Here is a 72089-nt window from a genome sequence, read left to right as displayed (position 1 = left end):
GATTTTCTTTAAATTAAATTTGTATCTCAAAAGAGTGACATAAAGTATTGTCGGTGCAGCGTCGGAAAATAATTTGTATTAAAATGAAAAGTTTCTTTACGAAACATATGAATTTTGCACCAAATCGTTTATTTATAATAAAAGGAGAAAGAAAGAATGTTTGCACTCTTCTCTTAAGATGAAAACCGATTAAACCTTTCATTTTGTTTTCGAACGGCAAAGTTTGGAGTGTGCTCCAAAAGTACCGTGACGGGGAACTGAACTTAGTATATGTTAAAATGTGGTTTAAGGTTATATCTCAAATTCTTCACACTTTCAACATTACTATATTTTTTAAAACTTTCAAGTGTCTAAGTTTAACTTGGAAGGAATAGAAAGATGCAGTAAGAAACACTCAGTGTCATCAATATACATTTGCAACTAAAAATATTTCATTTAACAATCCATCCACCTCTGTGTGTAGCAGCAATTTAATCTACAAATGTGAAAAAAAAAGTAATAACGTTGCATTTATCACATAGTGTATAACGTCACTTCGGAGCGCAATAAAATCTTAACGCCAAATTTTATTCTACTATTAAAAAATCTCTTTTAAAAAAAACAAAAACGAAAAAAAAAATAAATAAATAAATAAACTCTTAAGTTTCTTAATATTATAAATAAAAAAATATTGATAGAGGGGTAAGATTTTAACAATATTTAAATAATTTAACTACTTATAGTATCTAAAAATTATGAAATGATTTTAAAATTTATATAGACTGAGAAACATACAAAGTGTTATGTAACATCTTAATACACATTTTTAGATTTCCAAGGACCCGGATAGCCTGGTTAATAGGACGTTGGGCTCGTGTTCGTAGGCACGTAAGTTTGAATTCCTCTGGCCGAAGAATCCCTGTGCATTAAATGATGACTGATGCACGTTAAATCTGTTGGGTCATAAAGTCTTCCAAGTTCTCATAACAAATCAATACTTCTGGGGGTACTGAATTGCAGATTGATCGTTCTCCGGTTCAGCTCAAAATGACGGTCAGCGGTTGGATGGGTGGAGTGTGAATCTGTTCTTCTTCAAAAACAGTGTGTGACGAGTGTGTAGCTGAAGTCGTATTCTCGGCCATAGATAATGCCACAGAAAAACAAGAAGCGTACCTTCTGCCTTAAAAATTCGCCTGATCTCAAACAGTCTAGCTGGTAGTGGCAACGTAACAACATACGTAACAACAACAACAGATTCTTGTCAAAAATGAAATTATTTAAATATTCACATTAGGGCTCGGAGTCCCAAATGATATTTACGCAAGAAAAAACAAAATTGATATCAAAAAGGAAGGTGAAACTGAAAATATTAAAACTTCTTTGATTGCCGGATGAAACAGAGAAGAGTTGAAAGGGTATAAGAAATACCACCAAGTTTCAACGAGCTACGAAATTAATTTTGATCTTTTTCATCCTGATTTCCTCAGTAGTGATTCAATAGATTTCGTTAGCATTTTTGTTTTTTCTCTGATTAAATATTAATTTTTGACTCCTAATGTGTATATATTTATGAATAATTTTTTAAAACTAAACTAGTGGTGCGTCAGCTCATGAAGGGCCAAGGACCACTGTGCCCATCCCAGTTTTTCTTGACCTTGGGCACTCGGGGCAGGAGCAGATGTTCCAGTTGGGTGGTCTACCGAACTTGGAATCCCTAGTATTCAGACCCCAAGCGTGCTTGGTACTCATTTTATTGACCCACTGAAGGGATGAAAGGCTGAGTCAAACTGACCCGGTCCAAGGTTAGAACCTAGGACCTGCGGCACAGGAGCGCGAAACGCTAGCTGTTGGCAACCGTGATTCGGATAATTTTTTTAAGGATTCCCAAACTAAGTATAGGTATTACTGGAGTAATACATATTTTGTATATGTATAAGAGATGTTTAGGAGATATGTAATATGTATAGGAGACTCAAAACTTAGTACGTAACTATTTAAAGAAATTTTAGGTCATGTTGAATAAAATTGTTCGAGTGATAATTATTTAGCATTGTCATTTTTCTGTCAAATAAACCTTACACATGGGTCCATTTCAGTTTTTGTCGCCTTCCTGATTAGTAAATAAATCACGTGAATCCGTATATTTCATTGTTGTACTTCTAGTTGTTCGTTGCCTTGGTCGCAAATGGTATAGAGCAATTTGTAGATTAGTGTTCCTTTAAATATCTCGCACAGATCAGATAATGGAAAATTCACGTATTTCGAAACAAAATTACTCCACAGTTTGAGTTTCATTGTTCGGTTTCCGATATCATTTATTTGTATCGCACTCGTGATTACAAATATTATTGAGACTTTTGAAAATAAAATTTTTCGGAACTGATAATGATAAGAAAACTAAAACTACTCAGTGCATTCAGGGAAATATTGAAATCATTCGTTGCTCCAAAAAAAAGGAATATTGCAATAAATATCAACTCGTAGGAAATATTGTTCATTTTCAACCAAGCGATTTATTAAGCAAAAAAATTTTTTTTCTTCACATTTTTAAAAAATGTAAAAATCAAAAAAATATTTATCATTAATACTTAATATTAATTTAAAAATTTAAGCTTGTAACCTATTGATAGTTATTTATCGTTCTGTACTTTCGTCATCATTTATTTTTATTTTAAGATTGAAAGAAACATTTCCTCTTAAAAGTTTATTCTTTAGAATAATTTTAGACAAATTCTTCGAAAGTAAAGCCTTTTGAACAATATGAAGTTTGGGATTCATCTTTCATGATTTGTTGCAATTGATAAAAGAACGTAGAGTTAATTTACATAATAAAATAAAAACGTGAGTATCGATAGACCAAAAATAACTAATAATATAGAAAACAATTTAAGAAACAGGGAAAAAAATAGATGTGTACGATTTTTAGCGTTCTACTTAGGAAATTAGAACTTATTATAAATTTTTTTTTATAACCGTCGTTGAACAGCGAACCCAATTTTATGGGTTTACGACAAGTAACGTTAGCCTTGTAATCCTTGTAATTTTGAACCCACTCAAGAAGACAAGGGAACTCCTGGATCGAGTATTGGGAGAAATTTGCCTTCGTCGAGGACTTCTTGATGAATCTAACCCGCATTTGTGTTACATGGAGGGGAAGACCTCGAGAACCTCCCATGGTTAGGCTGACTGCAAGGGGTTGTCGAACCCATGATCCGTCTACTACTGAGGATATTTTACGTCAGCACTGTGGTCGGTACAAGCCGGATGCGGAATCCGTATCGACTGGGATTCGAACCCCGTTCGCCTCATTCGTAGGCGAACGTTCTATCCACTGAGGGCGAGCTTATAATACTCACTAAATTGTGAAAAAAAATAATTGGAATTTTTACAATTTTTAACAATTTAGTTATATTGTTCCCCTACAAATGGCAGTGCTATCATAGAAAAATTAATAAAAAAAATGCTTTCAAAATAAGCATCATTTCAGCAATAACATGTCTCTGTTTGAGATCAAAATTTACAGATGTATATGCTGATACACATATTTCAGTTCGAATGTTTCAACAAGCAGCAAAATACATTGGTTTATATGTTTTCCAGTCAGCAGCTTCATAGGTTGTCGAACTCGGCAGCGGTTTTTGAAACTTGAACCCATTTTTTTTATGCAAAATGACACAAACTGTGCATTTTTCTCTCTATTCGTTTGTATTTAACACTACTAGAAACTAAGCCCCTTGTACCTCTCACCAACCCCGATAATTACTTAATGTAATTGTTATTTCTTAGATTAGCATTCAGTACGAAGCTGATCATTAAGTTCTTAATCATTTAACGAATCTAACAGCAAACGATAAATTAAAGTTTAATAAATGTAGAAAGCAATAAATTCTGATTACTTTTTTATATTCAAAAATTGCAATGTAATTCATTGAGTGGGGAAGAAAAATTTCACTTCAGATGGTCAGAAAACTGTATCCGTAAATGTGATTCAGATTTTAAGAAGCAAAAGCATTCAACACTTCGGAAAATTCCAAATAAGTTATCACTAAGGCCCGGATTTTGATGACATTTGCATTTTTTTGCATTTTTGGACATTTTTTGTCCTTCAGAGCATTTTTTTAGATTTATAGGGCATTTTTCATTAAATTTGTTGGCTTATTTTGCATTTTAAAACATTTTTTAAATTTTTTGCTAGTTTTTTCCAATTCTTATTATTTTTTTATCATTTTTTATTATTACACTGGCTTCCAAACAGTGAAGAAAATCTCTAGGATATTAACAGGTGAAGCAACATCTTTTCAAATTGAAGAAGAATTTGTCAGTAAGTGAGACCGTCTTTTTCAAGTACGCACCAATAACATCAGTAAACGTTGAAAGAAGCTTGTCCAGGTATAAAAATTTACTTTCAGACTAGGGACGCTCGTTTACATTTCAAAATATCAAAAAAAAATTAATAATCCAATGTAATTCTGATATTTAGTAATATTATGAGATGGAAGTTCTTATATTCATTAAAGTTTCTATACAAAATGAAAATGTTTCGGAGTCAATACATTTTCTTTTTTTTTGTTATTTTAGGATATAAAACATATTTTTCAAACCTTAATGAACGTAGAACAAGTATTGCATTGCTTTATATTTTTTGAAATGGCTCATAATAATTTTAAAGAGTAAAACATTGTTTTAGTTTAATATTTTTACTTTATTTAAGTCATGTCATAAGGCATTTTTAGCGCAATTTTCGCATTTTTAAGGGCATTTTTCGCACTTTTTAAGGGCATTTTTTGCACTTTTTAAGGGCATTAATGGGGATTTTTTAGGTCATCAAAATCCGGGCTCTAGTTATCACCTATCAAGAAATAATAATTGTAAAACAGTTAATAAGTTTAGCCACCGATTTAAATAAGTTTATCTTAAAATGTAGCGTAATAAGTTAATATCATATATTACGTTGTAATAACTCTTTTAGTTTTAAACTCTTAACTTAGAAGGCAATCAATATCAAAAGCGCAATGATAGAAGAATTGAAAAAAATAATATATATTATTGGTAAATACCTTTAAATTTGGGATACAAAAATATTTTACAGTAAAACACTGCCTTCATGACTTTTATTAATTTTAAGCTGATGACAATCAAAAAATTATGTTGGTAAACTGGGCCTATCATGTGATTTTCCGGTCTATAAAAATGCACCAATGACAATGGAGAACTGTGTCAGACCATTATGTTTTTATGTTCTATAGAAAAAAATTATTGAAATAGTCGATTTTTTGGGTGGCATCAGGTTTTTATTATTTTCATCATGTTTCTATGTTTCAAGCACAGATTTCTTGATAGGTGATAACTTATTTGGAATTTTCCAAAGTGATGAATGTTTTTACTCCTTAAAGCAACGAGAAGATAAAAAAGTAATCAGATTTTATTACTTTCTACATTTATTAAACTTCAATTTATCGTTTGCTGTTTGAAATAGCAAACGAGATCAATTTCATATAAATTTTTATTAAAATAGACTATTTTTTGTTTTCTAAGCATTTGTCTTTTATGATTTGTTCCCATTAAAGAAAGGTTATACAGTCAATCCTATGATAAAATCAAATAACGTGACAATTTATCATCATTATCATGTGTTTGTAGCACTGATAATTGTGGGGAGAAATTATTTCTTATCGTGACAAGTGAATGCATTTACAAGAGAAGTCAATTGTAATAAAAGATCCAACTTCATGTTGATTAGATTTGCGAACTTAATCAGCAACTCAAAAATATTATTGAAGTTCTAAATATAAATATTTTGTTGTTTGTTGGAGCTTATTCTTTACATAGTAACAATTTTAGTCACGTTAGGAGCGGCTAGTAATAATATAATTTATGCTTAGTTATTCTTAATATGTCATACGCATGTCATTTTATTTTCAAAGTATTGAGATAAAATTACTTTTTCTCTGGGTTTAATCATATGTTAATTGTTGTAATATTTTCCATTGAGTCTAAAATCAAATAAAAATAAAAACAGCTGTGAAAATTTACATAAGTTTTGTTCTCTATTACTACAAAAAATTTTTAAATAAAAAATAGCGAGGTGCGGAATCATAAGATGTGTAGGATATATTGTTAATACAACTTTTTTAATTTATACAAGTATTTACGGTGAATGCATGTTTCTAATTATCTCAAGGCCTATATATACATCAATGACCAGTACGTTTATTTACAGTATGTTATATGCACAAATACCAATAATTCAAATTTGTTTATTTCATTGAAGTTTTAGATAGTACTAAAACACAATTATAAAGAAAGTATTATACAATCAGTGATGAAATTCCAACCATTCAAGTATCCGTCTTCTTAAACAAATTTTTGAGATAGAAAGATTTAAAAAAAAAAGAAGAAAAAAAATGAAAAATATTTATCTATTAAGAGTTAAAGAAATGAGGTCTTATTTAAAATTAGTCTAGGATTTTTGTTTTTAATGTTATCTTGATTTTTTTTAAAAATTCATTTATTTTGATTTATTTTTTCAAAACACACCTTATTTTTTTTACGTATTTCCATTTCAATCCATTGACGCAAACTTTTTATGCCACATATTTTTTCGTACTTTTATTATTATTTTTTGTTAATTCAGGTTAAAATAAGTGAAAAATATTATTTTTGTCATTTTAATAATTTATTGTTATGAAATGCAGCATGAAACATTGATGTCTTTTTCTGCGTTATAAGTAAAATCTTCCAAACAAGGTTCACTTCTTAATATTTTTTCAAACTTGCACTTATTTGCGTAGGTTTAGATCTAAGAGAAACAATTATTCGTCATTAAAATTTCTTTAATTTACAAAATCAATTATTGATAAAATTGTGAATTTTAAAGAAAAAAAATTCATACTACGTTTTTCAGTTTTATATTTGGGTGAAAATATAATTGGGGTAATCAAACAGATGTTTTTAGTAACTACCAGTCTCTTTTTTATTATTAAAAAATGTAAAAATATATTTTTGCTTGTAATTCAGAGTGCCAGAAAAAAATATATAAAAGGAACACCGGTGTCAGGTGAGCATGCATTGGTCGAATCGTATATTGGATGGAGTACGGCATCACTCGCCAAGTGTTATCACTGACACTGATTGAAAAAAGGTGAGTGATAAGTCAAAAAATCCTTAAGTGGGTGGGGAGCAGCCCTCTAATTCTACAAAAGTGGGATAATAATAATTAAAGAAACTAACATTTTATTACTCACTAATCTAATAATTTTAATTATTTCTTTAAAACTTTAATAATGCACTCAGAGATGAAACGATAGCAAAGTAATGGGGAGTATTAAATATGTTTATTTCGGGTGAAAAGGAATGACATAACCAAAAAACTATGCCGGGTAATAATTCTTTGTAAGATATATATAAATTTTTTTATTGTGACAGCATAATTTCTCCTTTGATATTCAAAACTAAGCAGTCACAAATTCATGTGATGTTGAGTCAGTGAATGAACTCGGGAGTGTGGTTGTGTCAGCTGCTTGGCGAGAAATTGTGATTGCTAGAAATGATCGCTTTCGCCCTTTTGGTGATAAATTCACGATAGAATGAAAATTCTGCTGTTTCAGTACTATGATACTATTAAGACTGGGCGATATTAGAAATTATATATCGTGATGCATCGTCAGTTTTGCATCGCAATATAGCGATGTATTGCGATATAGTATTTTTGAATTTCATTTACTTGTAAGGCACAGAAAGTCAGATTTCTATCAAAACTTCATACTCAGATTGATTTAAATCAATTTATAAATTTGAAGATATATATATTTTGCTTAAGAAAGATATTAAATAAATTGACTACAATGTACAAATCTTACTTAAAATATTTATTGAAATGTTTGTTTAGAAATTCATAATACGCGTAAAACAAAGTCTTAAAAACTTTTTTTAAAGCGCTTTTTACAAATTAATATTTTCTTGTACTATTATGCATAAATAATTACATAATTATTAAGTTCGATCGTAATGTTCAATTTCTAAATGAAACGTTAAAAATTATTTGTATGTTTAAAACAAAGTGCTAAATAAATTTTAGAAAAAAAAAAGCTTTTAAAACACTTATTATCTTTTCAGTTATTATAGTTCCATTATAGTTCATTTACGTCACACTAGAGCTGCACAATGGGCTATTGGCGACGGTCAGGGAAACATCCCTGAGGATGATCCGAAGACATGCCATCGCAATTTTGATCCTCTGCAGATGGGATGGCAGACACCCCCGCTTCGGTAGCTCGATGACCTTTGCGGTAGAACAGTTTAACGAGGACCAATACCGCACACCCTCTGTCCCTACGCAGACTGATCCAAGTGGTCACTCACCCGCACACTGACCGCAGCCAGTGATGCTTGACTTCGGTGATCAGCAGGGAACCGTGTCTTAACGATCAGTCCACTGCGGCACCTTATCATTTCAGATAAATAATTAAATTAAATTAAATAATTACCGAATTATGAACGAAAAACAAAGTAAAATTTAATTTCTTAAAAATAAAAAAATTATGATATTCGATAATATATTTAGCTAATTAACAAATAATATGAAAAGAATATTTTTAAAAAAAAATTATTATACTCTCTAATAAAACGAAGTGCTAAATGATTTAAATAAATGAATAAAATACGAAACCATTCAAATTTTTTTGTATAAACAAAGTTGATTGACTTATGTCCAAATCCAAATGACAAAAATAAATTTTGTTTTAACTTTATTTCTAAAAATAAAAACAACAAGATTTATAAATTTAAAATCAGTAATAAAAACTCATTAAATTATTAGAAGTTTCATCCAAAAAGTTTTTAATAAATTAAAAGAAAGTAAAAAAATAACCTAACAAATTCAATTCTTTATGGGCGCCTAAATTAGATTGCCGATAATTTTCACATTAAAAAATAAAAAGTTTTTTAAGAAAAAAACTTATCTAATTAATGAAGAAACTCTTCTTTATATATTCTTTTCAATAATAGATTGCCTTCAGAACAAGGTAACATCGGCGATCACGAAGTTAGTCCCACTAAAAATAATCTACAAGAAAAATCGCGACAAAGGAAAAAAAAGCTAAGAGGTGCGAAAAGGAACATGCGATATAACGATATATTAAAATTATTGCTATCCAGCCTTCTTGAGAGCCTTACACTTTTGACAGCTGTCAAAATAATCTTCTTATGTTTTCCAGTTACTTATCAGCCATGTAATTTCATTATTATTAAGTTAAAATTAATTTCTATGCTTTTTGTTTAAGGCATTTCTCTATGCCTTTGTATTTTAAAGTGCAAATATTTTCAAAATTTAATTTATTCTTTATATGTCATTTATACTTGTTGCTAATATAATTTTTTGTGTTTTATGTGTTTTATGTATGTTTAGTCAGTATAATGTTTGTTCTACTCTCGCGTGCCCTGAATAGGGCGGGTCGAGGTATAAATAAACAATAACGATATGTGTTCTCAAAACTTTGATTCTGATTCTACAGCTCACCAATCAAGGCAATTTCAACATAACGAAACGAACATCGTCTTCCACAGCGCGAGTCGACATCGGAACGTAAGAGAAGAGTCTTATATCGCTATATCGCTATCTTATATCCTTGCGTGTCTTATATCGCTATATCGTTTTGCACTTGTTGTCTTTACTCGACGACTTAAATCAGATTTCTGATGCATCGCCTCGAATGAAAGTCGCTGTATCGTCTTGCCGATATATGCGTTAAATCGATATGTCTCGATACATCGATTTATAGCCCAGTCCTAGATACTATGAAGGCATGAAATTGGTATGGGCTCGTCCACAAATGGTGTCATATTTGGGGGAGGGAGGGGTCTAAAAAATTGTGACTCTTTGTGAAAAGCGAGTGAGAGGGTTAACAAAAAGTGATTCCAACTTTATGGTTAAAATAAAAATATTGAAAATAAGCATTATTGAACCAATGAGCATTATTGAATCAATAAGAATTATTGCATCAAGCAATATTGCATCAAGCATTATGAGCATCAATAAGCACATTAATCAAAAATGTAAAATAATCAATTTTATATTTTTTGTTTAATTTATTTTTCATCCAAATAAGTAGACACCTAATTATTATTGTTGTTACATTTGCAAATGTCTTTAAAAGAATAGCGTAAAGGGACAAAAAGGGATATAAGGGTTTGGTAATGTGTGAAAATTTGTGACAATGTGGAGTGTGGAGGAGGGGGTAAATATTGAAAAAAAGGTGTGGCATTATTTATTGATGGCCTCAGATAGTTTTTTTTTCTCTTTTATAATTCATAAATTGAATTTTTCAAAAATTTACGACACTGAAAATAACGTTTTAGTGTAGTACAATGCTTTTGTTATGAAGTAAGTTTTTTATTAATACTAATTTGGAAAAATTAAATGTTAGCTTCATGATTTTTATTTATATTTATTTATTTATTATTAAAATAATTTTTTTATTTTTTATTTATTTACTTTTTTTTGTGTAAACGATATTTAGACTGTAAAATAAATTTTATAGGAACTCAATCCAAATTCATTCAAAAATATCCTCAAAAAATTTATTTGACCAACTGCATTTAGTTCATCGTATCATTAATCGATATTAAAATTTTAAATCCTGCTGGAATGATTCTATGATAGGGAAAGTTTACTATCATGCATTTTTACTTTAATTTGACTACTTAAATAGTACATTTTTTTTTTATAGTTTTTCAATTTCACGGACATATAAGAAACTCAGAAAATCAGTAAAATAAGCTGAAATCAAGTAATTTATTACAAAGTTTACTGATAGGGAGGAGGAGATTAGTTATTTCAAAACAGATCGAACTAAATATTCACTGTATGCAGAATGCACAAAATCATCGTTCTTATTTTTTATAATCCTTAAAAAAAAATTAAAAAAATCTGTATTAAGGGGTCTTGTATCAATATTTAAGTAATAAAAGTTATCGAAAGCTGAATAATTATTGATTAATTAATTGAGCAAAGAAAGGAATAGTTAAAATCATTAAAACTAGATTATTTGTTAGATGAAGATGAAAAAGTGGTTCCTATGGAAGGCAAAAATCTTTTGTTTTCATTCGATTAACAAACTGGTTTCTAATGTTAACTTACTATGATTTTGATTTGGAAAAGTTGAATATTTCTCTTGGAGCCGTGATGGCTCAGGGGATAGAGCGTTCTCCTTCCGATGACCTGAACCGGGTTCGAATCCCAGCGATGACTGGACCCGGCTTGCACCGACCACAGTGTTGACGTGAAATATCCTCAGTGGTAGATGGATCATGGGTTAGGGTCCCCTTGCCTTTAGGCTAACCATGGGTGGTTTTCTTGGTTTCCCTGTCCATGTAACGCAAATGCGGCTTAGTTCCGTCAAAAAGCCCTATACGAAGGCAAATATTTCCCAACACTTGATCCAGAAGTTTCCGTGTTTTCTGGATTGGGTTCAAAATTAAGAGGCTACAGAGTTGAACATTGGTAGTCGTAAGCGCAAAAATTGGGTCGGCTGTTCAACGTCGGTTATAAAATAAAATATTTCCCCTTTTTTCCCCTATATTAAAATTCAATGCGCTACTCCAAATACACAAGTAAAGTTAAAAACTGCCATTTTTTAAAATTTCCTTATTTGAAACCTGAAAGCTTTAAATATACCAATAACCGTGATTACTATTACGAAACATACTTTATTTATATGAATATTATTATAATTTCTAAAATATCGTATTAATTTTAGAAATATTATAGATTTGATAGCATTAAAAACAGGTTGCATAGAAAAGCTTATGAAAAATTACAGTTTATTCTTTTTTTTTTTAAGGAAAATATAATAGTAGAACTAACTACAAATTCATGTCAAGGGTCGTGTTTTACATCAAATAGTTTTAATTGAAATAAAACATGTTTCTTGATTTCCTAGTACTATAAAAGAAAGTTGTACCAAAAAAAGTTGAATTATTGTTTTAAAAATTCACCGTCATAGTTACATAAAAAGAAGGTTACATAAAAGTTAAAATTTTTTTTTGACAGAAAAGTAATTTTAATTCATAATTTAAAATTTAAAGAGATACTTTTACATGTAAGCGAAACCTATTATTAGTTCTCTTCTCGTGATATTTTGGCGTGAGTTTCGAAACTGAAATTGAAGGTTTGGCGAGTATAGTGATAAGACAAGGGTTGCTTTTTTATGGGAAGAACATTTTGATAGCACGCATATTTAGACAAAATTTTATTGTCAATTCATACTTAGTTGTCATTGTTGCAAGCAGAACTGTGATAATCTTGTTTATTCAATATTGTTGTGCCCAACAATTTTTAATTAGATGCAAAAGGATTTTAAAAGTGTTAAGTTATTTTCTTTTATCCGTTTTTACTTTTGGAAACAGATCTTAAGAACTTCAAACTTTTGCTATGGCTTGGACTAACTATCAAAGACTTTTAGCTATATTGATGGTTGTTACTGGATCTATAAACACATTAGCTACGAAGTAAATGAGACTTCATTAGTTTACTTTATTTTCTTAAAAATTGGCTACTTGTTTTTGAATTAAAAATATTGCTAATTATTTAATAGGTTATTCCAGTATGGTTCCAATCTTTTAAGAGTATTATTTAGTAATTTTGTAGAATGATTTAAGAGTGTGTTTAATTATATGTCATTGTTTATAAATTGCGCAGAATAATCATCGTTAAATTTTTAACATAATTTAGATTCGTAAATTTACTATTGTTTAAATATATGTCATTGTTTATTAATGGTGTAGAATTGACGTTGATCGTATGGCATTAATCAAAGACTTATAGTTATATTGATTGTTGTTACTGGATTTATAAACATTTTAGCTACAGGGTAAATGAAACTTCATTAATTTATCTTATTTTCTTAAAAAATGGTTACTTGTTAATTGAATTAAAATTATTGCTAATTATTAATTGTGTTATTCCAGTATGGTTCCGATCTTTTAAGAGTATCATTTAGTAATATTGTAGAATAATTTACGAGTGTGTTTAATATGTCATTATTTATAAATTGCGCAAAATAATCATCTTTAATTTTTGACATAATTAAGATTCTTTTGTAAATTTACGATTGCTTAAAAACATGTCATTGTTTATTAATGGTGTAGAATAACTATCGTTAATCGTATCACATTATTATTAAACATTCTTCCTTTATTTTTGACATTTACGATTGCGTTGAAAAATTTTCTTGATATGAGAATACCAATTGATTATAAATTTTTAATTCGTCATTTATTTTTATTAATATTCTTTTAACTTATGTAGCTATAGATTGAGTATCCTTAATTATTTTGCAAAATGTGTTATTAGCTTATTGTTTGAAAATGAATGCTGTCTCTTTATTAAGAATAACATTATAGTTGTGAATCTTAGCATTTAACATCCAAAAAAAAAAAAAAAAAAAAAAATGATTTACAATGTGCATTTAATTTTAGATCAAAATACCAATTTTCCTTTATGTCATATTTCTTATTAGATTTAATGGTATATTTTATGTCAATTAAATATTTGTTTAATATTATTTAGATGGGCTGACAAGCTTGAATCTGTAAATAGTCTTGGAAAACTTGAAAAATTTAATCACCCATTTGTTCAGGTTTGTTTGTTTATTTTTTTAAAGTATATTGTACTTGTGTAGCTATTAGTTGAAAACAATGGCTACTATCCCCTTAAAGAGGATTTAATAGTTTCAGTGTCCTTTAATATGCTTTTTTTTATTAATTAATCCAAATATTAAACAGTTTATTTGTTTTACAATTAATGGAATTTAATTTTGCCTATTAAGCTTTTTTGAATATTGTATAACATTGTATTTGTATTTATTTTAAGGGAGAAAAAATATGTTCTAATATTTGGGATCACATTGAATTGATTATGCATTTTCGTGTTCTTACAATAACTATTGATAGATGAATTATTTGAAATTTTCCTTAATTTTGATGCTGTAAAGATATTTAAAATCGAAAACATCATGGTTTTAATGAATCTGCTTAATAGTGAAAATAGTTCCTCTAATTATTTCCAGGGTTGGCAAGTTTTTGACACATGACGGTTTTTACCGGTTTATACCATGCTTTTTACCGTCATGTCAAAAACCCCTCGGTCAAAAACGTCAGAAACTGTCAAAAACCCATAGTTTTGATAAAACTGTATTTTAATTTGAGTTTAACTGCTTATGATTTAAAATTTATTCATTTTTGGGCAATAAAATTAGAAAAAAATTTGTTAAAAGATATTTAAGAACAGATTTTTGCATTTTCCCAACATGATTGTATCAAATCATACTATTTGAAGTAAAATATTAGGATACTAAACAAAATTTTCAACATTTCCAAACATTATTTTGTTTGGCATATTACATTACTGAAGAATGTCAAGTCATTCCTGGCTTAGAGTTTGTTAGTAGTTACAAATTTTGAAAGTTCTGTTTAGCTTAGAATATTTAAGAATTATTAGACTATTTAAGATATGCCAAATTTTAAATTCTTGAATTTATTAATAGTTCCAAGTTTTTTTGTTTGTTTATTTCAAACAATTAAGAAGTGCAAAATTTAGAATCTTTTGCAAATCAAGCTATAATGATAAAAGTTAAGTATCACTATTTTCAATAAGTATGTTACAATATTTCTGTATGAATGTATATCCTTCTATAAGAATACGTGTATATAGTTGCAAAATCAATAGCAATCATTTACAACATTCATTTATAAAGGCAATTAAGTGAAAATAATATATTGTCCGCTATAAATTAAAGAAAATTATAAATTAAAGAAAACAGTAGGTTTTTGACGGTTTTTACCGGTAAAATCATGGTTTTTACCACTGTCATGTCAAAAACCAGTTTTTGACGGCCAAAACCCAACCCTGATTATTTCTTAATAATTTTTAATTGAATGTAAATTAATTTTCGTTAATACCTCTCAACCGATCTTTATATATTAAGAAAGTCTAAAAAAATTACTATTATAATTTTGATTAAGTAGTATTAGTATAAAACATATTTTTATTTATACATTATTTCTCCCAGTTTCTAAATTCAGTTTTCTTTGCGCAAGTATCTGTAAGAAAACTATTTTAAAAGTGTAAATATTTTAGGCATGTGGAATGTTTTTGGGAGAGTTTTCCTGTCTTTTGGCTTTCAAACTTTTATTCTGCATCAGCAAAAGAAAGTCTGAACCATCTGTAGTGGGTGAACAACCTTCAAAATTTAATCCTTTCATCTTTTTACCTCCTGCTCTCTGTGATATGACTGGAACATCCATTATGTATATAGCATTGAATCTCACCTATGCATCCAGTTTTCAGATGTTAAGAGGTAATATGAGATTTATTTTTTTATTCAGGACTACTAAAGTTTTTGTGAAATATTTTATAGAGTTGTAGACAATAAAAACTGAAACTTTCGGAAATCCGGTTAGTTTTGCCATTTTTTTAAAAGCCTCACCACAAAAGACTGGGTCAGTGCGGCTTTCTGAATGAATTTTGGAATCATTCAATTTGTGGAATATAACTTTAAATCAAATTTACTAAGCAAAGAATCATATATTAAAGTATATAATTTGCTACTACAGTAGGGAACCGACTATCCGGACCATCGCTATTCCGGATAACTGATTTTTCCGGTTTTCTGAATCGCTACAAAACGCCGTTTTTTTTATTGTTAAACCCAACTAAAAAAATTTTTTTTTTGGAAATAATCTTAAGAAGAAGAAAAAACCATGGAGTAATACACTAATGATTATTTCCAAAATGATGGTAAGGTAAACATCTTTCAAAAAAGAAAGAAAAATCCTAAAATCATATGAGGAAAAAATATTTTTTCTTCTAAAAATGGCGGGAAAATGTATCGAATTTCGTTCCGGTTTTTTGGTTTTCTGATTTCCGGATAACGGGTTCTGTACTGTACTAGGAGACATTTTTCTTCAAAATGTAGCTAATTTCAGCCCTGTCAATGCTAATAAATTAAATTTCTGTTTATAAGTGTCCCACAGGGGGACTGATCGTAAAGACATGATTCCCAGTAGAACACCTAAGTCAAGCATCACTGGCTGCGGTTAATAAGCAGGAAGGTGACCACTTTAATGAGCCTGCATAGGGACCAAGGGTGCTCGGTTCTACTCTAAAGTACTCCACCGTGCCTGCAAGTCGTTAGGCTACCAAAGCAGAGGAGTCATCCCCTCTGCAGAAGATCAAAATTTTGATGGCATATCTTAGGATCATCCTCAGGGATGCTTCCATGACCGTCTTCAATACCCCATTGTGCAGCTCTAGTGCGACGTAAATAAAAATCACATTAACAAACTTTAATTTATCAGGTGTCTGTCCAGATATTTTGTGAAAGGTCCTGTTTTTGAAAAATTGTGAAAAAACTACTCATAATTTGTGAATATAAAATAAGCGTTAAGTCACATTCTTTGAACCAGGGTTGTGTTATTGCAAAAATTGCTGAAAACCTTTTCAAGAAGTTTTTAAATTGTAAATAGATACAAGATTATGCTCAACAATTGCTGCTACTAAATTAGAGATGCAACATACAAATATTTAGTATTAAGCCTATACTGCTCAACGCAGAATATTCATTTCGGACGAATAATGGTAACATAATCACTCACATTTTTAATAATTTCAATTGACATATTTTAAATAACACAACTTAGTTATCTATCACTTCTAATGTGTTACGCATTAAGTAAACTTAAACAATTCTTAATTTATAATATTTTATTTAAAAAATTGTCAGAAATTAATTTTTATTTACATAATATATTTAAATAAATATTTTTTTTTTTTTGCAATTGTAAAACAAAATTGACTAACTGGAAGGCCAAAGCACAGAATAGAATAGATCAAGATGGCAAAAACTTATTGCTACGGCCTTGGCCTGTCATAGACTAGTGCCCAAGAAGAAGAATAACAAAATTGAGGATTCTAAAAGACTTATTCCACAGTATCCTTAAGTTTAAGTTATTCATAATACATAAATAGCAAAGTTTTATAATTCTGAAACTTTTCCTTGGAGAATAAAAGCTCATTTAATTCTATCATAATTTTTCTTTTATTTTTTACTGTGTAGCTTGCATTGTCATCTTATAAGTTGTGGTGGTGCTTTTTGAATTTATGGTATTTGCTTAGTGCTGGAATATTATATTTACTAATTTGTTATTTAATAAGACAACTGCATGATTTCTTTTAAAAATTTCATTCTATATTATATTTTATATGAATCAGTCAAAGATTATTTCAATCTCAAGATAAGTTTTAATGATTCTATTAATTATATTTACTTTAAGAAAAAGAAAGAGAGCAGATATTGCAGAATAGCCTACTACAACAAAAATTGCTCTCTTATTTCCATTCTAAAATGAATAACAGGATTATCTGAGCAAATGTTTACATTAATTTATTTGCAACTAAAGTGTTAATTTAAAAAATATAGGATTTAAAAACAATGGTTTAATATTCTTAATTATAAATAAAAAATTCTCTTACATTTCATTTGAACATTTCTTCATTAGAAATGGTAGTAAAATTTTGGTTGCATTTATACAAATAATTGATTTAACTTAATTAGAGTGTAGGAATTTCGAATCTGAAATTAGTTTTCCTTCTAAAGCTACAGATATTTTTAAATAACATTTTAGTTCTTTTTTTTGTTGAAATGTACAACTTTAAAAACATTATATTACAGGGGTTCACATATGGTTTTAATCCTGATATGTGTCCTATACCCTTAAAGTTTGTCGCAACATTTGACTCCCTGTTATATACAACGTTTTTAAATCTGTACATTTCAATCAAAAATAGACTAAAAATGTCATTTGAAAGAAAATAAAACTGTAGCTTGTAGAGAGAAACAGATTGCATATTTAAATTAGCAATACATTTGACTTGAATGTTTTGAAGCTGGGTTTTGTGTATTCCCACCTGCATTGAGCTTAAAATATAAATTCTTAACTTTAAATTAATGTTATTATATTTACTTATGTTTTAATATTATTTCTGATTAAAAAAGGTTAATCACAAGTAAATATAATTTTAAATCAACAAATAAATGTAATTTAATGCAAATATACCTAATGTTTGCCAAGTTTGCATTTTAGATATTGTCATTATATTTGTTTGTTTCCTTTAATCTTTAACAAGAATCAGTGTACAATGAACAAAAAGTGGAATTGAAAATTAAATTTGAAAAACAAAAGTGTACAAATACTGCATTAAAATTGAATAAATGTTTTCTTGTTTAATAGAAACATGTTTGTGTTAAACTAAATGTGAAAGTCATCAGTCGAATTTATGTTTAGTTATGATAAAAAGTATGCTTGAAACATGTGGGCAAATTTGATTTTTATGTAGTGTTTGAGAGTTTGTGTTAATCACAGCAATTTGCACAATATTTTTGTAATTAAGATTTCTGTCTCTCACTGAGTGCATAATAAATAAGTCTTAATAGAGTGTTAAGATTAATCATGGGGCTATCTCATCAGGGTTGAATCAGATTGCATTAATAGAATTCATTTCTAGTACCTGAGCACTTTTTCGTACATGGAATATGTTGATTGTTATTTAATTTTGTTAAGATTTGTAATGTGTTTTTGTAAATGAGTAATTTCAGTTTTTGTTTTTAGGTTCTGTTATTGTATTTACTGGTCTTTTGTCAGTAGCCTTTTTAGGCAGAAAGTTAAAACCTTATGAGTGGTTGGGCATTTTTACTGTCATCGCTGGTCTAGCGTGTGTTGGTGCGTCAGATGTGATTAATCCTGACAAAACTGAAAAACATGCAATGAATGATATTATTACAGGTAGGTACTTTGAAAATGTCTTGTTTTATCTGGCTATAGCATTGGTATTGTTAAATGTTCCTGTATTTCCAAAATTTTCGTTCGGGAAAATTTGAATATCTGTATTATGTTTTAAAGTGTATTCAGGTCTTCTCGTGAGTGCTTTTATGCATGTTTGTCTTTTTTATGTACATGAATTTAGCTTCAAATTTTCAATTTAAATTTAATTATTGTTGGTTAAAAAAATTGTTGTTGTTAAATAATAAAATAATTTTTAAGAAAATTAAATTATTTAGAATATTTATAAACTGCTTTATAAACAGCACTGTTTAAGCTAATACTATTATTTTCAGGGGATCTTTTGATTATTATGGCTCAAATTATTGTTGCTGCTCAGATGGTAGTAGAAGAAAAGTTTGTAAATAAACACAATGTTCCAGCTCTGCAGGGTGTTGGATGGGAAGGTAAAATTTTCTTTCTTTATATTATTGTTAGTTATTTTGTACTGTTTCCATTTTAGTAATTTTCTGTTGATAGTTATTTGCAAATTTTAAAGAATTTATTAAATGAATCCATAAAAAAATCTTTACTTTCTAGTTTGTGTAAATAATTTTGAACTCTTAATGACAATGCTTGTATATTGTGTTTATTTTGCATTTTCAATATGCATTATTTTATTCCATTTAAAATGTGGTTGTACTATTTTATTTTACCTTTTTCGTAAATGTATCAGAACCTGTTTATTATTGATGCATCTCAATCAGTGTAAACACTATACTGTTAAATTTGTAATGAAGTAAATGAAACAATATAAAACTGTTAGTAAGTCGTAAAAGCATGTTATGTACTCAAATTTAATATACTGCTTATTTTGCAGTTGATAAGTAACAATTAGTACATTGTAATCAAATTGTAAATATTTTTGTGTTTTTTTCCATTCGGATAGTACATAAGTTATTTTTGCTTTGTAATTAATTTAGATTTGTTTTTTCTTGTTTTCATTATTAGATTGTTGTTAAAAGGTTTCGACCTAAGTTTTATCAATAGTTAAATGGTTAAATTTGATAAGTTATTTTTAAAAAACAGTTACCTATCCAATTCAAAATTTTTTCAAAATTATTTTTCTCTAATATTAATACAGCTATTATATTTTTCACTCTTTTTCTTATAAGCTAGTTATGCAGTAAAACAATTAAATTTACTTTTTCTGATTAATTTCTTTAACATTTTCAAGTCAAAAGTTCTCTTAACTTTTACATATATGTCATAGAACAATCCCTGCAAAACAATTTATGTTCAAATAGTGATAAAAATTTTTTAAGTAGTTAAATTTTTTTATTTTATTATTTAACCCTTAAAGTTATTTTTTGAACCATATTGCAGAACATTTGTAATTATCAAACACCTTTCATCATGTAAAGCCATGCTACATAAAAGCCTTGTTAAAGTTACATTAAATAATTTACCCGGAAAAAAAGGTTGCAATTTCCTAAATTCCCTCATATCTTGAATTTATCAGTTCTATTTCGGGACTTTTTATTTTTGATTTGTGAGTTTTACATAATTTTTTTTTTATTCTCTTCATTAGAAAAGACATACATCTTATTATTTACTTTTCTTTTTTATGCATTATAAGATAGTTTTTATTATTTTTTTAATCAATTTTATTTCCTGGAAATTTCAAATATTTTTTTTTTGATCAAATTTTTCAATAATAGAAAGTTGCATTAAATTTTTTTTTCATTAGTTAGAATAACAATGAAAAAAAATCGAAGTTCTCTAAATTTACTAATTCAACTTTAAAGTTAATTTTTAAGTTCGAAGTAAAAAACTAGTAGTGAAGTAATACGGAACTTACTAATTAGTGAAGTCATATTTAAGTCAAATTATTACATTATCATTGTTTTTAGCCAACTTTGTAATATGTATGTTGGAAAAATATTTTGTGTTCCATCCTTAAAAAAAGGTTTAGTTTGATTTATGAAAAAAATGTTTTTCCTAATTCCTAACTATCTTTTATAAGAATTCCTCCCTGCCTTTTTTAAAATTATCTGTTTTATTCATGTTTTTTTTCTTCTTAGGCATAATCATCCACTATTTTCTTTGTTTACTCCTTTCTTTTGATGTATTTTTCTGTCATTCAATTTCTAATGAATAATTTTTATTAGTCCTACTACTTGTAAACTTTCTCAGTATTGCTTAGTTGTGTGTACTCACTTTTGTAACAATTATCTATAATTTTTATAAAACAGTTGTTTTTGTAAACTTTTATATCTACACCTTGAAGAAAGAAACATATTTCTTTATAATTTAACAATCAGAGTAAAAGATGAATTATAATTCTTACATCTGCATTTTAGTTTGTTTTTATTTTCATTTAGCTTTTCAATTAAATGTGAGCTACATTTTTTTCTGAATTAATGGTTTTTTCAGAAAATATAGGTATATTCTTGTTTGATTATAAGAATATTATATTAAGAATTTAAAATCATTTGAAAGTTTATAAAAGTTTTTGTGATCTTCAAAATTACCTCCAATGTCAATGATAAATTCAAATTTATTCTTAACACGCAAACTTTCCCTTGAGGCTTTGTATTTCTTTTTTTATTTTTATTTAAACGACTTAAAACTCCTCATGCACCACAAAGTATAGCATGAGGCTTACAGTTGTAAGTAGAAAACAAAAACAAAAAGAAAGAGGCTTTGTATTGGCTTACAAGTTTAACTTATGATGAATGTAAAAGTGTGCCCTTAAACTTCATTCATAGCTTAATAGAAGAACATGAGCAAGAATTGGTTTAAAATTGTTTACCGATATTCTACCCCCACTTTGTTAGATAAAATGCTTAACGGAATGGATCTCCTTCAGCTATGTAGTTTGCCTCATTGCATGTGTAATGTATTCTTTAATTAATTCATTACACATGCATTGCATGTGTAATATTCTTTAATTGTTGTGCCCTTAAACTTTATTCATAGCTTAATAGAAGAACATGAGCAAGAATTGGTTTAAAATTGTTTACCGATATTCTACCCCCACTTTGTTAGATAAAATGCTTAACGGAATGGATCTCCTTCAGCTATGTAGTTTGCCTCATTGCATGTGTAATGTATTCTTTAATTAATTTTTGTTTGAATTCCTTTTGAATCCTTCTGTGGCTGCTTCATTTTTTTCTTCACTGTGAAGATTAATAAGTGATTGATGACCATTACACTCTACCATGGCCAAACACTTTGCCCCATTATTAGGGCTTCATCTTTTAACCGCCATTGTAGGAATGCCACATAGTTTTGATCCTGGGTCATATGATGTGGACAGCTTATAGTTTTGATCCTGGTCTTATGATGTGAGCAGCTTATAGTTTAGATCCTGGTCAGATGATGAGGACAGTGTCAGAGCTGTTTTCAACAGGGATGAGATTTTTCCGCTTTTTAGCTGATTTCCGCTTTTTTTACTTTTATCTCTTGAATTTCAGCTTTTTTATCAAAAAATCAGATTTTTCTAAAAATTTCACTTTTTTTTATAAGTATTTCGCTTTTTCAGAAAATTCACCCATTTTCAAAGAGAAACACAAAATTCAAACTACATAGCTACCAATCCTTTCTCATTTTTACTTATTTTAGCTATTTTCTCCCCTTTTACTCGCAGCAGATAAGATTTTCCGAATTTTTTACCCGCCCTCCAGATAGATCCGGTTTTTGTAGTTCAAACGACGCTGTTTCTGACAAGCCGAGGTCCCAAGCCTGAAGTCTGCCAATATCTCAATTCTTATTCACATGATTTTAATATCAAACATAGCTTTTCATATTTGCGTGTTGAGATTCTTATTCACGCGATTTGAATATTGTACGTTGTGCTTCGTATTTACGCCTTTTTAAAAACCTATGAAGCGATTCGTATTCGAAGCGACATTGAATTTTAAACTTCGTAGCGAAGTTTAAAATTCAATGTCTTGATTTGCTCATGCTGCTTATAATATCAAACATTGATTTTCATTTATACGTGATTTTAAAATAAGGCATTGGGATTCGCATTCACGCATTCTAAGAATTATGCATCATAATTCTTATTTATGCAATCTAAAAATTACGCATCATGATTCGTATTTACGCGATCTAAAAATTATGAATCGGGATTTGTATTTACGCGTTTTAAAAATTCTATTATCCCAGTTTGTATTTTCTCATTTTCAAAATCGTATATCTAGTTTCAAATTCATGTGATTTCAAAATTCATAATTGTTATTCATATTCACGCAATTTTAAGATCAACTCTCGCGATTCTTGTAAGAAGTAAATTTTTTTTTTTAAAAATTAGTTACTATAAAGGTGACTGTTTTTCTAACGACGATTATTAGTATGTATATGTAAGTGTTACAACATCAGAGAAACTGGAAGGGAATATATTCAAAACTTACATTATTCTGTGCTTGCAAAGAAGAAAAAATAGGATTTGTCACAAGATGTTTGAAAATGGACTAACGACTAAATATAGCAAACATAAAAGATGTAGGAAACAAAAGCAATAACTTAAAAAGGGATTCAATTTAATTTTTTTTGTTGGAAAAAGAGTTAATTAACTCATCAAAATTTTATTTGTAATTGCTGTTATTTATGCTATAAAATGCAAAATTCTAATCAAATAAAAAACAATTATCTAAACAGTTGCTGATTGTCATGATGTAATTTTTCAAACTAAAATACCAATTTTCGTATGTAAAGGAGTAACTATATATTTCTACTTCACTGTTATTGATATGTTTCAAAGGGCTGTAGTTAGATTAGACTATAACATGAACATAAGGATCTGGTCAATTGTTAAAGTTTTTTTTTCCCAATATAATTTAAAAAGTAATATTACTGATATATTTGCTATAAATCACATAACAGTATTTATTAAAAGAAATGAAATATTAATGTATATTCTCAGTAGTTTTAATTTGCTAAACCAAGTAGTTTTTCAAGTAATAATTGTCTCTTATGTGAACTGAGGAAAAATATAATTTCCAGCTTTATTTTTTCAATTGGTAATTTTTATTTTCACTAAATGTTAAGTATCAATGTAGTCGTTTTTATAATAATAGATTAGTACGCAATTGTATGTCAACACATTATTTATTACCTTAAACTGTCTGGAATTTATTATTAAAGGGCTGCGCTTGCGTAAAATTTACTATCGTGGAAATTCAGCTTTTTTGCCTTTTGGCTAATCTCATCCCTGTTTCAACAAATGAGAGGACTGCATTTGCTTTGCTGCGTTTTGTCAGCCCACCAGGATCAAACTCAGTATCTCCAGCTCTTCAACCTGTGAGTGATGATAATTTACATTGGATGTTGATGGCCTTTTGATCCTATCCTAAATTCAAAAGCATTTGGATTCTTTTACTCTTTTTGCTTCATTACTTTTTAACTTCAATTATCCAACAAAAATGTACTAATCCTCAGATACAGTTTTATTCCTTTTATTTGGGTGTATCAAACATTTTAAATATTCAGATAAGAAAAAGCATGGTTTTTTTAATATTTTATTTGAAAAAGTTTTATTTAAATTTTTAAGTAGAAAATAGAGAACATTGGTTTTCTAAAGGAAGGTTTTAACATATTTTGATATTGATTTGATTCTTTACTTTCAAATTTAATGTTTAACTTAGCTGAATTTATAAGTTATTTTATTAGTGGTGATCATTGTGTTGAAAACTTCATGAAGTGTTTTTTAGGCTTATCAGATACCTCACCACATATCCCATCACATCATTATTTGTAACCTCATTGATAAAATGCTGTATTTTTTTTTTTTGAAGTAATACACAAGGGATGAATTTTTGTCCTATTCTGATGATGATGGACTGTAAAAAAGAATTTTAGTTTTTTTTTTAAAGAATTTTAATACTGGGTTTATGTGTTTTTCTATATTTAATAAATTTGATTAATTTTGTAAAATGTTTGATTTAAAAAAAAACAATGTTTACTGCAATACACAAAAAACGAATTTTCGTTTTATTCTAAAGATTGCCTGTAAAGTGATGAATTTTAATCCTGATTCAATATGTTATTTTTCTATATTTAAATATTTAATACAGGGTGTGCAAAGTTTTTAAAAACGACTTAAAGGTGCTTATTTTTGATTTTGGTTTTTTAAAAACCTTTAAAGGTGCTTTTTTTATACGGTGTTTGTAAAAAGTGCTTAATTTTCTCTTTTAAAAAGAGATTTTTTTCTTTGCCTTTTCGATTGCCAATTCTCAAATGCAAAAAATGCATGACTTTCATAATTTTTTCTGCAATATCTATCAGAAATTAGTTATTTATCATAATTATGAAAAATGTTTGAAAATTTTTTAAATTTTATTGATTTTATATTTATAAATTAAGAACTTCAAACAATAGAAAAAATTAATTTTTATTTCTGCACAGATCCTAATTATGATTTCTTTTTGGAAAGTGATTAAAAATATTTTTTGAGTGCTTAAAAAGTACTTAAAAGTTGCTTATTTTTTGTTGTAAAATCTGGCTATGCACCCTGTAATAAATTTGATTAATTTTGTAAAGTATTTGATTTCTTTTTTAAAACCTATGTTGACACATAAGGGACAATTTTTCTTCCTATTCTGGTGACTAACTGTGAAGTGGTAAATTTTAATCATAGGCGGTTTTATGTTTTCTTTTATTAATAAATTTGATTAGATTTGTAAAATTTTTGAGAATATAATTTATACTAATTTTCAGGTTTGTTTGGTTTTTCGATATTGGGTATTCTATTAATTCCTATGTACTACATAAAAGTTGGAAATAGCATTTTTAATAGCCCCTATGGAAGAATGGAAGATGCTCTCGATGCTTTCACTCAAATGGGTAACAGCTGGCAGGTCTCCTTAGCTATTGCAGGTAAGGGAAAAAATACTTATTTCCGGAATTTTTTTTGTTTGCTCTATTTTTGAAAATTTTTTGAATGTTACAGATGTATTTTTGTGATATTTTTTCTATAAAATAATTTTATGACCTCAAAATTTTTTTTTGCTAAGGTTTTAAACATTTCATTTGTTTGTAACAGTAAAATAAAGTATTTGATCTTAGATTAATGTAATTAAAGATTCACATCTGTATCAAGAGATACAAACTTAAAGTAATTATCAGTATTGAATAAGTTTTTTATTGGGCTGAATACTAGTGAAAATGATTTTGATTAAGTTGTTCTTAATTATGCATTTTAATCAATTGACATTTTATAATTTATATTAATTTTTAATGATTGATAAATCTTATTAATAAAAAATATTTTCTCTATGCTGACAGGTATCTCTTTTTTTTGTTCATATTTTGTTGGCAATATAATCTCTATATATATTTCTCTTATGTGGCACCATGAATTCTGTACCTCTGAATTCATGTATTTCTCTATTTAATGGCACCACTATAATTATTAATAATTTTGCTCGGTTGTCTAAAGTAAAAATTTAATTAACGTTAAAAAATTAGTTATACATCAAAAGTATTTTAGACTGATTTTATTAGGTTGTCTCAAGTTATAATTTTAGTAGTGTTGAATTATTAGTTTTATGTTAAGTATTTTAGATTTGTTTTGTATTTTTATAGCAGTAAAAACTTAATTACAAAGTTATTATTTAGAATTATTTTTTTGATCCATTCTAAAATGGTTGTAGAAATTTTAAAGGGCGTTATGGTGTTTCATACTGTCATACCAATTATTTGTGACAGAGGTTGCATTTTTCGAACTATTTATATATATATATATATTACAATGCTCAAGTCTTGGCTTGCAGGGAAACAGTACAGCATGTAATGAATTGGGAAGAGTTTTCTATCAAATCTTATGACAGAGATGGAAATAATTTTATTACTTCTGTCTACTATGTGAAATTTCCCAAACTCATACTAACTTTTTTTTAAAAATTTATTTAATGGCATCCAGACAGATGCTAAATTCTAACTAAAAATCAAGAACTTTCACAATATCGCAGACATCGCTTGGAAATACCTAAAACTGAAATCAAAGTACTTCCGTATTGGCAAGGCCTAGGGAATAGCTAGTCTGCGAAAAATTTGGTTAATATACTGTTTAAAGGAATTAAGGTGTTAGGGTTGGAGGTGAGGTGGAAAAATTTGAATATTTAAATACAATTGTGCCATGGTTACCATTAAAGTTTATGTATTGTACTACATAATTTTAAAAGTTGACCAAGCTGGTCATCAAGGTGGCTGATAAAAGAAATATTCATCTTATTTATAATTTTTTATTTGTAACTTATTAAAACTAAATTATTTTTCAGGAACCATTGTAAGCATTGCTTTCTTTAACTTTGCTGGCTTGAGTGTCACTAAAGAAATGAGTGCTACTACACGTATGGTCTTGGACAGCATCAGAACTTTCACTGTATGGATCTTTTCCCTAGCTGTACAATGGGAAACATTTTATTGGTTACAGTTAGTAGGTTTTATAATTTTATTTTGTGGTATGTGTCTGTATAATGATGTTATAATTCGTCCTCTCTATTTGAGAATACGGTATAGAGATGAAGGGGAAACAGAACCACTCATAAGAAAATCAGATGAAGAATCACCTAGCCCTATTGAAACTTCAAGATCTATAAATGCATAAGTTATTGTTGTAAATATTGTAAATAGCATATGTTGTTTTTTTAGATGTATTGTACATGTTTTGTATTAAATATTTATTTATATATTTAAAAGTTTTTAAATTTATTTCATCTGCAACATCATTTGTTAGTTCATTAGGTACTGCTATGACAAATGACTAGAATTAGTGCTATGACAAATGACTAGAATTATAATATGCACGTAAAGCAGAAAAAGAATTGCACTAAAAAGTTCATTAGTTTAGATTTTAATGTATACTTCTGGCCCAAACTCTCATATTGGTACTGACAAATCAGGCGGTTGTTATCAACTACTTTTAATAATTTTTTACATCAGCTTCTGACAGACAAAGGTGATTAAGATTTTCAGGATTATAGTAGAAGAAGTTTTATAAGAATTGTGTTTAAAAAGAAAATAGAAAAAAAAGTCACTAAATTTTTCTCATTATTCCTGTCTTAAATATAATTTTTGAGAACTTAAGAAATAGTCTTCCTTTTTATAAATATTAATATAATTATAGTTTATATTTAGTGTAATTATTAAAATTTAAAAATTTAAATTGATAAAAAGGAAGCAAGGAAAAATAAGGAATAGTTGTTCCCCTTGCAGGAGCTTTAGCAGCTAATGAGTTATGCAGTAAAATCAGTAAAGCTAACTTGCAAATAAAACTTTATTTGCAACCCATTTCATTTAGGGATATTTTAATCAATAAAGTAAAATTTTTTTTCAAAGTTAAATAGTCATATGAATATTTTTTCTGGTTACATTTCTTGACACACTTAAACGTTAAAACCTTTTATTCAGTCTTTCTGTCAATTTGCGATAATGTTTTTTTTATCTTCCATGATATGATTTACAAGTTAAACGCCGTTATTTTGTTTAAAAAATTCCCACATTATCTTTTTTTCATGTTTTGCTAATTGAAATAGCTAGTTATAATTTTTAAGAATTATTATAACATGTCTATGGAAAGAACTCCTCCCTCCATTCGTCTCGTCTGGAGCAGTGGAAGTAACTATGGTTATGAGGTTTAACTATTTCAATTTTGTGTATCAGATCAATGTTTGGCTCAGGAGGGTGAGAGAAAGGAAGCAAGGGGGGGGGCAGTAGCTCCCCTCTTTTAAATGTGCTATTTCTTGTTTCCACAACAGCTGACTGCTCTGTGAGGGGATTTCTTTCTATAGACGAACTATAGAATCTGACAACTAAAAATTATTTTAATTAATTGTAGGCCTACTCTTTAAGTAATTAAAAAAAATAGTAGGATGGGATACATAATATGTATGAGAGAATATCTTTCTATAGACAAACTATGGGATCCAAAAACTAAAAACACTATTTTAATTAACTGCAGATCTACTCTTTAAGTAATAAGAAAAAAAAAGTAAATGGATACAATATCCCGGGGGGGGGGGGTTTCTCCGGAAAAAATCCGGATTTTTCGCTAACCACGATCCTAAAGTTTCCGCAGATCCAAAGTCCAGAAGTTTCAAGAAAACATCGATCACATTTATGTATAAAAATATTAGACCTAGAATTTATACTTTGCATCTCTTTCATTTGTAAATATTTTTTCTGGTAGAATAATAAATGAGATTAGAGATAAAAGTAAACTTATTCCTAATTATTCATTTAAATTATGCTGCATATAATTCATTTAGAATATCATGTTTTGAAAATTTCAATTATTTAAATTTATAAGGCTATAAATTTTTTGAATGATTTTACTCAAGAAATTTTCAGGATATTTGAGTTGGACCCACAATCAACTCTGATAATATGTATGTGACAATATCTTTCTATAGACAAACTATGTGATCCAAAAACTAAAAACACTATTTTAATTAATTGCAGGTCTACTCTTTAAGTAATTAAAAAAATAGAAGGTTATGTGTCATTTGGGGAAAAGAGTTAAAAAGTTTACATATGTTTTTTTTAACTGATTACATTGTATTGAAATTTTTTTTAAACTTTATTATTATGATGATGGCAACAACCGCAACTTTAGTATATGAATGCAAGGAGATTGCTGTTGTCAAATCTGATCATTATTTTTCTCTTCTGATTTCCAATGTGTTTCATGCATGCATTGAATATATTAGTAGATGGTCATTATTCGAACTTATTTGAGTGTTGTTGATATGCTTATTTATTTCTATCGCAAGAAGCATAATATTATCAGTAATTCTTTAAAGTAAAATGAATAAAGCAAATGAAATGTGCAGTTCAGGGGTTTCTTGAAAAAAAATTATTAATTAATATTATTAATCTAAAGAGAATTATTAAGTAACCAAGTATTATTTCCGAATCATTGCAATGTTGTTCTAAGTATTGAACCTAGTAACTAAATTTTAAAATTGTAAATATTTTTAAAGCTTGAAATTTGATGAAAAAAAAGTTTTACAAATTCTCACTGTCCAGAAACTTTTATTTTGGAAACTATGTCCAATAAGGGATATTTCAGTGCCAAAAGTGTTATTTAGTTATCTCCCAAATTTACATTTATCTAATTCTCTATTGGTAAACTTGTAGGAATAATTCCTTTTTCGTTTGAAAGAGAACCCTCAATTATGGTAAAATTAAAGGCTAAAATGAGAAGCTCACAGCAAACTTTTTTTTTTCAGAACCAAAGATGCAGCATTTTGTATTTTAAATTCTGATGCATTGCGTAAAAAGGAAAAGTAATTCTGATACATCTAATAAACCAATGCTGGAAAACCTTGAGATCATAAATGTTATGTAGTTATATTTTTTCAAACTAGAAAGCTCCTTACATGTTGCATGGATTTGAAATTACTGAGAGGTTCCCCTCCCCCCTTAAAGTTTTACAGTATATATTTAGAAGTTACAATTTTGTTCTCTGTGTTTTTTGATTTTTAAAAGAGAGAGAAAAAGGTCACTACAGTAACAAATTATTGATAAAAATCTTTGCAAGGACTTTTAAGAGTAAGTTCAAGTTCATTCATGAGATGTGTCAAATTTTTTTTATTAGTATTATGAATTGCTTTTTATGTGTAATTTGAAATCTAAGACATATTTTTCAAGAATTCCCTTTAATAATCAATTTTTGTTGCTATCTAGAAATAAAATTCACAAAATGTAAATGCTAATTACATTTAATTTATACAAAAATCCCAAATTTAAATAAGAAATTACAAATTTTATTTAATAACATTATATTTTAAGTATGTTTTCATACGCGCATTGTTTTATCTGTATTATTTTCAATAAGCATTTTTATTTTAGATCCATAAGTCTGCATTAAATTTTTTAAAAACATTTTGCTTATATTTTGTCCAATTAAATGTTTTTTTTGTTATTTTTGAGCCATGAGGGCTCAGATGACAGAGCGTTCGTCTTCCAATGAGGTGAACTGGGTTCGAATCCCATCGATGGCTGGTCAATACGAATTCCGCATCGGGCTTGCACTGACCACAATGCTGACGTAAAATATCCCTTGTGGTAGACGGATCATGGGTTAGAGTCCCCTTGCCGTTAGGCTAACCTTGAGTGGTTTTCGTCTCCAAGTAGCTCAAATGCTGGTTAGTTCCACCTAAATAGTGCTTCACGGAGTCAAATTTCTCTCAATACTTGATTCAGAAGTTCCATTGTCTTCTGGATTGGGTTCAAAATTACAAGGCTACAAAGTTGAACATGAGTAGTCGTAAGCCCAAAAAAATTGGGTCAGCTGTTTAACGACGGTTATAAAATAGGGTAAAATAATTAAAAAAAAAAGATTACATATTCTGGAAGGAAATGACATAAACAAACTCTCATCTGAAGATTGTATTTAATGCAGTTAGTATAGACGCACTCTAAATGGACAGATTAATAATATTTTAACTATTTTTTTTTATTCCCTTAATTTTGTGGATTCATTTTCTTAACTCTTTAAGTACAGGGTTGTTCATAATTCCCTCCGGGGTTTCGAAGCGTTATAGTAAAAAAACGAAGACGAATATGGCAAAAAAGAACATATGAAATTATTCCGAAAGTATTCAAGTTTTAATTTAAGTAGTTGCCGGTAGATGTCAGCAACATGTACCACTGAAGCCAATTCGTCGTAAGATTTCCGGGTTACTACTTTCGATTGATTTTTACGCCTAAGCTTGAAAACGCACGCCATCCAATATTATTATAGTTGTAGTGTTTACAAAATAACGTTTTCTTTTTATTCAAATTTCGAAAACGAAACAAACCAAAAATGAATTCGGAAAGCTCCACAAGCATGCTGTGATGCAACTCAAAAATTTACAAACGTTCATATTTTGTACAACTGTAGCCAAAAAGGGATAACACTCAAAACAGGGCAAACCTTACACTTTGTTTATGTGTTCATATTAATTTTCTTAAATTTGTTTTAGACTCACAACAAGTTAAAATTTGCAAAATACAAGGAACTCTTATGAATGGTGAAATTACGCGTAAATTTAAACACAAATTAGAATAATAAAACTTCCTAGAATATGAAGCCTGTTCACATATTGCCTTGTAAGCATGCCATAAGCGGAGCGATACACCGGAAGCTATCTAAATTTCTTTAGGTTTTAAGAAGCTGGTTATTGTTTATGTTAAGTCAACCATCCATAAAATTTTTGTCATATTTCTGATTTTTGTTGTTGTTCATTTACGTCGCACTAGAGCTGCACAATGGGCTATTGGCGATGGTCTGGGAAACATTCCTGAGGATGATCCGAAGACATGCCATCGCAATTTTGATCCTCTGCAGAGGGGATGGCACCCCCGCTTCGGTAACCCGACGACCTGCACGCGAAGTCGAGCACTTTACGATGGAAAAGTTTAACGAGGACCAATACCGCACACCCTCGGTCCTTACGCAGACTGATACGTCATATTTCTGAACCTAATTACAATTGACGGACATTTCTACTTTAAAATGTAGAATATTAACCACACATTATAAATACAATGAATATCAAAGGGGAGAATTTTAAAAGATAAATTCCTATTTTTTATTCCAGATTTATTTTCTTCAGTGCAAAGCACCCCACTTTGACCATCGGACCGATATCGCACATTTTTGATCCCTTCATGTTGATCAAAGTGGTAACCAATCCGGCAACTGGTCACTGCGAGTGATGATTGACTGCGGCGTTAAACTGTGAACCGTGTGCTTGCGACCAGTCTACTGTGGGACGCAAGTGTATGTCTAACAATAAATAGTTGTAGTCGAAGTAGTTTATTTACGTCGCACTAAAGCTGCACAATGGGCTATTGGTGAAGGTCTGGGAAACATCCCCGAGGATGATCAGAAGACATACCATCACAATTTTGATCCTCTGCAGAGGGCACGGCAACCCCGCTTCGGTAACCCGACAACTTGCGCTCGAAATCGAGCACTTAACGGTGGAACAGCTTAACGAGGACTGATACCACGCACCCTATCTTAAGTAGCACGACAGCCCAGTTTTCCTATGCATTATTCTGGGTGACAAGGAACTCATCTATGTTCCAAAATATCTTTTTTTCTTATAACTGAATCTATCTATCACAACTTGGTCTATAATATTGATCACAAAGAAGCACAACTGTCACACATGTATGCCTCGTCTCAAGTGCTAAATTTCGAATTCTCTAACCGTTGATTAACCAGATGGTAGGAATTAAATAGGAATTCGACGTGTTGGCGGACACTTTCACTAAGGGCGGATCAACATCTACTACTTATCCATCTGTTAACTCCTTGAATAGATATGATAAGATCTGGATAGATGAATTTTTTGTGTTCAAATTTTTTTCGATTCGTTTAGAAATTCTCGCTGTATGGTGAAATGCGCAAAGAGGGGTCCAAACTTTCAACCGCTTTTCTGACCATAATATACCATATTTTCCAGATAGCGGCAACGGCACCCCACCATGAGAGTGGTCAAGATATAAAATATCGTCAGCTCTAATTAAGTGGAATGTTAAGCATTATATGATTGAAAACTGGTGCGGGAAAATTCTATAATTAGGGGATAAAAAATTATCCAGATGTTAAAAAATTTTGCGCATTGGCGATCACAACACTCGAATACGCCATCTGGTTTCATGCCTTTAGCCCTTCTCCCTCCCCTCTTTCCTCTTTTCAGTTGTTTTTTTTTAGTAGGAATGTTCTACGATATTTTCCTTTTTTATTTAATAAAAATATTTTTTAAAATTCCCTTGATACTTTTCTTTAGAACTATGTTTAATGTAGTTTTCAGTTCCATATAGCTTTCCAACTTAAAATTTTTTAATCTATATGAAAATCGCGAGAGTAACTAACGTACTTCCTTAATGGGGAAAGGATGTGAAGTGTTGCAATAGGTAGAGAGTTCTGCCCTACGCCACCTGCAGCCCATTTCGATAGCCAATTGTACATATCTAGCATTTTGGGGAGAGCGCCAGGCAACTGAGCCGCTGAACGAGACCCAGATTTAATGTTTTGTAAATTAAATTCCTCCTTTTTTTAAAGTATTGTTTACCTGAAAAATATATTTATAGGTTATTAATTATATTTTTTTGGGTTAACTTTTTATATGGTTATTTTCTACGTAAAAGCTTAACTAAATATGGAAAGAAGTGCAACAGAAAAACCACTTTTTTGACATTGAATAGAATGAGTTCCGTATTTTCCAGGAGAATCTTTCCAGTAGATATTTATGGTTCTGGGAAGCATTCACCGAACAAGCCATTATTCTCAAAAGGTGAATACGAGAGAAAAAGTGGGAGAGGAGTGAGAATGACCCATGAGCTCCAATTTTGTGTTAATTAAACCTGTGTGTCAAACGTACTCTTAATAAAATGTGAATTTGCTGTTACGAATCTTAATATTTTATGTAGAAAATACTTCTATTTCGTCTCAAAATGTAAGTTTTTCATACAAATCTTGACCGAATTTTTTAAAAGAAATTTGGACTATATATTTGTATGTCATAAAAGATTATGCTCATTAAAAATATTATCTATGATAAATATTAATTCAAGAATATTTGAGGTGATATTAATTAAACTAACGGTTTTCTTTTTTAACTTTGAATTCATTAATTGTAATTTATCATGTTCCTATGCTTCCCGAATTTAGGATTGATAAATATTTTTTAATTTTCTGATAGAAATATTGTAATTTAAAATAAGGAAGCATTTCTCTACAGCATTCCTCAGCCTCACCCTTCAAGGATAAAAAAATAAAAAAAATTCGTTTTTAGAAAATTGAGCTAATTTCGCCATTTTTCAGTATCACTCGGCGCGCGACAACTGTTGGATAGAAACTCTAACATATTCCAACTCTAGTATCGTTTCAATTTTTACTTATTTTATTTATTACACATACAAGCGCAGATTTGCGTGCTTGTGTTCCCATTACAAATAAAGTTTTTCAGTCCTTTTTAAATTGATTAACAGGCTGCACAAATTAAAAAACGTCATCAGAAAGATACATTTATGGTTAAGGTCATACTCGAACCCGCTACCTCCACACTACAGAGCTTTTTTACGAACAGCGAGACCACTCCGTCCTTTCAACTAAATTCAATTTAATCTTTAGAAATCAATTGACTGCTTGCATTACAATTGACTGCATAGGTTTAAACTTTTTGTTGTGAATTATTGACATTAATTTCTTTAAGGCATGCAACAATGTTATTAGTTATAATCTAGTTCAGCTTTAATGTAGATTAAAAAATCCGATTAAACATTTTAATCTTGTTATGAGCGTTTATTGAGTTTAAACTTTTGAAGATGATTTACTAAACACACATGCTTTGTGTTTATGGATGTGAAATACCGTGAATTGTAACATCTGCTATAAATGCTTTCTGTTAAAAGGTTTTCCGCAAATTACAAATTTTCCATAAAAAATATTGGTTCTAAGTATATTTTGTATAAATATAAATTTTTAAAAAAATCTGAATTTTTTTTCTCCAGAAATGAAGTATGGATTAAAGCTTCCGTAACTTAGTATAATTTTCTTCGAATGAAAAACTGTGGATTTCGAATTTCCTATAAATAATAGATTAAAATTTAGCTAAAACTATTCTTCAAAGCTAAGCTCTCGAAATATAATAATAAAAATCATGACATTATTATTTACAAACTTATATTGCTAGCTGTGAAAATTACTGACGCTAAAAATGCCTTGCTTGTTATTTATATTTCACTATTCTGACATCAGTGAAAATCTTCAGAATTTTTCTCTAATTATTGTTAACAATAATAAAGCCTACTGTAATTGGTGGACATGTTTACTTCTTGGGCTTTGGATCATCCTCGGGGATGTTTCCCTGACTGGCGTCTATAGCCTATTGTGCAGCTCTAGTTTGACGTAAAGTACTCGTACAATCATAAAAATATTCTTTATGAATCGGACTCTGATAAAGAAGTTTTAAAACTTTTGACTGTTGGACACTATAATCAACACTTGGAACTTGTAATTGTGATTTAAAAATCCTGCAGAATTTTTACCCATCGTGTCGCTGGTAAGTTTTTTATATCCAACTTCTCTTTTTCAATTTTTGTTTCACGTCTTCTGTATAAAAATATTCAAGCTTAATTTACATTATTATTATTGCATAATTATTGCATTGCATAATTATTATTATTGCATTGCTTGTATTCTTGTAATTAACCTTTATTGTTATTCAATAGTAAATTATATTTAAACTTCAAATTTAACATCAAAACATTGCAAATTAGTTAAACAGAAAATTTGTTAAAAATCACGAAGTGTAATTATTATTTTAAGCAGTTTAAAATGATCTTCACTTATTTAATATCTTTACTATCTAGCAAAGGCAATTTTTTTAGTTAAAGACAAATGTATTAGTTAGATAAATTTATTGAGCGTTAGACGAATTTATTGAAATTGATGTATTTTCAGTATGGAATGCTATATTTTTTGCGATGGATTTGCTCTGCAGTATTTTCAAATAATAACAACAATAACTGAGACTTAGATTTGCAATAATTAATTCCAATTAAAAAAACTCATTACTAAATGTGGATTGAAAAATTAAAAATACGTTGTATTTATTGTAAGCTACTTAACGTTTTCTAAATGCAAGTTTTTTTTAATTTTTGAAATTTTTTTTCAAGGATGCATTTAAAATATATGCTATTGATAGTTGGAAACTAGAATTCATTGGCTTATGTTATTCCAATTTATTTATTTATTAAAAAAAAAAAAAACATTTTGTATAAGCAAGTATATTTATTTGTAGTTAATTATACTTAATAGATTAAGAAAACAAACTTGTGTTCATTATTTCAGAATTGAATGTTGTCTAATTTAGTTGTTTTTCTTATCCATGATGCGAGGGATTTATTTTTTTCTCTCATTAAAATAATGGCCTTAATGATAAGCAGTCTGAACTTAAGTAACTTACTAGCTCATTTTGTCTCTGGCTTATTTGATTTCTTTAGTTTTGGAGTATTTTGTATATTGTGGCTTTTTTTGTTTCCTCGCCCCAATTATTAATTTATACTTACCCTTTCGGCTTGCATTAAAAAAGTGCACTTTAGGAATGCTCATAGTTATGATTAATTATTAATTTTTTAAAAAATATTATATATACAGATTGTACCGCAATGACCAACCTAAATATACATTACCCTTGTTAAAAAGTAGATCATATGTGTACGCATGAAAGGAATAAAATAATTATTCAAACAAGGAAAAAATGCTATCGAATTCTAACGAATCATTACTGAGAAAGACGGAACTTGAACACAATCAAAACTTGGTTTCTTGCCTGGTTAAACTTAGAAGTGTTTCTAATAATTGCCTTTTCACTCAAACCAAATTTTAATGTTTCATCAGTAGGATTCGTTAGATTTCGTCAGCGTTTTCCTCACTTACAGATTAATATGAAACCCCTACTTTGTAGAATTTTTTGACTTTCCTCTGACAAGGATTCTAAAAATTAACATGGCGGGCTGTAATAAAAATTCTTGCATTTAGAAGCTCATTGATAAAACAGGTTAAACTAATAACAGCTTGCTTGATAATGTAACTGAAAACTTTGTGTTTTCTTTTTCAAGTTTGTTTTTTTTTCCTCATTTTCCCCTGGCGAGTCTTGAGAATGTGCGCCTATTTTCGATTGCTCAAAATACGTTGACTTGAACCAACTTTATAATTTTTTAGGCGAATGAGATGTTTACTTTCTTACCGTTTCAGTTTGTTGAGATTTTTCCTTTTTCTTAATTTCGATTGACTTGTGTTTCCCAAATACTATTATTTCTCATTCAAAGAGCATCTATATATATATTTCTTTTACACGGCGACAAAAAAAAAGCCTCATTACAACTCCCCGAATGGCAACGCTAGAAAATCGACCAATGATTGATTGAAATGTCACATGCCAAATCTAGCTGAGGTGGCTCACCATATGGTGTTTTTAAAAACGGAAACTGAAATAATCAGAGAGAGCATTCTATTATTGTTATTAGTTATTCATTGAAAAATGAGTCTCAGTCGTGCTGTTACGCTTTTGAATTTTTTTTTTAAAAAAAAGTTTATATATGGATTTGAATGATTGTTTTGAATTCTTAGAATTTTGTGCATTTGCAATGTACTTAAGTTAGTAGCGAGCGTAAGCGAGCAGGGGGCGCAGCCCACTAGTTTCTTTAATATGCTGTTTGAATTAACGTAAATTCTCATTTAAACTACACAGTACCATACTTTCATAAAATTTCTAAAGTTCATAAAATAATGTGATAACTGATTATTAAGATATAAAAATCTTAAGTTTTAGAGACGTGACTTTCGATATCTCATATCAGAGTGCATAAAATATTTTCTTAAATACTTTCAAAATGAACATCTAACACCAACCATTTTTCTGATCTTGTTTATTTTAGATTGGCTCTAAATTTTGTTTTACGAGTTGATTGGTTGAAATTACTGAATTTTTCTTTTTAAATAAAAACTTTGTGCATTCGGCACGAAACTAGAAAAAGTTAAAAAAAAGAAAGATCTGTTTGGACTTTTAATAAAGGCAGGGAATTTATTTCTCAAACCGTGTTTCTGCAATCCTACGAAAAAGTTCAACGACATTGAACAATCTATCACAGCTTTTACCAATTTAAAGAGACGAAAAGTAAGGAATTTGAAGAATGTGCTTGCAAATGGGATTTTTGCTAGTTCATCTAGTAATAGTTTAGTAAAAGCAATGGTTTCGAAGAGTAGAAAGGGGGGAGGTTTAAAACGTATGCAAAAAAAAAATATTTCACATCATTCTCGCGAATCATTTTGCTCGTCATTTATTTTGAAGGAATGGCAACGGCGTTTAGATTGCATCGAAGAATTAATCCCCTGTTTTGTGAGTAAAATAAGTCTTAAAGTGATAAATAATTTCTTGATTTTTCACTACAATTTATTAATGCTTATTGGAAATTAAAGTAGTAAATCTATAATAAAATAAAAAGTTTTATCGTGTCTCACTCTTTTTTATTCTAGAAAGTCTTGAAATTTGGACAGTGTTATCAAATTCGAACCACAATCGTAAAAATCGAACAAAAATTTTAATTAGCCTATTCGAGAGGGATGTGTCCCGCAGTGGACTGATCGTTAAGACACGGTTCCCAGCAGATCACCGAAGTCAAGCATCACTGGCTGCGGTCAGTGTGCGGGTGGATCAGTCTGCGTAGGGACCGAGGGTGTGCGGCATTGGTCCTCGTTAAACTGTGCTACCGTAAAGTGCTCGACTTCGCGCGAAGGTCGTTGGGCTTCCGAAGCGGGGGTGCCACCCCCTCTGCAGAGGATCAAAAATTGTGATGGCATGTCTTCGGAACATCCTCAGGGATGTTTCCCAGACCGTCGCCAATAGCCCATTGTGTAGCTCTAGTGCGACCTAAATGAACTATAACAACTACAACAACACCGAGAGGGATGTGTAAAATACAAATTTGTTTCATATGATTAATCATGTGGCAACTTCAGTTCACGAATGATTTAATCCCTATAAAAGGGAAATTTAAAATTTGAATTCCTTAACCGACAGAGAATTCAAACAGATTAGAAATGAACCTGGCGGGACAAACAGTTTACCGGGACAAACAGTTTGAATATGATAGTTACCAATAAGTAATTTAGTTAGGAACTTAATGTTTATATGCTTGTGTAGTATGTTCACGTTTAGTTGTTCTGTGCATTAAAATTATCAAAGAACTATTACGAAAATCACTACGATCGGAATACACCCAACCTGGTATAACTTATAATTGCATGCAAATTGATGACGATTCTTTTTTCTTCCTATTATTTAAATGATAAGGTCAATTATGTGTGTTGTCTTAGAGATCTATTTAAACAAAAACTAGTTTCAGGAGGAGTTTATTGCACTTTCTTAATTATTTATCTTTGATCCTTTATGTTTGGGGAACTATTCAAGAGGTGGGAAGAATAACGTAAACATCAGCTAATTCTGAATTCTTTTGATATATGCACTAAATATTCACTATGCAATATTCTTTTATATTTAAATAAAATTAATAGTATAATGACTTTCTTTATTGAATTTTAGAATATCAGATTATCTTAAATAATAAATTTAGAGGAAAAAACTATCGGTACAGAATATACGCGTAATTTTCACAACCCCACATTTCACGGGTAATAAAATTTCATTCTATTGCAGAAATATTTAGTAAAAACATACGAAAATATTTTATAAATAAGTTTATTTTAGTAAGATGGATAAATAAGTTTAAAGAATTTTCTGCTAAAGTATTAGTAGAGTTTCAAATGTTGCTTTTTTAGACATGCATCAAAACACTAAATTGCTTTTTCTAAAAATCTTTAACACGGTAAAATATAACTTATCCATTGCTGTCATTTGTTAAGGATATTATCAAGTAGCCGTCCTATTTAAAATTTTATACCTTACACAGTTTTTTACCCTACACAGAAGACAAGGGAACTCTTGGATCAAGAATTGGGAAAAAATAGCATCCGGGGAACTTTTTTGATTGAACTAATCCGCATATTTGTTACACTGAGAGGAAAACCATGGAAACCTCCAGTATGACAACTAGAGTTTTCTAAACCATGATTCGTCTACGGAGGTTATTTTACGTCAGTACTGTGGTCGGTGCGAGCTTTGGATTAGAATTCGTATCAATCAGCCACCGCTGAGATTCGAACCTATGTTATTTCATTGGGAGGTGAATGCTTTAACTCCTGAGCCACCGGGGCTCCGTATATAGTGCTCTGTGACACTTCCTGAGTTATGTATTGGGTTCTAAATTATTTACAGGTATCCCAAGTTATTCACGTTCTTCGAGACACTTTAAAAAGAATAGTTAAATGTTTTTGTCTAGGGTTCTATAAAGTATAGAGATAGTTTTGTTATTAATTTTAAAAATAATAATATTTGGTTGTTGCTAATGAAATGTCGGATTTTTTTATAGTGAATTTAAATAAGCATAGCTTTTTTTTTTTTTTTTTAAACTTTATTAATCAAAGTAAGAACCATCACAATCTACACAGTTTTGCCAAGTGTTACTAGTTTTTCACTACCTTATTTTAATAAAAATTTTGTTCTCTGGTGACAATAAAAGATTGAAAGTCATTTTTAATCTACTCTAGATCGGGGAACTTTTTATCACAGAGAAAGTTGACCAACTATTTAAAAAAGTGATGATGCGCTGGAGATATGTCCGGTAGATGTGGTGAACCTCGTATTTTAATTCGGCCAACTTGTTTGCGACGCTGCTTGTTCTATACAATTCATAAACATTTAATAAAGAAAAAAGATTAACTAAGTTGCTTTAAAAAAATCCGACATTTCATATTTTACAACCTGGTGTAAAGATGAATAAAAATTCTTAGATATTGCAATAAATTAAACGCATTTCTTTAAAAATAATTTCTTATTTTTATTTTTAAAAAGTTATTGCTACTGAAGCCTGATACACAAAATAATAGTTTTAAAAATAAAAATAACTTAGATACATAATTTGTATTTGTACGTATTTGTGTCTTTGTATTTGTATCTAATTTGTATTTGTTCATATTTTTCAACAATAAACTAAAAACTTTGTTTATAATATTGCAATATTTATTGAATAATATATTATTTTAAAAATTTTAATATTAATGTGTTGAAACATAAAATAAGCTAAAATCAGAAAAGGGAACTTTTTAACACTGAAAAAAAAAAATGTCATCCTTGAAATATAAATGTTGCCAAAAGAGCGATAATTATTTCGCCAAGTTCTATTTTTTTCTCTCGCCAGATTGCACAACGTTATGCTTTCTCATTAAGACTGTTTTCGAAAAAAAGGTACAATAGATTCACTTCTAGTTCTGCGAGTTTTATTAGTTCTATTAAAGTGATTCAAACGTTTTCTACTTTGCGAACGGCAATGAGTTCTAACTTTTCGATTCCAGAAACTACACTGCTTTTTGGAGAAGAACACCAATCATGTCAACAAACTTTTCATTTTCAAAACATTGTGCAATAGTTGGATTCGCGTTTTATAAAGTTTCGTTTCCGAATCGGAGAATCATTAACTGTCGACTTAGTGATAAAAGTTGCATCTATAATACTTCACTGTTTAAGGAAAACGAGATTGCTTAGATTTAATCTCCAAAATGGGTAAGTTTATTCATTATTATTATTATATATTATTGCGTATTTATTATTTATGTATATAAATTATTGTTTTTAAACATTTATTTTTTGATTCAACAAAATTTAAGATTGTTTTGACATTAATTCAAACTCGTTTTTAAATACGCAAATAATGACAATATTTTCTAGTTCTATGATAAATTTCATTCAAAGCAAAATATTACTTTTCTTCCTCTTAGAAAAACGTATTTTTTAAAATAAAATCATGTTAAAAAATTTGTTTTCAGATAACAATTTCGCTTAAAAACATTATTTCTCAGAAATTTTTTTATCCGAGAATTTTTTTTATTGATTAAATGCTATTGCTTATTTTTTAAAAGAAAAAACTGTTACAGTGATAAATTACATTTAAAAGAAAAGAGGCAAAAAAAAAAAAAAAAAAAAAAATCCCGTAGAAGAATTCTACTGATTTTCTTTCAAGGAAAAAAGATCTTCATTTAAACAAAAAAAAAAAAAAAATATTTTTCTCTAAAAAATTGAGAAAAAACTTAACTTAATTTTTAATGTCTCATATTAGACCCCCTATCGATCTTGCGTTTATTACACCCATTCCATTTTTTTTTTATAAAATGCTATTGATTTAAATTAATTTTACTGTGTATAAATTTAAAGAAGAATGAAAAAATAAATCAATCTTTCAAGTAAAAAATTCAAATGAAATTTACAAGGTAAAAGGAAGAGATGCATTTTGGTTATTATGACGCCAAGTAAATCAAGTGTTCAAATCCACTCCAAACTCACGATTCCTAATTAAAGAACAATCTGCTAGAAGGTGCATGAATCTGCTTAACTAATTTCTTCCAAGTTTCAGATCGAAAATTTAAAATTAAAGTAGCAACGAGGTTTAACATGAAATTATTATAAAAAGAAAAAAAAATAAGCAGCATAAGAAAATAATTATAAATATGTTACGCCAGAAAATTATTATAAAAAGAAAAAAAAATCAGCTCATGGCAAGTATAATTAACGCATCAAGTATAATTAATGTATTCATTTAGAATTAAATAAAATACAGAAAATTACTTAAATACTTGTAATTAATTCGAATAAAATTTTTAAGTTAGAATTAATTTAAAGACTTTTTTTCCCCCACTACTACTTATAAATAATTTAATTACATTTTTAAATAGGTAAGATAGACAAATGGTCTACGTTTTTAAATTGTGATAAGGATTTTATGAAAATTCGATTTATTTGAAAACTTATTGCTTCTGTTCACATTCACGAGAATTTTTTTAATACTTTTTTTTTCTATCAAATGTTGAAGGGTATGCCATAGTAAATTAATTACAATTTGTCAAGAAATATTTTGATAAAATATTCTTCCAATCTTATATTTGACTGGATAAATTCAATCGTTCGAATCAGCTAGAGTTCTCCCTTCTAACAAAATTAGATATTTACCTAGTTAGATATTGCTAGTTAAATATTTACCAGGATAGAAGTTAAATACTTACCACCTAACAAAGTTAGACTCTAGAATCAGCATTTTATTTTTAATTATATTATTAATTTATTCTTGAAGTACAATTTCTTAGAAGCGTTTTCTATTTTTTTTCTCGTTAAATTTTCCTCTTAAGCTGTTTTTTTTCCCTTACATATGCAAACGTTTATTATTACAATCTTATTATATCAATAATTATATCATTATTTTTTTCAACTATTATATTATTACATTTATTATATCAATTTTAGCCTTTTTTTCTTGTCGATCTTCTCTCACGAGACGTCTCACATGCTTTTAGAGTAGCAGCCGAAATTCTGGGATCATCTTCATTTTGAACATATTCTTTGGCTGCTGGACCTAAATTTATTTCTAATTGTTTCAAAACTGTTAATTACCCTTTGCAATCTTCTTTAAAATTATTACAGCTAAATAAGTTATAATTTAATTATTTGTACTGTAAGTGCCATTAATTCTTTTTCTGACATAATTTAAACAAATCCTTTCAATAAAATAGTTAAAATGATAGTATTTTTCTAAAATGTTTTAATAGAAGTGAGCAAATCCATCAATCAACTGAGTGCACAAGTTCACTTGTATATTTATGTTTAAGCGATCCCTTCCTCGCTCATTATGCTGTAACTTTTCACTCTTTACGAAAATCAATTCAATATTTTGGTATAATTATGAAAAAAGAAAAATCTATGGAAAAATGCAATAAATTGTCTTCATTTTTGGAAAATTTCTCTTATGTAGGTTTTTCGAAACTAATTCGCAAAGTTAAAAAAAAAATGCTATTTAGGGGCCTTAAACTGGAAGCAAACCTTTAGATTTAAACTTTATAAATTATCTTGCAGTAAAGTATTAGTTTAAGTATTTAAAAATGATTTAAACTTTATTTTTATTTTAAACTTTAATTTGGCGAGATTTTTTTTTACCTGCCTGAAAATCATTTAAAACATTAAATAATTCTCAATTATTGCAATTTTTTTAATGTATTTAAACAATGTAGCGTTGGATTTACTTTTCCGTCTTTTAAAAATTAGATCACAAATAATTTTCATTTTTACAAAACTGTGACTTTTGTTCATAGGGACATTTTCATAATCAACATTGAGAATGCTTTTTAAAGATGGATACAACTTTACGTAACATAGCTGTTACAATCGTTATAAAAATTGCATATTATTCACTAAAACGTGATATTTTGGGTGAGGAAATATAATATTAATTACATGATAAAAGTAGTTATTTATTTTTACTTCATTCCATTTATTTTCGTCCCATTAAAATCAAAATATCGCAAAAAAGATGAAAATTGTTTTAAGAAATTAAATGCTTAACATTTATTTAACATTTAATTAAGTAATTAATTAAAACATTTTAATTGATTACTTTTTATTGATTTTTATAGCTATAAAATTTATTCTAAATATATTGCTGTGTTAAGATGTTTCAGTTTTCAAAATCACATTAGTACTTGGTTTGTAATAAATTCTATTATTTTAAAAATGACATCATATAATGTTTATGGAATTTTCAGTATTCCAATAATGAACAAAGTGAAATCTTAACGCAGATTTTTATACCTGCACTTATGGAATTAAAAAAAAATTGTGGAATGAGAGGTTTTCCACTAAAAATTCTGGTAATATAGAATTGTTTGAAAATGTTTGTGATTGAGCATAAGGTTAAAATATATAAAAATGAAAAGAATTAAAAATTTTACAGCACTCCTTAATGCTTTGAAATATTTCGTTTTATGAATATTAGCTTTAAGTTAGGTATATATTTTAAAATGTGAAAATGTTTTAGAATGTCATTCATAAGATAAACATTTATTAAAATGTACTTTTTTACAAAAAAAAAATTATATTGCTTTTGATTATTTGTGCATAAAATATGCTTTGTAATAAATTTTAAAATTTAAAAAATGTATGAGCTTGCAAAGCATTTTCCACTAAACGAAAAGTTCCTGTATTCAATAGAGCTTCTATGACTGTTTTAAGTTCTTTTTCTATACAGCACTAAATTGATTAATTTTTTAATATTTTTTCAAATTATTTATTATTGTTTCTGCACTGTACGGTAAATATTTTAACCCCTACCTTATAAAGAAAGGACATATAACAGGTACACTCCGGGGTCCTAGAACCTGTGAGTTCTCTTGTAGAAAGCGAATCTACTGCAGTACATTTCCCTAATTTAGTACTATTTACATAGACTCACATAGGAAAATTATTTATTATACAAAAACAGTGATACCATCCAGCATAGGACCACTTATTATTTATTTTATGACAGTTCAAAATTTTAGTGGTCCAGGATCAACGAACCACAGTTAATTATGAGTCCTGCACCGACCGTACTCATACTACAGCAAATAGAAGGTTTCTGTTGTCTCACTATCGTCTTCCCACAACCATTTAATATATAGTTATAGATAATTTCTGGTTCAGTTCACCATCTTTTATTGTAGTGGTGGCGCATAGGTTCTTTTTCACTGAATTATTACATTTCTCCCGATGGATAGTAGTAATTAACTTTGTGTTTTTCTTTATAGAACGCGACAGTCTGTTTAAAGAAGTGATAGTCTCTAAAAAAGGAGAAGTTGATGTCCCAGTAGAGCCTTGTAGAGGTTTTACCAGCGAATGCGAGTTCTGTAATAAAAGATTCGGCAATTGGGTGGAGCCAAGCGAACAAGTCTTGGAGAATATCCCCAACAAACCCGGAATCTTCATGGTAGCTCTGAAGAACAAAAACACCATCGAAGTGCAAAACATCGTTCTTGATCTGACCGACATTCAAAGAAAAGCTTTTAGGTGTATTGAAAACGAAAAAGAACTTGTTGCAGACAAAAAGTCGAAAGTTACTAAATCTGTCATTCTTTGTCGATGGATGACCTGTAAGCCAAAAGATGATAAAGATGTTACCAGTCTCTGTGCTCATTGGTTTAACAATGGAATTAAGCCTAAAAACATGAGCAATTGGCTTGGAATGAACATCGTCGAACAAAGTGGACATTTTGCCTTTTCGGAAAAGATACAAAAGTGGTGCTACCCTAAGAAGGAAGCAACTTGGCGAAAACCCAAAAACACTCTTCCAAAGAGATTGGTTGAAAACGTGAAGGAATGTGATTTTGAGAAACCGTGCGAGGTTTGTGATTCGAATTTCGCTTTCAGCAGTTGGGAATCACTAGATAATGTCGTAAAGAATAACTTGGCGCCTAAAACTCCAGGTCTGTACCAACTTTCTGTGAAATGTGGAAAAACGCGTGAAGTTGTCGAAATTGCCTTCGATTACTTAGATTCTTCTAACTCAAAATTCAAATGTCTTGATGTGGCAATCAGAGGCCACAAGAATAGCCTGCTTAATCTTGATGCTCACAATAGAGGTAAATTTAAAAATAAAGACGCAGTTACGGAAATTAGATGGTTAGAAGTTCAGAACATGGACAATGAAAATAGTTGTTTCCTGTGGGCCCATTGGTTCAATGCTCATAAGTTACCAATGCTTCATACAATTTTGCCCGGAAAAAAACAGCTGGAGAAACATCAGAACTTTGTGCTCAGAGAAAAGGATAAGAAATGGTGTTACGTAGTTGATGAACTAAAGCAAAATAAAATGTCTAGGTTTGCATCGAAGCAGCGAATGAGGAATGATTTAGAGGAAGATATTAGATTTGCACAAACCCACTGTTCTTAAAATTTGTTTAGTTAAAATAATAATTTATTTTTTGTTATTTATAGTTTGTTGATATTTTTTAATAAACACTGTTGATCTAATTCTTTGTATCCTAAATCTTTAATCTGTATTCTAATCACTATCTCCTTTGGCTTAGAAAGACATGTAGTTAATTACATCAAAATTACAATAATAATTATAAATTATAATAACTATTATATTTATAATTGGAAAAAATTACAATAATTATTATTATTATAATTTTTTGATATACAAGAATAATAATTATTATGATAATTATTACTATATTTATTATTATGAAAATTAGAATTATTTATATTTGAAAATTTTCCGTTCATTTGTAAATTACGTAAAAAATACTTAACTTCATGTAATTTGCAAATGATCAGATCCTATATTAATACGATTGAAAATATTTTTTTATGGAATAGTTTACTGCTAAATGTATTTCGTAATTAGGTGTAAAAAATGTGCAATTCGTAGTCAAAGAGCGTGAAAATGGATTTTAATTTCGTGTTAGCTCTAAATATTGACAATGCATTTTCCATTTTGCAAGTTAAGAACTCTAAGAAACTGAACTAGCACTATATATTAAGCTGCAGTGTAGTAAATACCTTGTTAACAAAGAATAATAAAATACGTTGTTCAATATGAACACGTTAGAACATATATAATATGCACACTAAGCAGAGTAAAAGTAATGAAGTGCATTTCGAAGTGACGTCATGTTTAGTTGCTGAAAAACATTGCTAACTTGAGGAGGAGTTTATTGAAAATAGGATTTAAGAATTTAAATTTTAATTGCGAACTTTTTAAAATACATTTAAATTTTGAGACGGAGAAGTTAAGTATTAAAAAGTATCAGTTATAAAGAAGATATAACTCAACTTTTATTTAGAGTTCGTCACTTTTAAAATTTAAGTGCCAAATTTTAATCACCTGTGTTAACAGGTGATTAAAATTAGTTAGCTCTCTGTTTAATGACTCGGCAAGGACTGTAAAAAATAGTTAGTTTGTGAAAAAGAAAAGAAATTTGTGTATAAATTGGGTTTAGAAAATTTTTTCCAGGGTTAGGATTATCAATTTTGGAACAATTCAGCATATTCAAAAATTATTATTTTTTCATTATATTTTTTATTTTAATTACGTTTACGCTAATATAAGAATAAAATAGAATCAAACTAATGTCAAATACTACGAGAACGAAATTTTTATAAAATTTTCAATGTCATTTTTTTTTCTGCATCATTTTCTTTAACACGTTGAATGCCAAGCTAATTTTACATGACTTGTACAATGATTTTCTATAGGCTTGTACAATGATTCTGGCCAAAATGATTTTCTCAGTATGTATTGCATTAATTTCTTCAAAGCATTTTAGTAACGATAATAATATAAAGAAGTTAAAAGCATTAAAACTTTACTCGAATTATGTGTTTCTAATAATCTTGGCTTCGCCGGTCACCGGTGACCCCCGTGGTGCTACAAACAAGCTCAATGCCGGTCACCGGTGACCCTCATGGTGCTACGAGCAAACTCAGTGCCGGTTTCCCCCATGGCATTCAACGCGTTAATAATGTTTTCATAAATTTCATCAACATCTCTTAAATTAGTTGTTAAATCTTCATCCCAGTTAAAGAGATCCCGTAAATTGAACATCTTTCTCGTCTTTCTCAACCTCAATATAATCAAACTTGAGATAAAATAAAATGTATCGTTCGTTAATAAAAATTTCGTTCATAAACAGAGACACAGTCATCCTAAAATGGAGACACAATCGTCCGCAGAGATATGGACGTTCTTACAGACACAGTAGTCCTTAAATAGAGATTTTTCTGCCATGATGAAACAGCGACCGTAAAATATCGTCTTTATATAGAGATTATTGTTAAGTAGAGCTACGTTAAATATAGATGCCACTATATTATAAAATGACTAATTTTCAGAATCAATGTCGAAAATAGCAATTATTTTTATTTACATTATATGGTACAACAAGAAGTATGGTAAAATAATCAAAACTATTCATAAAAATTGCGTTTTTTTATATTAATATTCCTTCACTTTACAAATTTAATTTATTTTGTTTTTAGTTTCTACTTAAAATTTTGCTTAACAAATATTATAACATGAGAAATAACAAATTCTTTGTTTTTATTTGCTGTTTTAAAAAACATTTTAGCTCTAAATTTTTTAAGAGAATTTTAGTAAATGAGTCAAAATGTTTAACTTTTACTTTTTATTTATTTTATTGTATCAGATTACGAAAGACTAACTTTAAGTGAAAAATATAGTGAGAAGTGAGAAATTGGAAAGAATTCTCTTGAATACAGGCTTTTGTGACTTTGAAAAGGAAAAAATGGTAGATTGATCCGCTTTTTTTTTCTGAGTTGAATAAACTTGAAAAACTGCAATTTCCCGAAAAGCGACTTAACTTAAATTTCACGACTAAAGGCATTGACATTAGATCAGTGACCTGAACTTGGCGGGGAAAAAAAATGAAAGGTCTTTTTAAAGTTTGTGATAAAATTATTTGCGATTGGCGCTAAATTCTTCAATGGCGACTAAGAAAAAAAAAAAACTAATTTTGTTAACCATTCGTATTTTAGTTAGTAAATTGCAAAATTCTAGGTTAATTGTAGAAATTTTATATATTTAAAAAAAAAAAGGTATAGAATAAAATAATAAGCAAGAGATAAAATATATTTGAATTTTTTATTTAGTGATAATATTTTTATTTCTTTATTTCCAATGAGCTGCACAATCTGTCTTGCCGATGAATAGATCTAGTGCGTTCTCCAGAGGTGGTATCCACTCTTTCAGGACCACCACAATGGGTGAGATACAGTTGGTCATGTTAATTTGGGAGTCTAGTTTCTGCCACACTAGATGGCAGCACCGAGACTCTATTTAGTGATAATATATATCACATTAAATTTCAATAAAATCTCACCCATGTCTGTTTCAAACTCTCTCAACAGTTCGAACCCGTTGCAATTCAAGCTTTCCAATTTTGACTAATTGTATTTGAGATTGAAAAATATTGTTCATTGTTACGTTTCTCAACGAACTACAAATAGATTTTACATATTGCCATTTGTCATAATCGAAGTCAAAAAATTCGGGAAAAATGAGCCGGGAGTAGTATTCATATCAACCAGTCGAGTCGCTGTGGATCAGGGGACAGACCGCTCGCTTCCCATTGACGTGATATCACCAAGTTCGTATCTTGCTACGGCCAGTTGAAACGAATTTTACTCCCGGCTCGCTCCGATCACAGGGCCGACAAAAATACCCTCAGTGGTAGATAGATCATGGTTTAGAATCTGATCATGGTCTCTTTGTTTTCGGGATGACTAGGGGAAGTTATTGTTTTTTTCTTCTCCATGTATTACAGATGTTTGTTAGTTCAACCAAAAGCTCTTCATGAAGTCTAGTTTGCAATAATGCTTTAACTAGGAGTTCACTTGTCTTCAGGGATGGGTTCAAAATTACAAACAAAGGAAGTTGAAGATTGATAGACGTAAACTTAAAAACGGGTTGGTTCTCCAACGCTGTTTATAGAATAAGATATAGTAGTAACCCTTTTGTTACGGCCGTTCGCTCTACCACGAACACTGAAGTGACGCGACTGAATGGTGCACCATGCCGCGAATCATGGCCACTGTATGTCAGCAAGCTGATAATCGGATTTTCTTACTTAAGTGTTTCACAACAATATATACGAAGTCGCCGTGGTGCAAGGGATAGAGCGTTCGCCTTCAAATGAGGTAACCCAGGTTTGCATCCCAGTGATGGCTGGTTGATAGGAATTTTGCTTTCTGGCTCTCACCGACCACCGTGCTGACGTAAAATATCCTCAGTGAGTGACGAATCTTGGGTTAGAATTCCCTTTCCTTCAGGTTAGCCATAGGAGTCTTCATGGTTTTTCTCTCCGTGTAACACAAATGCTGGTAATTTTCATGAAGTCAAGTTTGTGCCAATGCTTGCTCTAGAAGTTTCCGCGTCTTCTGGACTGGGTTCACAATCACAAGGATACGGAGTTGAACATTGATAGTTTTGAACTCAAAATTGGGTCAACGCCGGGTATGTAAAAAAAAAAAAAAATACAATTTAGAACATTTAAAAAATTTCTTAGTAATTTGATTTAGTATTATAAATTTAAAACAGGGCAAACAGTTTTCTGAGTAACTTCTGCCCTGTATACGAGCGCCGGCTAAATACGGCACTTGTATACAGTGTGTACCTATGTTAACAGGGACTAATATAGGGAATATAATCGGCCTTTACATCTATGAAAATAACTAAATACGGCCCTCGTAACGAAATAGTTACGTTGAATCGAATGGCAACCTCGCAAAATTCGTTTTGTGAAAAGATCTATTGTAGTTTTAGCTTATAATCCTCTCTGATATTTTTAATAGTTACGTTTTAGTTTTCCTTCATTGAAAATAAAAAGAAAAGGAGCAAATATTAATATTTATTCGCTTATCAATTTCTATTTTAAAAATTATGCTTTCTTACATTGCAAATCTTTCTTATTTTATCGTTATTTATTGAACTAAGAACCTGGTACGATGATAAGTTACATACAAGTTAATATAGAAAATTAGTTAGATACAAGAATGATCAACAAGAAGAAAAAAGAACTTATAACCCTAAACTTTCCATTAGGAAAATGAGATTTTTCTTCAGATAAGTATATCATATCTATCTAAAAAAGAGAATACTTTTCTAGCTTTTTTAAATATTATTTTGTGACATCTTCACATTTCTGCCTTTTAAACAATGTCTCGTCGAACTTTCAGTCCCCTCTAGGGTAACGTCAACGGAACAAAAATATTACAAGAAGTAAAATATCGATTGGATAGATTATTTTTCATAAGATGATACTTCAAACACCGAGACAGAGGTATATGACAGTCTTAAAAAAAAAAGATAAAAATGGATTCAAGAGCAGAAGCAATATGTATTTCTTTAAATACGTATCATGTTGACTTTAAAACATCAAAATGTACGTTAAAATAAAATATGGGAGATGATAGATTTTCTTTTTGAGTATATATATTTAAAAATAAAATAAAACATGTAATCTCCGCTTAAAGAACTTGCATGTCTTTTTCGTTAAACATAGAAGGTAAAGTATAAGACGCACGATATGCGAGTAGCATCTAAATGCCTTTTGAAATGGAATTTTGAGAAAACTTTTAGAATTTTCCGGAATTTAGAGTAGTTTCTTCGTTTAGGCTCTTAATTAACGTCAACTGCTATTTTAAATAAATGTTCTCTAAAATACTTCATTTTGAATTGTTTCAGGTTTATCAACAGTTTTAGTGTTTGTGTTTCACTTCCGAAAATTTTCGGTACATTTCAAAGAGCTGAAAATATTTAGAGGTTGAACTGTGCCATAAAATTTAAAATCGAGCCAAATCTATTGAAATTATGGTTGTTTTGTATGTTATCTGGTACTCAATCAAATCCGGTACTATAAAGAGAGCTGAAATTTCATATATAGACCTATTATGTTGCTGCTTATAGGGCGAACCCATTCATACTTGTATTCATTCATCCACAGATCTTAATTTTGACCTGAACCAGAGAACGATCAATCTCCAATCCAAGTACAGTTATAATTTGTTATGGGAACATAGAGGGCCTTATGACCCAACACATTTAAAGTGCATCAGCTACCATTTACTACACGGGGAATCTTCGGCCGGCTGGATTCGAACTCCCGTTCTCACAAACGAGAGTACAGCGCCCTACCAACCAAGCTATCTCGGCCACATAAACCTATTATAAATTTAAAATAAGCATTAACATAATTTGATTGTACTTTATTACAATTAATTGAAGAGAGCCATGATGGCTCAAGGGATAGAGCGTTTGCCTTCCATTGAGGTGAACCGGGGTTCGATCCCGGCGATGGCTGGCCAATACGAATTCCGCATCCGGCTTGCACCGACCACAGTGCTGACGTGAAATATCCTCAGTAGTAGACGAATCATGGATTAGAGTCCCCTTGCGGTCAGACTAACCATGGGAGGTCTCGTGGTCTTCCTCTCCATGAAACGCAAATGCGGGTCAGTTCCATCAAAAAGTTCTCCACGAAGGCAAAATTTCTCCCAATACTTGATCCAGGAGTTCCCTTGTATTCTGGATTGGGTTCAAAATTACAAGGCTATGAAGTTGAACATTAGAAGTCGTAAGCCCGAAATTGGTTCGGCTGTTCAACGACTGTTATAAAATTAATTGAAGAGAAAGGCCGGGATAGCCTGATTTGTAGGGCACTAGGCTTATGTCCGAGAGTTGGTAGGTTCGATCCCCGCAGGCCGAAGACTCCCGTGCAGAAAATGGTGACTGATGTTAAATCTGTCGAGTCTCAAAATCCTCAATGTTCCCATAACAAATCAATACCTTTAGGGCTACTGATCCAGGAGTTCCCTTGTCTTTTGGATTGGTTCATAATTACAAAGCTACGGAGTTGAACATTAGTAGACGTAAACCCAAAATTGGGTCGGCTGTTCAACAACGGATATAAAAATTTATAAAATTAATTGAAGAGCCTGAAAAATGTTAAGTAATATTCTAAAAACGTTTAATTTAAAAACATAATTCGTCCAGATGTAAGAAATCATTAATATATTTCAACAAAAATAAGATGTGCTTCAGTCTGATTTTTGTACTAGTTTTTGACAGTTTTAATAATGCATATACTCACTACGTCAAAATACTGTGTCACGAACTGTAAAAAAACCCGAAAATTGCATTTATGTTTTGATATAAATATAATGAATAATTTTTTAAGTAGCATAATTGCGTGTAACGTTTGGTTCAAACATAACTCCTTTTATTAAAACAATTTCACACAAATGCTAAAAAGAAGTTTTGAAAAAAGCCCCTTTATGACATAAATTTTCATTAATTTTCAGACCACTTAATGTAAACAAAAGATCCGTTGGAAGCAGAATAGATGTAAAGTTGCTTTAAAGACTGCATTCTAATAATCTTAATGGAATTTTAACCATTATAATAATTATTTATGGTATTATTTCCTCATATAAAAAAGACAGGTGATATAAAACTTTAAGTTGAATTATTAGAATTGGATTTTTTTTCTAATTTTCTTAATTATATTAAAATTTATACTTTATAAACTATTTTTTTTCTTTGTAGAAAAGGGCAATTCCGTTGATAAATGAATGCAACATTAGATTTTAGATATTATGCTGCTGTGAAAAACTACAAAAAAGAAAAAAAAACTTGCAAATTTTGACAAAATAAAATATTTTCACTTCCATATTATAAAAACTAAAATCACATGAAATTTGTTGAGTTTATTTACAGACTTGATGAGAAGATGAGAGCTATCAAATATAATAAACAATGAAAAGAAATAAAAGTATTATGTGAAAAAAGTTTTCGCTTTGCTCAAAACTATAATTATCTACTTAAATTAAATTATTATTTATTATATATTTACATATTAGAATATATTCATATATGTAATACAAAAATTAAATACTTTTGTATTAATAAAAGAATTAAATCTCTTTCGTTTTCATAAAATGTCTTTGTTAAAGAATAAACGTCGAGAGATTCTATTTTGGGAATTCAAGGCTGAAAACATACCATTGAAATATAAATAGATTTATATTTCAAGGGAAGAGTTATTTTTAGAATCGTTCCCTTTTTCAATTCCATATAAGGAAGCAGAAATGATTTTCCTTAATGCGTAAGGATACAAGGAATGTACGAATGTGCCTTTTTACTGCAAATCTATGTTGGTATAAAACGTAAGAACGCATTGTTTTGTGTGTCCTTTTCATCATGATGTGATTCAAATAAGCTGTGCCGGAATTGTCCGGAGTCTTGTCCATCAACTGTTAGCAATACCAGCCTACATTTAATAAACCTGTTTAGAACGTATGATGGCTTATGACTGCAATTATTTCAAGCTAAATACAACACTGATAACAGGGTTGGAGCCCTGTTATTACATATATATACTCATAAGTTTTTCCGTAGAAAAATTTTCGCTCGCCACAAAGTTTGTTTCCAATGAAACATGAAATAGAAAATTTCTCTTTTCTCGAATTTCCTTTCTCTTGCCCACCAGAGTCAAAACCTGTCTTATATATTGACCCAACACTTCTACTTGAAAAGTTAAACCTCGTAACCATAGTCCTCACCATTGTCCCAGACGAATGATGAGGGCAGTTCTTTCCATAGACAAACTATACTTTTACTAATATTTATATAATAATTAAATGCTTTAAATAAACGGAAATATAGCATGCATTATGATTTCCAAACTATCATCTTATGTTTTTAATATTTTTTTTGTAGGTTTTGGATAGTTTTGGCAGTTCTTAACTAATTTTTGACGTTTGTCATTTCAAAAATCAATTTCTCTGTCAAAAACCAGTCCTGGTTTCAATGCACATGTGTGTTTAAGCAGCTTACTGATGTTTCTACTCATTTAGAATTAATCAAATCCACTAATATGCCACTTAATAATGTACCCTCACTAAGTTTCTGAGTTTATTAAAGACCAATAGTCTGCAAAAATCTATTCTTAACACACTATATTTTTCACAAATCTTACGATGTATGTACATGTGTTGTGCTTGAGAAATGATCAGTAATTTGAAAAAAGAAATTAACAAAAAGAACATATGGGGCAATCCATACAAAATTTACACCTATGATACAAAAATGATATAATTTGTTTTTTTATTGCTCTTTATTGAAAATAAATCGACACGTATTTTTGCGTTTTTGTTTAAATTGCATATTTTTGACTATACGAATTTTTGAAAATTTCGCTTTTTTGAGCACACGACTTTGCAAGTTATTTTTTAACGTATTGCCATCCAAGAACAAAAGTATTTAAATACACTTTCCTGAAGTGATTTTTCTCAAACTTTAAGAAAATCAACATTAAAATATAAAATTTTTTGTTTTTGACATAAAAAAATTCATTTTTTGAAAAAAATAATTTAATTTTGCAATTTGGATTGATTCTTTGATTTTTTTTTATATTTCGACAGTGTGAAGTATAATCAATGATAATATTAATTCCAAATTTTTGGAATGGTAAGACACGTTGTTCGAAAGATATAAACAAAACAGTGACGGCGCGCACGCCGCGCTCTAGTTTAGTAGATAGCGGATGAGTTCGAGAACAGTCGAGCCATATTCTACATACATACGCGGAGTGCGCACCGTCACTGTTTTGTTTATATCTTTCGAGCAAAGTGTCTTACCATTCCAAAAATTTGGAATTAATATCATCCTTGATTATACTTCACACTGTCGAAATATAAAAAAAATCAAAGATGTCCAAATTGAAAAACAAAGTTGTTTTTTTTCAAAAAATGAATTTTTTTATGTCAAAAACAAAAAATTTTATATTTTAATGTTGATTTTCTTAAAGTTTGAGAAAAATTACTTCAAGAAAGTGTATTTAAACACTTTTGTTGTTGGATGGCAATACGTTAAAAAATAACTTGCAAAGTCGTGTGCTCAAAAAAGCGAAATTTTCAAAAATTCGTATAGTCAAAAATATGCTATTTAAGCAAAAACGCAAAAATACGTGTCGATTTATTTTCAATAAAGAACAATAAAAAAAGTAAATTATATCATTTTTGTATCATAGGTGTAAATTTTGTATGGATTGCCCCATATGTAGAAGGAAATATAAATGTAAGGTTTAATGCTTTCTGCCTAGAATAATAGTTTTTTTCTAAAAGGGTTTAGAATTAGTTACAAAGCTCCTTAATATAAAATAACCAAAACTCCACTACTAACGGAGGAAAAAAAACACAACTTGCTGCAGCAACGTATCGCAATATGAAGGACAAAATTAAATGACGTCTCATCGAATATTTAAGTTCAAATGGTTTGACACGCTGTAGAAAATATCGTTTTGTAGTTAATATAGCCTGCAACGCCATCTATCAATGACTTTATAACAAATTTTAAAATTTCGTCGAATAAATTCCTCTTTATAATTTTTGAAAGGAACTAACCGTACACACCTTTTTGTCTGAGTTTTTTTTAGTTTTAATTTTTTTTAAATTAATACTTTTTAAAATTATTTTTTCAAATGGTCCCTTTTGGGAAGTCTGCAAAAATCTATTCTTAATATGCTGTATTTTTTACAAATCTTATTTTTAGTAAAAAGATTATAACAAAGGGGAGCTAAAAACGTAGAAAATTTTTTCGGGAAAGGAATAGCAAAACAACACCATTTTTACAACAAATAAATGTGAACGTTGAGATTCAGTTGTATTTTAGTTTGGTAGCGGAACTTTCTTGGTTATTATTAAAATCCCTTGGTGTAGAATTTTATTACTTCTTAAGCCAGAAGCTTATGGGCAAGTGAAATTGACAAATAACATCGTCGGCAGTCCCAAGGGTTGTCAAACTGGAAATCCACTGGAAATGTGTCCAACAACTGCTGTTTGTTGGCATCTTTTATTACTATTGGACTTCAGATCTCGAAATTGGTTTTTTGATAGCGTTGACTTCCTTTTTTGAATGATTCCTTTGGGCGATGAAGATTTGACTTTTACTTTCATGTTACTTCTATAAATGGGAAATGGATATGTGTTAAATGCGATGTTAAAGCGGTGATTTAAATTATAAAAATTTCAGAATGAAGTTTTTGTTTTGCTAATGATGCGTAATATTTTTTTAATGAATGCAGCAGTGTTAAAGGGAGAAAAGAGATTTATCTACCTTAACGTTAATTTAAATCCTCCATGTTAATCATTTATAATTCCTCTATGATAAATTATAAATTCGGAATTTTCTTATTTATATAATAACGAATTAACATGTTTGAATACATTTTCTTTAACTTTATTCTTTGAAATACATTCTATTGGATTTAGTTACCAAATTTTAAGATTTGAACTTTAAACTTCGAAAAAGTTTTGAAATTATTTACAGCATTAAAATTAAAACTTCGGTCGATAGAATCGATAGAAGTTCAATAGAATACATTTTAATGAATAAAATAGAACAAGAATTGTTCTAAGATATTAACTAGTTACTAAATAAATAACGAAATTCTGGACAATAATTCTCAGTAGGTTAACATAAAGGAAGAACAATCCAGTTTTTTGGATATTTTTTTCTTTATATTTTTCAAAAATAGATAAGTTATAATTAATCTGCAAACTTAATTTCGAAGGTCTCTTGAGGGTCTTGAAAAAAAATTAATTTTTCTTTATTTAAAATGTTACAAATGATATATTCGATCTTTATAATTATCAGGAAAACTAAATAATCAACTCCTTATCATGTCTTATTTACTCAAATACAAAGTTTAGAATGGAAATTAGAAAATTGTTCTGGAATAACATAATCTATAGAACAATTTGTTCATAAATTTGTATAGTTTTATTTTATTTTTTTATTTCTTAAAGAGATCTGCCTATTTTTTCTGAAAATTAAGCTTCTATCTAAATACATACATACATGGAAAGAAAGTGTTTTCTTATTTACTTGTATAGAAGTTTTCAAATGTTCAAGTTTATCATCACATTTTTAAATGTAAGTTAGCTTGGTATCTAAAAATGACAATTAGATTTGAAAATAAGTCAGAATTTTTTAACTTTTTTTCTTAATTTGAAAAATGTATCGCGAATTTTAAATCCCAATGATCTCTTGCTTATTTTAAAAGAGAAAATACATTTTTCGCACTTAGCCGGAGATTTACATTTTCCTCATTAATAAACACATAGGACGAAGATATTTTTTGATTACTTATTTAGAAACTTAGAGCGTTCTAATTTATCCTAATAAGACATTTTGTTAGTTGGATATTCTGACAATTTAATTTAGATATTAGAACAGCTCGATTTTTTTTCTCTACCTTTTGGACGAAATTATTTTTTGTTCCTAATCTGAAAATGTTAGTTTTTTGAAAATATATTTCAAAATTCGAAAATCAAGCGACCTGTTATCTTTAAGTGTGTATCATTCAAAATTTTCAAGGTTACATCAAAGATCCAATTTTCGATACATGAATCGGCAACTTTAAGTTAATGATAAAATCTAATTAACGCATGCTTATTCAATTTATGTGACCAATGAAAATTTCGTTATAAAATTCCTTTTAAAACTTTTGAGAAATTTACATGAACAAAACTAAAAAAAAAAAAAAAACATCTTTTTACTTGTTCTTCACATATTTGGAAAAAGCTATTCACAAGTGTAATCTTTTGCCGATCTTCACAAGCAATTTATAAAGTTTAAAGTTCATATAGTAATTTGAAATCAAAGAATCCTTTTTTTTAACTTTTTAGGGAATGATGTTCAGTCGAAACAATTATTCTATAAGAAAATTTTTCCGAACTTCCGAACGTATTATTCAAATCCTTTCCATTGTGAATAGTTAGAACAAGAAACATAGAATTTTGTTATACCACATTTGTAGATTTAAGACTCAAAAGTGTTTCGTAAAGTGCTATTTTCGACATTCCATTAGAGAAGAGATTTAGTATTAAAAATAATATAGCTACAAAAATTCAGTCTGGAGAAAAATAAGAAAATAAAATGACAGAGGGAAATAGACGCTTGAAATTAAACTAATTTATTTGAACATTAAAGCTCAAGATCAAAAAAGGAGTTTTTTTTGGTGTTCATAAATTGTCAATTTATTTAATTACTCCTTTGCGAAATTTTAATCATTATAAAGATTATTAATAAAAGATTATTTAATTTTTTTCATTCCTTTTAAGTCATACTTTAATAAAAGTTACGAAATTTATTAACATAAATAAAAGAAAAATCATTAAGCAGTTACAAATAGTTTTTACAACTAACATAATAGATCTTTTCGTTTAGAGGCGAATACTGTTGTTCGGAAAAACGATGCAAATGATTTATTTCATAACTGAGATGTACAAGTCAGAGGCTGAACTGTATCAGTGTTCACTGTCATTCAATCATTTTCCGTTTGCACGATTCCTATTGGACAACTCGTATTCCTGTCCTGTCAGAAACGCATTTCTATTGGCTTCATATGTAACTGATTGATCATTGATGGATTTCCAGCAGACAGGTAAGTGAAGTGACATCAGCCTAGACATCTGTATTATACTCCTAGCTAGAACGATTGACTTCGAAATATTTCTCTCATATAGTTAATACTCTTTTTTGTCTTCTTAGCTTGGTAAAAAAATCTTAAGTCAAAAATTATTATGTTTCTATATTATTAATTAATTTATTATGTTAATGAGTTTTTTTTAAAGAAAAATGCAATGAAAGTTTAACTTCATTATGCAACAAGACCATGCAAAGAACGTCGGTTAGAATTAAAGATGCTTAAATAATAAGAGATTTATTAATATATTCTTCAAATATTATTGTAAAACTAAACAATAATTAAAAAAAAATTTTTTTGATTACGAAATAAATACCTTTTGGACGCAAACTAGACGCGCTTTAAAATGTAGACTTAGGAAAACGATATGTCAGTCATCAATAATGTGAAATATATCAATTGCTGCGCATTGTTAGAATCTTGGGCATAAATTCAATTTCGACAATGACAAAATTATTTTCACTTCAGTCACATCAGCTCATCTTGATACTCTGGAACCTTGTTTTATAAATTTAAAAGCTGAATCTCTTGTTAACGATATTAGATCCCCACAGTCCCTCCATAGCGTGTGAAAGTGCATTTCACCCTGATTTGCCCCTTTCGACCACTGTGGTTTTTCTTGCTCAGTTTTTCATCGTTTTTCTCTCTCGGCTACTGTTGTTTTTTCTTCTTCTTTTGCTTGTCCCCTTTGTTTTTCCAATTTTTCACTGGCAACTTTAAGTTTTATATTTCAAATCACTTTTGCTTTTTATCATTCACGCATGGTAAGTCTTGATAATGAACGTCTATTTTTGAACATTTAAAACATGTCGTCTGTTATTTCTAATTCTCATATTTTTTAAGTGATTGAAGTTTTGAATCAAGTAATATATTATCGCATCAGTTTCTTCGGAGTAACCTTTTAGTACTTCTTAAGTTTCTTTAACCATTTAGTAGGGAAGAGTGGGGTCAATTGTAATATTTTTTACTTAACTATTTTTAACTAACAAAAAATCCAATATATTATTAGTATTAATTGACAGACGTGTACGGTAGACTATCTTCTACTAGAAAAAAAACCTAATTTTAAATGTTATTATATTAGTTATTAACAATTTTTGACAGTGGTGCACTTGTTACAATTGTCCCCACTTACGGGGTCAACAGTTGTAACAGTTCATAAATTCAACTAAAACATAGTTAATTATACATATTATCATAGCTGTGATATATTTTTTTATTGATCAAAATAGTAGTGATATTTTGTGAGTAAAAATAATAATGAGCAGAGACCTAAATGGTTAAACTTTTGACTTTAAGGGGTTAAAAATTTTAATTTATGCTGTGAAAGGTGACAAATAAAATAATGCACATGCAACATAATATAAATGATATAGGAAACTATTGGTGGTTCTTAAAGAGTTAAGTAATGGTTTGTAAACATAAGATTATTTATTTTCAGCTGTTACAATCGCCCCTTTACTTATTGTTACAATCGTCCCCAAGACGCTATTTCAGCTTCATTTGTTAAAAACAATGCTAGTTAATTAATAAAACTAATCTTTTTTTTTGAAATGTTAATTAAGGTGTCCACTTACATATTCGGTCAAAATTTTTCATTTGTTTAAACAAAATTATTTTGTTACAATATTATATTCTAATACCAAAAAAAGTATTTACGTAGCGTGAAAATATCTTTTGTAATGTAACTCTCTCAAAAGTACATAAAAATGGTTGCGAGCGGGGGTGTACAGTCGGCAAAAAAAAAAGATATCACCCTGAATAACTTTTGTTCTAATGATCGGATTTTCACGATTTAAGTGTCAATCTTAATGGTTCCTGGGGGTGACCTCAAATATGCTAATTAATTAGTGCTAACTATTAATTAAGTTACTAAATCAGACACAAAAACGTACTTTCTCTGAATAAACATGCATTTTTTTTTTACATATTTGGAATCCTGACCCTTAAAATAGGGGGGGGTAGACAAAATTTCGAAAAAAATGGGTTGTAAATTAGGTCGCAATAAGGATTTATATATCTGGCGATGGTTTAAAAATATGCCAAATTACCTCGCCATAGAAGGGGAAATAATTTATAACAACCATAAAGAAACTGAATAAATGACAAAATGGGAAAAGATAGTGCTTCTCGTTGCTAAGCAACCAAAAGAATTTTCGCGTTGCTTTCTGGGCTTTTTTTTTTTTTTTAAATCTCCTTTAAAAAGGAAATTTAAATAAATTAATAAATTATTTTTGATTCTCCAAGATTATAGAATCTTTGACTTTTTATCTGACATTATTTATTTTTTTAAAGCTGTTTTAATGTAATTTGTAGGACAGTTTTGAATTAAAACCAATTTTCATAAGTTATCATAAATTTATGAAGAGTTGTAGGGTTAAATGCTTTTGCCCCTCACTTCGAGTTTCTTAGGAAAGGAAAAAAAAAGTGATCAAGCAAAGGTGGACCTGAAAAAAGATAGCTATTCTGATGCATAATCGCAAAATTTTATAGAAATCACGGTATTTATTTTCGATAAAATTGTAAAACTTAATAAAGTTTATATGGCATTTTAAAAGCATTTTGATATATATATATATATATATATATATATATATATATATATATATATATATATATATATATATATATATATATATATATATATATATATATATATATATATATATATATAATATATTATAATAAATAAAAACAAAAAAAAAACACGAAGAAAATTACGAGTTGATGTTATTTACACACTCCTTTCGTTAGTTCTTTAAAAAACATGATTAAAAGAAAATTAGGTTTATAATACCCTTAATTAAACAAGAGTAACAATTGTTACAGTTTTTACAATACTTTTTCAACTCTGACACTCTTTTCATGAGATAACTTCTTTTGCCAACGATTTTGTCCCTTTTTTTTGTTAATTGAAACCAGCTTACGCATTCTTGTAATTTTACATTTTATCTTTGAAATTTCAATCTCGAAAGACATGCATGAAGTGACGCCTAGTCCAAAGAATCTAAGTTAAATAGTTGTAAGGCCGATTATTACGAAAACAATTAACTACTCTGGTTCAATGAAACAATTACAGTAAAACTTGTGTAAGTTGATCACTTCATGTGCATTGTTTTAGTGGCCAACGTAGACAAGTGGTCAACTTATAGAAGGGGTGGGACATTGTTTACTTTTTCGTTTCCTACATGTTGCTATACATTTAAATTTTTTTTTTACTTGACTTAAAAATTTGATTTAGCAAATGGCCAAATGAATATCTCAAGAAATGTGTTTAAACCTAAACGAACTTCAATTTGTTACACAGAAATAATTTTAATATTTAACTAACTCTTTTAAAAAAATTATTTTGTTAGTTATGCATGTGAAGTGTTTAATAAAAATAATTTCTTAAAATATCAGAACACGAAAACATTGAAAACTTTAACAAAACAAAATTATTTTAACACTTCAAAATTTATTCTGTTATTACTACACATATAAGCCTATTTGCTCACTATTGCAACTGGAAGAGCAACTTTTCAACTAACACACCTGTTTTCAATGAATGGTCAAAAGCTGAGTCCCTACAGTTTCCCCAGATGGTCAACTCACAAAAGGGTTTAGATTAGCTTTTTACACTATTTCACCAAACAAGTGAAATATTAACATACATTGCAAAATGACAGAAACTTTTCTGAATTTTTTTTTCTGGTCAACTTATGAGGGTTTTAGAATAGAATTTCATAATACTCCTAGACAAAATTAACTTATTTTAGTGGTCAACATACAAGATAGACAGGTGGTCAAGTTACAAAGGTTTTGCTTCTTTATTATGTAGGAAAATTTCTGTTCTTGATAATTGAGGTCAACTTATTCAGATGTAAAACTTACAAGTGTGGTCAACTTGGCAGGTTTCACTGTATAAATAAATCATTAATATTCTTGTTTTTTTATTACGAAATATTAGGAATTTGTTTACATAATTTCTTCAAAACGTGTGTTAAAACTATGATTATAAGTTATTTAAGAAGAAGAAAGTCAAATGGAGTAAAAGAACAATTTTTGAGATGATGATTCTAAAAATAGCACGTTTTTCTAATCTTTTTACAATTTTTTATTTTAGTAGTTGTTTAACAAAACAAGGCATATCAAACATTTTCCTGATATAGCAATATTTTTTTGAACTGTGCAAAAGTTGAGAAATCATACAAACAACTTTTAAAGCAAATATTTTCAACTTTTTAAGACAAAAGGGTTAGCGCACAAGATTTTCTTTGAATGTTGAATTAAAATTGCATGCCCATAGTTTTTTTGTTCATTTAAAAAACAAAACAATCTGTTAAATTTTTCCCCTGTGCGCACATACGCATTTACTTTTCATTACTCGAATAAATAAGAAGCAATAAAAAAAATAAAATTAATAATTTATCTTCATTTTTCGTAAACAATAGTATTATTAGTAAATAGTCAGCTGTTCTGCTTCGAATGATATTGTGTGTGATCAGTAGAATATTTTTAATTTCTTAACAAGATTTAATTCTCAGATAGCTGGCAATAATTCAATAAGAACTGGCAAGTTTTCTTTCAATAAGAACTTAGCAATAATTTAAAAAGTAATTTTATTTTAAAGAAAAACATAAATTAAAGTACTTAAACGATTGATTAATATATTATTGGACAAAAATATACATAATAGAATTTAAAAAAAATTGCATTAAAATTCAATAAAAAAGTTAGAAAAATAATTCTGCGAAACACGCACAGACAGGTAATTTACAAATTTATTTTAAGATTAAGGCGATATATAAGATGTAAAGAAGTTTTAAAAAACTCTACTCTAAACTCAGCTGCACGACAGCCCATGGAGGGCCAAGGCCTACTGTGCCCATCTCAGTTTTCTGGACCTAGGGCTCTGGGGTGCAGGAGCAGATGTTCCGTTCGGGTGGTCAGCCGAACGCGGAACCCCCAGTGTTTAGTTCCCAATCATGCTTGGTACTTATTTATCGACCCACTGAAGGGATGAAAGGCTGAGTCAGCCTTGCCCGGCCCGAGGAGCGACAGCGCGAAGCGCTACCGCTCAGCCACCGGGCGAAGTTTTAAGATGATTAAAAATGTTGACTACGCATTCGTATTAATAATTATAAAATATATATTCAAGAAATTGATAAATATATTATTCCAAATCTATGCATACGTATGTATATTATTGAAATTGTATCAGTTATTGAAAAAGAAAATCAAAAATTAAAAAATAATCACATTAAGTAAGCACAATCTGGTGCATAATCATATTCTATCAGAAGCACGCCTTTATAAAACTAGACATTCGTTGAATAAAGTGTTTTTTATTCAAAATGCTTTATTTATAATTTCTTTACTAAATTACAAATAAATTATTAAATGACTAAAAAGAAACATCGTATTTTATAGTTTGAAAGAAATAAAAATAAAAGGATTAGCAAACGATTATTAGCGAAAAAAATATGAATGAAATTTTACACTACGCGCGAGAAGTCAAGTTCCTCGCAAGTTTATCACATTTTAATATTAATCGCCCCATTTAATCATTTTTTTTATTGTCGCCAAATTATTTTTTCAAAAATAATTAATTTTAATTTTTTTCAGCTTCTAATAAATAAAAACAGTTGAAACTTTAGATTTTTGTATTGAAAAATATGTAGATTATTATGGTATAAAAAAATTCATACCTTATAATTCAAAATTTTTTCATCCTCAATTTAATTAAATAATAAAAAATAATTAATAATTACTAAAAATTATTTTTTTCATGAAATTATCTTTGGGTAAATGAGCTTTATGAGTGGGCGCAATTTTCTTCAAATTGCTTCATTAGTTGTGAAAATATGACTAAAAACGTAAAAAGTGAAATTAACATTAACGGGTACGAACTTTGGATCGCTCTCCTGACCAAACTATGGGGACCATATTTCCCAGATTGCGGCTACCCCCTATATTTTGAAGCTTAGAAATTCAAATATGTAAAAAAAATACATGTTTATTCAGAGAAAGTACGTTTTTGTGTCTGATTTCGTAACTTAATTAATAGTTAGCACTAATTAATTAGCATATTTGAGGTCACCCCCGGGAACCATTAAGATCGACGCTTAGATCGTGAAAATCCGATCATTAGAACAAAAGTTATTCAGGGTGATATCTTTTTTTTTTTGCGGACTGTACATGTAGATTAATTAAATACACCTTGTGCGCCACCTAGGAACCAAATCTAGAGCCCGACACTCGAAATTTTTGCTCTGTTACAATCGTACCCTCTTACAATTAACCCCACTCTCTCCTACCTTTTTCATTAAATTATAAAAATGCACAGGATTTAATTCATCTTATCATTACGGTATTTAAAATTCCGGAATATATTTTTCAGGGAACATAAACATTACGATACCCAATTTTCCAAATGCACTCCTACCTAATCTTTTCTGAACACATATTATAGATTGTAGTTACACCCTATATTTTAAGGGTCATAATTTAAATCTGTCGAATCAAAAATGCATGTTTATTCAGAGAAAGTATGCTCTTGTCAAGTTTTGTAACTTAAAATATTGTCTGCACTAATCAATGAGCATATTTAATGCATTTTAAGTCTTCTAACAGTTAAGATTGTGTCCTTGTAAGTTATAATCTGATCATTCAATAAAAAGCTAATCAGGTTGTCCGTTGTTTTTTTGCGAATTGTTCTTGAATTTCAGATCATTAGTACGGTTGTGTTTGTTTAACTTAAAAAGAAAGTTTTTGTTATAAATGTCTTAAAGCTTCCCCAAAATTTTTAAATTGACTTTAGGCTCAGTTTAGGATACTTTGTAGCAAATGATAATTGCACATCTGTATATCATTCCTTCTTCTATTCTATAGTAGTGCAAACGCACTAATGAAGCCGCGGCAAAAACATTTCGAATGAAAATTTCTTTGTTTTGTGACTGAGCTATACGTTAAGTAATAATCTGCTTCGTGTACAAGTAACTGACAAAAAAAAATTCAATTTCTGATTTGTTTTATTACTTAAAATTTCTGCTTTAAGGGGACACAGGGTGTTCAAAACAAAAAAGTGTAATTCGATCATTTTCGTATTTTAAGAGAATATAGGTAGCATTAATACTGTCTGTGTACGAAGTTTTAGAAAGAAATAATATTAGTTTTAAAGTTATAGCTAAAAGTATGGTTTTCAATTGTTTGGTAACTAAAATGTTCCTTGCCAACAGACTTTAATAAAATTTTTACCCAAATACGCTGTTTATTGTCATTTAAATGAATTTAAGTGATTACGTTAACCGTCTAAAATTATAACTTAACTGGGCATTAAATGTTTATTTCGTCATCAAAAATTTCTTCAAAAAACATGCTTCAATTATGATTGTTCAATTATTAAAAAATTAAATTAAGATACTTTATTTTACATCCGTCGTTGAACAGCCGATCCAATTTTGGGTTCACGACTACTAATGTTCAACTCCGTAGCCTTGTAATTTTGAACCAATCCAGAAGACAAGAAAACTCCTGGATCAGTAACCCCAGAGGTATGATTTGTTATGGGAACATGGAGGACTTTGTGATTCGACAGATTTAAAGTGCATCAGTTACCATTTACTACTCGGGGAGTCTTCGGCCGGCGGGGATCGAACCCACGTTCTCTTGGACATGGACCCAGTGCCCTACCAACCAGGCTATTCCGTAACTTAAATCAAGATATTGAGTCAATCGAATGCATTTAGGCCGGGATAGCCTGGTCGGTTGGGCACTGGGCCCATATCCAAGAGGTCGTGGGTTCGATCCTCGCCGGCCGAAGACTCCCCGAGTAGTAAATGGTAACTGATGCACGTTAAATCTGTCGAGTCTCAAAGTCCTCCATGTTCCCACAACAAATCAATACCTCTGGGGGTACTGATCCAGGAGTTTCCTTGTCTTCTGGATTGGTTCAAAATTACAAGGCTACGGAGTTGAACGTAAGTAGTCGTAAACCCATGAAATTGCGTCGGCTGTTCAACGACGGTTATAAAATAAAATAAAAAAATAAATAAAATCGAATGCATTTGAAATTAAACACATCGTTAACATCTAAAAATTTTTTAATAGCAATAAAACAGAAAGTGGTGTGCAACTTTTTAATGTTGTGAATGCATTGAAAAATTCAATTACGAGAAAATCAACTTTTTCAGCGAGAATTACATATTGATGTATGAACTTTTTAAAAATTCATAATCTTGAAAACTCTGATTTGAACACGGCTTGTTGCTTATTGCTTAGAAAAGCTTAAATTTTTTAAATATCTCAAAAACTAAATAATGGATTTTTGAAGGATTTTTCTCATTCTGGACGTCCAGTGTCCCCATAACGTTTTTTAAGTACTGTCTTTCCTTTACATAATTTAAGAATTCTGAATGAATATTTTTTAAGACAGCTTTCCAAGTAATGAAGTACTCAGATCTTTAAAATTAAAAACTATTTCTTGAAGAAATACACTTTGTAATTCACCGATATAATAGCGGTAAAAATAACGATATTTTTGATGCATGTTTTAATGTCTTTAAACATAGTTTTAATTCAACTAATTTTTGTTTGGAATTTTATTGAATAAATTTTTTGTTTAAAACTCACTGAATAAACTAATCTTTTTAAATTCCTTACTATAAGTTTATTTTAAATTTAATTGCAGATTTTACGTTTAAAACCAAATGAATTAACTGCGCTTCCTAGTTGTAAGAGATATGAATTATTTTGTTGTTTGCGGTAAACAAATTAAATTACTTTTTGCAAGTATTTTATTAAAAAAAACTGGCTTATTTCGTTACCGGTTACAAATTGAAAATTCGTTTTTTCGCTAATGAAAAAATGTATCTTAAATTTTTCTAAAAATTCATTCTCTTTTTTTTAAAACTTATAAGACTAGAATTTTTGTTCTGTTTTAAATATGCATAAAATATTAACATATAAAAAGGCTATCAATTTCACTTTGAATTTTGATCGAAAATGCGTGTTTGCTCTAGTAGAAATAAGACTAATATTTGTTCTTATTATCTTCCGTAAGTTAGAGAGACGTTGTACTAGCAGTATGCAAATATTTATTTGTTTTCTATTACAGAAAAAGTTGCTTACAAACAGGGAAGACTGAAATCTTCTTGTTCTTTGATCAGTCACGTTCTGTTTATTGACCCCAAAAAGATTATTTGCAAACGTATGGGTAGAGAAAGAAATAATAATTAAAATTTAAGTCATACATTATTTCTGAGCCTTATATATATACATGAAAAAGCAAAATCTAGTTCTTATATTAACTGCATTTGATTTACAAGCAGTTTCCTTAATTAAATAAAAATATTTTCTAAAATAAGATATTTTAAAAATATTCATTCAGTTTTTTTTTTCCTTGCAATGTTATTGAACAGAAAATCTTACACAGTCTGAAATTTCTTTTATATATAAACTGCTGTTTGTAGAAAATGCAACACCATGAAGGAATCATCAGAATCAAATGAAATTCGCAGCAAATGTCAATTATAGGATATTATGCAAATTAATAAAGTTTCAGAGCCATCGCGCGTGCGTGGCGCGCGCAGCGCCCTCTGAATTGATGCTGAAAGCGTATAAATAAAGTGCTGTAGCGGGACGTTGAAAATAGTCTATGATTATTTGTTAGTGGCAAACGTTTAGTGAGACCTGAGTATGCCTCCACGACGGAAGAATAAGAAATTCAAGCAACTTACGGAGTTTGAACGAGGGAGGATAATCAGCCTTCGAGAAGGAGGATTTTCCTATCGCGCAATAGCAGCTCGTATGCAGCGGAACAGTTCCACAGTGATGCGAGCTTGGAAGCAGTGGACCGACGAGCACCGAACAACTCGAAAAACAGGCACTGGACGACAGAAGGTGACGTCAGAGCGCGATGATCGACACCTGCTCCGCATGGCGGTGAATGATCGCACAGCTTCCTCCAGGCAGCTGGCAGCACATTGGTCTACTGCTACAGGTGTACAATTGTCGGCTTCGTCAATTCGTCGTCGTCTGCTGCGCCGTGGATTGCGTGCAAGGGTGCCATTATACAGGATTCCCCTCACGGCGGATCATCGACGGCTGCGTCGGCAGTGGGCTCTTGAGCACAGAGACTGGCGAGCTGATTGGCACCAAGTTGTCTTTTCAGATGAATCACGCTTCAATTTGTGGACCCATGATGGCCGTGTTCGTGTTAGACGTTATGCCGGTCAACGCTGCCTTCCTGAGTGTATTATTGAACGACATAGTGGTCGAACACCTGGAGTTATGGTCTGGGGTAAGATTTCGTATCATGGACGATCCAATTTGATACGAATTGAGGGTAATCTCAATAGCAACAGATACGTCCGTGAAGTGCTACAGCCCGAAGTCGTTCCTTTCCTTCAAGGCATCCCTGGAGCTATCTTTCAGCAGGATAATGCACGCCCACATGTTGCGCGGACTGTTAGAGACTTCTGTTCAGCACAACGCATGCAACTTCTTCCTTGGCCTGCTTATTCGCCGGATATGTCGCCTATTGAGCACGTGTGGGATATGGTTGGTCGGCGTCTCACTCGTGATCCGCGTCCTGCAGTTTCCAAAGACGAACTTTGGTTGCGCATACAAGCGATGTGGAATTCTCTTCCTCAAGCAAATATTCAACATCTGTTTGACTCCATGCCACGTCGTATAGCAGCACTTATTGCAGCGCGTGGTGGCTGCACCAAATACTGATTTCGGACGCTTAATTTGTTTCTTTTGTTTTGAAAATTTCATCATTTATTTGTATCAGTACAAGTCGTTTCTGCATTAAATTTCATTTGATTCTGATGATTCTTTCATGGTGTTGCATTTTCTACAAACAGCAGTTTATATATATATATATATATATATATATATATTATTGATCTTCCTTGGCCATCTATCTAAACTATCTATCAATGAATCAATAAGTTAATAATCAAATGAAAAATCAAATAATTAAATTGAATAATCGAATTCATCAAGCTTTTCAGGTCTTTTTTCCAACATTTATTTCAAGCAGTAGCTATTGTTTTCTTGTCGATATAAATATCTTGTATTGTGTTTGAGAAATGATCAGTAATTTGATAAAAAAAAATTAACAAAAAGAACACGGACGGAAATATAAATGTATAGTTTAATGCTTTCTGCCAAGGATAGTAGTTTTTTTTTTTAAAGAAAGTTTAGGATTAGTTACAATGCTCCTTAATAGAAACTAACCAAAACTCCCCTACTAAATGAAAAAAAAACTTATAAAACGTTTTCAAAATATTCGCAACTTGCAGCAACAGCATAGCGCAATCTGAGGACGAAATTAACTGACGTCTCATCAAATATCTCAGTTGAAATGGTTTGGCATGCTGAAGAAAATATCATTTTGTAGCTATTATAGACTGCAACTCCATCTATTAATAAATTTATATCTAGTTTTAAAATTTCGCGAGAATAAAATTTTCTTTATGATTTTTTCAACGGAACTAACTATACACATCTTTTTCCTCAGTTTTTTAAATTTTTTTTTAAAAATTAATTTTTAAATTAGTTGTTTAAAATTTTAATAAAATAACATTTTAGATTTATGTATAGCATTTTATTATATGCCATTGGCATTCATAAATAGGTAATTAAAAAACTTGCTTTTGAGATTAACTTGTCATCACTTATAAATTTAAAATTTCGATTCAAACAAATATACCGAATCACATATTGATGAACAAAGTCATATTTATAAATTAACTTAGAAATTAATACAGTAGTTATGAAAGATGCGAACTTTACAATAACAGTT

General features: G+C 29.5%; 2 protein-coding genes across 2 annotated transcripts; both read left to right on the top strand.

Moving 5' to 3' along the window:
* The first annotated feature begins 12165 nt into the window (after positions 1–12165).
* On the top strand, positions 12166–27503 carry Tango9 (transport and golgi organization 9). Its single transcript, XM_016066377.4, has 7 exons — positions 12166–12486; positions 13547–13616; positions 15116–15335; positions 18646–18819; positions 19152–19262; positions 25522–25680; positions 27084–27503. The coding sequence occupies exons 1-7, from the start codon at positions 12410–12412 to the stop codon at positions 27410–27412; spliced, it is 1140 nt and encodes a 379-aa protein (XP_015921863.2). The 5' UTR covers positions 12166–12409; the 3' UTR covers positions 27413–27503.
* Positions 27504–41848: 14345 nt separating this feature from the next.
* On the top strand, positions 41849–47255 carry LOC107450561 (uncharacterized). The gene is made up of 2 exons (XM_087168209.1): positions 41849–41990; positions 46034–47255. The coding sequence occupies exons 1-2, from the start codon at positions 41987–41989 to the stop codon at positions 47173–47175; spliced, it is 1146 nt and encodes a 381-aa protein (XP_087024335.1). The 5' UTR covers positions 41849–41986; the 3' UTR covers positions 47176–47255.
* Positions 47256–72089: the final 24834 nt, after the last annotated feature.

The sequence above is a fragment of the Parasteatoda tepidariorum genome, chromosome 7 (assembly GCF_982258835.1).
Source record: "Parasteatoda tepidariorum strain Cologne lab strain chromosome 7, Ptep-v5.0, whole genome shotgun sequence".
Lineage (NCBI taxonomy): Eukaryota > Metazoa > Arthropoda > Arachnida > Araneae > Theridiidae > Parasteatoda > Parasteatoda tepidariorum.
Note: the sequence above shows the minus strand (reverse complement) of the source record. Positions and strands in the feature narration are given on the sequence as shown.

Excerpts from the sequence above, each read along its gene's own strand:
- Tango9 (XM_016066377.4), top strand. The coding sequence starts at position 12,410 with ATGGCTTGGACTAACTATCAAAGACTTTTAGCTATATTGATGGTTGTT. Across the intron at positions 12,487-13,546 it reads ATAAACACATTAGCTACGAA|ATGGGCTGACAAGCTTGAAT; the intron begins GTAAATGAGACT and ends AATATTATTTAG. Across the intron at positions 19,263-25,521 it reads GCAGGGTGTTGGATGGGAAG|GTTTGTTTGGTTTTTCGATA; the intron begins GTAAAATTTTCT and ends ACTAATTTTCAG.